Source organism: Carya illinoinensis, chromosome 8 (assembly GCF_018687715.1).
Source record: "Carya illinoinensis cultivar Pawnee chromosome 8, C.illinoinensisPawnee_v1, whole genome shotgun sequence".
Classification (NCBI taxonomy): domain Eukaryota; kingdom Viridiplantae; phylum Streptophyta; class Magnoliopsida; order Fagales; family Juglandaceae; genus Carya; species Carya illinoinensis.
This window is the reverse complement of record NC_056759.1, coordinates 5,028,085-5,100,173: the sequence shown is the minus strand read 5'-3', so window position 1 is coordinate 5,100,173 and position 72,089 is coordinate 5,028,085. Positions and strand designations below refer to the sequence as shown.

General features: G+C 33.6%; 2 protein-coding genes, 1 long non-coding RNA gene and 1 pseudogene across 3 annotated transcripts; all 4 read left to right on the top strand.

Annotated features, from left to right (window-relative positions):
- The first annotated feature begins 28,496 nt into the window (after positions 1-28,496).
- On the top strand, positions 28,497-30,458 carry LOC122318055 (7-deoxyloganetin glucosyltransferase-like). Its single transcript, XM_043135184.1, has 2 exons — positions 28,497-29,138; positions 29,303-30,458. Exons 1-2 carry the CDS (start codon positions 28,640-28,642, stop codon positions 30,244-30,246), a joined length of 1,443 nt encoding a protein of 480 aa, XP_042991118.1. The 5' UTR covers positions 28,497-28,639; the 3' UTR covers positions 30,247-30,458.
- A 5,677-nt stretch (positions 30,459-36,135) lies between these two features.
- LOC122318299 lies at positions 36,136-38,223 on the top strand. The gene is made up of 2 exons (XR_006244792.1): positions 36,136-36,422; positions 37,638-38,223. It is a non-coding gene; the product is annotated as an uncharacterized LOC122318299 (long non-coding RNA).
- Positions 38,224-49,916: 11,693 nt separating this feature from the next.
- On the top strand, positions 49,917-50,804 carry LOC122318748. The gene has a single exon (XM_043136344.1). The coding sequence runs from the start codon at positions 49,917-49,919 to the stop codon at positions 50,802-50,804; it is 888 nt and encodes a 295-aa protein (XP_042992278.1).
- Positions 50,805-65,056: 14,252 nt separating this feature from the next.
- On the top strand, positions 65,057-66,806 carry LOC122319196 (annotated as a pseudogene).
- The last annotated feature ends 5,283 nt before the right edge of the window (positions 66,807-72,089 follow it).

The window sequence follows — 72,089 nt, the reverse complement described above, 5'->3', positions numbered from 1 at the left end:
TGTAAGAAACAATTAAACAAATACTTGGGATACAATTTTCACCTACTGATTTGGAGATGGATTTACTTCTCTTTTCACATTCTCTCAACCATGATCCTATTCCTAGAAGTCATGGTCGGATAATATAGCAATGAACAAAAATTCTGGGCCTAATAAAACTACTTGACAGATTATATAACAATTGTAAAAAAAAAAGTGAAAGAAAACCATCAAAGTCTTGTTACTTGTTCAAATATTAATTGTATCTTTACGTCTACAACTAATCTAAACCAAGAATAAAGAATTTCAATCCTTTCTAGATGTAAACTGAAATATCATCTTCTAAGTTAATCATTGAAATCACATAACATTGAAGAAAAACCACCCCAAATCAGTCATAGGTTACTCATTGAATCCCAAGTCCAAAATCTAGCCTATCATTTCTAAGTTAGCAAAATATCCACAAATGATGAATCCTAACATTACGAGTTGATGTATTAAAAATAAAATGCCGAATAGAATAAAAATATGAGAATAAACGAAAACATGAAACACCCAAGAAATATAAATCCAGCACCAGCCGAAGAACCAAGATATGCAATAAACGAAAACGTACAGCCTCCAATCAAATAAAACAACCGACAACCACTAAGAACTTAAAGCAAACTAAGAAAAACAAAAAAAAAACATAGAAATGAAATCTGAGAAAGAGAGAGCTTCCTCCCCTGTTCTCTGTCTGAACAAAAACTAAGAAAACGTAAAAGTAAAGCAAATAAAAATAATCTCCAACCAGCGCCGCCTCAAATCTTTGAAGAAGTGAAAAGATAAAGACTACGAAGTACTACTGAAACTACTCCAAATGAAAAGTAAGCTCCGAAAATGAAAAAGGATCAACCAAGTGAAACAAGAAGAAAAAAAATAAAATCAATCGCTTTCTATTGTCTAAACGAAGAGCAAGAAAAATAATGTGTGTAAGACAAAAAAGGTAGCCGCCCGGTCCAAAACGAAAAGAAAAGATATAAAACTAAAAACTACCCTAGTGCTCGGCTAGAACCCAAAAAAGAAATTGACATGCTAAAAGCTATTGAAAAACCAAACTATCTGGAACGAAAAGAAAAATAAAATAAGTAAAGCTGAGAAAAACAAATGATGAAGCCGCCCCCTCCCCTGCAACGTTCTGCGTCCGACAAGATATGTTCGGCGTGCTCCTCCTGTTCGCTATCCGAGTGAAGTGCAATTGATCCCTATTAGATGAGATTCCACAAAACCATAATCAATTCTTCTATTTCCTCATAGGTCTCATTCTTTCTTTCCTTCCATAAATGCCTTACAATATATAAATGAAATGATATTATAGTTTAAGTATTTCAAGGGCAAATATGAGACTTTGATGTGCAAAATATTATCATCAATAAATTTTTCATTAAGTATTAAAATTTTGATGCATAATTAAGTGTTCAACCCTTTTTTGATGTAATAAATCACTTACTAAAACAACTTAATTATGCATTTCTAACACTTCATCACACCCCCCCAACTAGCCTTTTGCTAGACTCTAGCAAATAAAGCGAATGAATTCATGCAAGGTGAAATTACCGACTTGAGAAAAATCTGAGAATCACATGCCATGAAATAGACTTGTTGAGTTTAAGAATATTGGAGATAGATTAATCTGAATTTTGTATCAACTGGGAGATTTATAGACCATTTAGTTAATCAACCAAGGGAATTACATGTAACAAAACTTACTTCTTCAAGTGCATGGGAATGAGGTTAGAATTCCAAGATCGACTACCAAGAGGCATTAACAGTTTCAATCACAACAGCTAATGTGGGATAACCATACGTCTTACTCTAAGTCAAAACCCTTGTAGTGGCGGCTTTCACGCTATTACACTTTAAAAGACGCCTACTTTCTTATTTAGTAAGGACCCCGGTAATAGGCAACCTTTTCCAATACACAAATATAAACCATTTTTTTTCTAGTGAGAGAATCAAGCCTATGAATGTGCGCCTACTCACACTTTCACAAGTCCGCCCTTACCACTAGTCTACCTAAATGATTTTTTTTTTTTTTTTATCCCTATCTTGTCCCTTTTCTAATTTGATTCATTCCAAATTTCTTCTTAAGCCATTAGGATATGGTTCATTAGAGTTCCAAACAACCAAAGTGTAAATCAACAAAAATGACCTAATGTAGTCTCTCTAGGCATTCCGGGCATGTGTTGTGTGTGTTTTAGCAAAACTTTTAACATCTTTCCCTTGGTTTAACAACTAAATAAAATGGATAAGTCCCTCTTTTGACATATACTCATATTTGCACTACGTTCCACATGTTCCATGACCTCAAAAAATCATTTTTTTTTTTCAGTTCACTTTCTAGCATGTAAAATTCAAGAATATGACATTTAATCTGTTTTGAACTCAATACCAACACTCCCCCAAGGTGGACCAACATAAGTGTAAAGCATGCAAATAGAAAAATAAATTCTCTTCCACCCCCCAACTAGATTGTAGCATTGTCCTCAATGATGCAAGAAAAATGAAGGAATTTATACAAAGAGAGAAGTTAAGGGGCAAAACAACCAAAAGAAGAACCAAATATTCAAAGAAAAAAAATAAAGGAAAGAGGAAAAGGAAGTACCTGGATAGCTTTGAAAGGAATGCAAATAAAAACTGAAGAACAAAACAAAACAATGAAAAGAAATGGATAGATCAAGAATCATCAATTAGGATCAAGCAAATGTAGAGTAGATTCCTCAGGTGCAAAGTTAGAAATAAAAGGCTTGAGCCTTTGACCATTAACCTTAAAAATGTTACCATTGAGAGGATTCATTATCTCTATAGCACCATGGGGAAAAACAGTTTGTACCACATAAGGCCCGCTCCACCGAGACCTTAACTTACCAGAGAACAAGTGTAACCGAGAGTTGTACAATAATACTTGTTGATTAGGCTCAAAAGTCTTACGTTGGATGTGTTTGTCATGGAAGTTCTTCATTCTTTCTTTGGACAACTTAGAGTTGTTGTAGGCATCGATCTTCAACTCATCCAACTCAGACAACTACAATTTCCTCACACAACCAGCTTCATCAATGCTAAAATTATATTGCTTAATGGCCGAATACGCTCTATGTTCCAGCTCTACAAGCAAATGGCAAGTCTTACCATACACTAGTCTATATGGAGACATACCCAAAATGGTTTTAAAGGTTGTTATATAAGCCCATAGGGCATCAGACAATCTCAAAGACCAATCCTTCCTGTTTGGGCTAACTGTTTTTTCAAGGATGCTTTTAATCTCCCTATTTGCTAGTTCAGCTCGTCCATTTGTTTGAGGATGATATGGAGTAGAGATTTTGTGATGGATACCATACTTCTTCATTAAGGCCGAGAAATGCTTGTTACAAAAATGGGTGTCATTATCACTGATTATGGCTTTAGGCATGCCAAACCTTGCAAAAATGTTTTCTTTCAAAAATTTTAAAACAACTTGATGATCATTAGATTTGCAAGGGGCTGCCTCAACCCACTTAGAAACATAGTCAACAACAAGCAAACTGTATAAGTAGCCATAAGAAGAAGGAAATGGTCCCATAAAATCTATTCCCCAACAATCAAAAATTTCAATCACTAGTATAGGTTGCAAAGGCATCATATTTCTCCTAGTGATTCCTCCTAATTTCTGACAAGATTCACAAGTTTTGCAAAAACTAAAAGCATCCTTGAACATAGTTGGCCAATAAAATCCACTTTGAAGAATTTTGGCCACTATTTTGTGGGCTGAAAAATGCCCACCACAAGCTTCCATATGGAAAAAATTTAAAACACCAGAAATTTCATTATTGGGCACACACTTCCTAATGATTTGATCTAAGCAATACTTGAAAAGGTAGGGATCATCATAAAAGAAATACTTAGCTTCAGCCTTCAACCTTCAACCTTTTGATGTCTTGAGCATTCCAATGAGGTGGAGTCTTTCCTGTAACCAAGAAATTTACAAGGTCAGCATACCATGGTAAAGTCTCAACTGAAAATAATTATTCATCAGGAAAAGAATCAGAAATTAAAGGGAACTCCTCAGAAACTTCAGGTGTAAGGCGAGAAAGATGATCCGCCACCACATTTTCTACTCCTTTCTTGTCTTTTATTGTGAGATCAAATTCTTGCAATAGGAGTATCCATCTTACCAATCTCGGCTTGGTGTCCTTTTTCGACAATAAAAATTTCAAAGCTGCATGATCAGTAAATATTATGACAGGTGAACCAAGGAGATATGATCTAAAGTTATCCAATACAAAAACTATAGCTAGTAATTCTTTTTCTGTGATGGAATAATTCTTTTGGGCAGCATTCAAAGTCTTACTAGCATAGTATATGACATATGGCAGCTTATCTCTTTGCTGTCCAAGTGCAGCCCCCACATCAAAGTCACTTGCATCACACATTAATTCAAAAGGAAGTGACCAATCAGGGGGCCAAAAGATAGGTGCCGTGGTGAGATATGTTTTCAATTGATCAAAACAATTTTGACACTCTTTAGTCCATTCAAACTTGACAACATGCATTAAAAGTTGACAAAAAGGTTTAGAGATAAAGCTAAAATTCTTTATGAACCTTCTATAAAATCCGGCATGCCCTAAAAAAGATCTAACACCTTTCACATTTTTAGGTGTAGGCAAATTTGAAATCAAGTCTATCTTAGTTTTATCTACCTCTATGCCCCGAGGAGATACAATATGCCCCAAAACTATCCCCTGTCTTACCATGAAATGGCATTTTTTCGAATTTAATATCAATTATTTTTCTTCACATCTTTTCAAGACAACTTGTAAATTAGACAAACATGCATCAAATGTTTTCCCAAAAATCGAAAAATCATCCATGAAAACCTATACAATGTCATCAATCAAGTCGCTGAAAATACTTAACATGTATCTTTGAAAAGTGGCTGGGGCATTGCATAGCCCAAATGGCATTCTCTTGAAAGCAAAAGTTCCAAAAGGACAAGTGAAGGTAGTCTTCTCTTGATCCTCAGGGGCTATTTCTATTTGATAATAGCCAGAAAAGCCATCTAAAAAATAATAATATTCATGCCCCGCCACTTTTTCTAAAATCTGGTCAAAGAAAGGTAAGAAAAAATGATCTTTTCTAGAGGCAGTATTTAATTTTTTATAGTCTACACACATCCTCCAACCTGTGGTTTCCCTAGTAGGCACCAATTCTCCCTTTTCATTTTCCACCACAGTTATACCAGATTTTTTTGGAACAACTTGGATTGGGCTAACCCATTTGCTATCAGCAATGGGATAAATGATGCCTATGTCTAACAATTTCAAAACTTCATTTTTTATCACTTCTTTCATTGTGGGGTTTAGTTTTCTTTGCATGTCTCTAAAGGGTTTTGAGTCCTCTTCCAAATATATCCTATGTGTGCAGATGAAAGGACTTATACCTTTGATGTCAGCAATGGACCAGCCAATGGCTGATTTGTGTTGTGCCAAAATGTCCAGCAACTTACTTTCTTGGTCAGGAGTTAAAGTGCAGAAATCACCACTGGAAATGACTTTTTTGGTCTGAGGTAGACGTATTTCAGCTCTGAGAGCAATGGCTTTAATTCTAGCATTGGGGTCTTCTCATTGGAGGGTTGTGTCGAGGCTTGTAGTGCTGGTAGTGGCTCAAATTTGAGCTTCCACTGTATCTCATTTGAATTTTCTGTAGCACAAAGAGAAGAAAATTGATTAGTGGAATCAATTAAATCAAGGGAGTCTTCTAAATTCTCTCAAAGTTCATCATAATTGTAATTTAACAAAGAATTTTCAGCAAGTAAGGATTCCAATGCATTGACTTATTCAATGTCTTCAAGTTCTTGAGGTTGCCTGCACAAATTAAAGATATTCAGTTCTAAACTCATATTTCCAAAACTCAATTTTAAAACACCACTCCTACAATTAATTATAGCATTAGAAGTTGATAGGAATGGTCTTCCTAAAATCACCGGTGGTGAAGAGTTTGAGTGAGATGACAACTTCATATTCAATACCACAAAATCCACAGGGTAATAAAATTTATCTATTTGGACCAAGACGTCCTCAACAATACCCTTAGGAATTTTTATGGATCTATCGGCAAGCTGCAAAATGATTGAAGTGGTTTTTAATTCCCCTAACCCCAATTGTTCATAGACACTATAAGGTAGCAAATTAACCCCTGAACCTAAGTCTAGCAAGGCCTGACCAATCTTAAAATTTCCAATGACACATGAAATGGTAGGTGAACCAGGATCCTTGTACTTAGGTGGTGTGTGGTTTTGAATAATGGAACTAATTTGCTCAGTGAGAAAAGCCTTTTTTTGCATATTTAATTTGCGTTTCAAAATGCATAAGTCTTTCAGAAATTTAGTATAAGCGGGAATTTGTTTAATAGCATCAAGAAGTGGAATGTTAATCCTAACTTGCTTAAAAATTTCTAAGATTTCAGCATGCTGTTTTTCTTTATGCAAAGAAAGCAAACGATGTGGAAAATGTGTATGAATGAGACATGCATCATTATTTGAATCTAAAGTGCTTGGCTCACCACTAACTAGAAGAGGGTTAGCTTCTTTACCTGACTTCCGTGCACTATGGACAGGGATATCCACGACCTTACCATTCCTCAAAGTTGTAATAGCTTTCACTAATTTCACATTGGCACCTTCACCATTATTCTGAGATGATTGATTTTGCACTTGTGGATTGGGTTGGGTTTGAGCAGGAAATTTACCTTTTTCTTGGTTACTTAGAGTAGTGGTTACTCTAGTAAGGGTCCCTCTGATGTCATTGATGGCTTGGGCGTTATGGTTGTTGACTCTGGCCTGACTTTGTATAAACTGTTATAGGGTAACAGTTAGTTGCTGAATGAAGTCTTCCACTCCCTTTTTCTACATTGGAGGGGGCTGATTTGCAAAGTAAGAGGGTCCCGACCCTTGGTCAGCTGCTCCATATGGGGTATACTGACTTTGTCCTTGTGTAGATGGCCCAGGTTGTTCATTCTTCCAACTGAAATTTGGATGACTTCTCCAACCTGCATTGTAAGTATTAGAGTAAGGTCCAGAAAAATTTTTAGAGATCATATGCACAAGGTTGGATTGATCAAGCAACACTTCTTTAAAAGCAGGAATTGTTGGGCATGCATTAGTCACATGCCCTGTATCTTCACATATGTTGCATTTTTCAATTGATGGCAAAACATGCATTTCATTGACTTTCTTAAATTCTAAAGACTCTAACTTTTTAGACTTCAATGCAAGCTTAGCATGTAAATCATCAGATTCTTTCAAGTGGTATTTATCACCCCCACCAACACATTTTTGATTTTCAGATCTATCATACAAGTCAGAAACATCCCAAGATTGGGTATTTTCAGTCAAATAGTCAAAATATTCAAACGCTTCCTCGGGCCCTTTGTTGAAGAATTCACCATTACACATGGTTTCTACAAATTGCCTCATTTTTTGTTGCAACCCCTTATAGAAAAAGCTAATGATCCTCCAATTCTCATATCCATAGTGAGGACATGTATTTAGGAGGTCTTTGAATCGTTCCCAACAATGGTAAAATGTTTCCACATCCTTTTGGCAAAAATTCATGATTTGTCTTTTCAAGGCATTGGTTCTATGCATAGGAAAAAATTTCTTTAAAAATTTAGTTTGCATTTCTTGCCAAGTCCCAATGGATCTTGGTCTTAAGGAATTCAACCATGTCTTAGTCTTGTCTTTCAAGGAAAATAGAAACAATTTCAATCTTATGACCTCTTCAGTGCATATTCTATCCATAAATGTAGAACACACTTCTTCAAACTCTTTGATATGCAAGTAGGGATTTTCAGAATCCATACCATGAAAGGGTGGTAGCAATAGAATCATCCCAGATTTGAAATTAAAAGCATTTGCATTAAGAGGTAAAATGATGCAAGAAGGGGTGCTAGTCCTAACAGGCTGAAGATACTCTCTAAGTGTCCTGTTTTGATTTACCATTTCCCTATCATGATGTTCTTCTTCTTCAGTCATGTTACTATGAGTGTCAAATGATGATTCAAATGCTGAATTAAGAGAAATAGATGATGCACTCGATGACGTTGATGATTCAGTCCTAGTAAGTCTATATGTGCTATCCCTAGCCCAACCAGACATGCAAGTTCAGCACAAAACAAGATAAAAGTAAACAAGTAAAATGAGAGGGAAAGATATCACTCAGGCTGTGAAGAGGTTCACAGCTCCATAAACGTCCTCTCAGGAAAAAGAGAATGCTCTGATAAGCACCAGTTGTCCCCGGCAACGGCGCCAAAAACTTGATTAGCTTATAATTTTGTCTTCCAAGAGTAGAAGCTGTCAAAGTAATACAAGAATAAGTCCAGGATCGTATTCCATAGGGACAAAGAGTTATCAAAGCGTTCGTGAGATTTCTTTTGTGTAAAAACAATGTATCGATTATGAAAGATGAAAATAGATGTGAATCTATGATTTTAAAATTATCAAAACTAAGAAGTTTAGAGAGAATGTGTAGCAAATGAATTAAACTTGTAAAAAACAATAAAACAAACACTTGGGATACAATTTTCACCCACTGATTTGGAGATGGATTTACTTCTCTTTTCACATTCTCTCAACCATGATCCTATTCCTAGAAGTCATGGTCGGATAATGTAGCAATGAACAACAATTCTTGGCCTAATAAAACTACTTGACAGATTATATAACAATTGTAAAAAAAAAGTGAAAGAAAACCATCAAAGTCTTGTTACTTGTTCAAGTATTAATTGTGTCTTTACGTCTACAATTAATCTAAACCAAGAACAAAGAACTTCGATCCTTTCTAGATGTAAACTGAAATATCATCTTCCAAGTTAATCATTGAAATCACATAACATTGAAGAAGAACCATCCCAAATCAGTCATTGGTTACTCATTGAATCCCAAGTCCAAAATCTAACCTATCATTTCTAAGTTAGCAAAATATCCACAAATGATGAATCCTAACATTACGAGTTGCTGTATTAAAAATAAAATGCCGAATATAATAAAAATCTGAGAATAAACGAAAACGTGAAACACCCAAGAAATATAAATCCAGCACCAGCCGAAGAACCAAAATATGCAATAAACGAAAACGTACAGCCTCCAATCAAATAAAACAACCGACAACCACTAAGAACTTAAAGCAAACTAAGAAAAACAAAAAAAAAAATAGAAATGAAATCTGAGAAAGAGAGAGCTTCCTCCCCTGTTCTCCATCTGAACAAAAACTAAGAAAACATAAAAGTAAAGCAAAGAAAAATAATCTCCAACCAGCGCCGCCTCAAATCTCTGAAGAAGCGAAAAGATAAAGACTACGAAGTACTACTGAAACTACTCCAAATGAAAAGTAAGCTCCGAAAACGAAAAAGGATCAACTAAGTGAAACAAGAAGAAAAAAAAATAAAATCAATCACTTTCTACTATCTAAAAGAAAAGCAAGAAAAATAATGTGTGTAAGACAAAAAAAACAGCCGCCCGGTCTAAAACGAAAAGAAAAGATATAAAACTAAAAACTACCCTAGTGTTCGGCTGGTACCCAAAAAAGAAATTGACATGCTAAAAGCTACTGAAAAACCAAACCGTCTGGAATGAAAAAAAAAAATAAGTAAAGCTGAGAAAAACAAATGATGAAGCCACCCCTTCCCCTGCAACGTGCTACGTCCATCATGATATGTTCGGCGTGCTCCTCCTGTTGGCTGTCTGAGTGAAGTGCAATTGATCCCTATTAGATGAGATTCCACAAAACCATAATCAATTCTTCTATTTCCTCATAGGTCCTATTCTTTCTTTCCTTCCATAAATGCGCTACAATATATAAATGAAATGATATTATAGTTTAAGTATTTCAAAGGCAAATATGAGACTTTGATGTGCAAAATATTATCATCAATAAATTTTTCATTAAGTGTTAAAATTTTGATGCATAATTAAGTGTTCAACCATTCTTTGATGTAATAAATCACTTACTAAAACAACTTAATTATGCATTTCTAACACTTCATCAACCCGCCTAGTTGTGTAATTACCTATCACGAGTGTTATCACCAGAACATCGTCATGTGGATATATGATTCCTTCCCTGTCCGCCTCGTCGAAGGATATCACCATTCGCTCATTGCCGAGCTTTGGTTGTTTGTGTACTCTATCCACCACGAACACCTCTTCATATCTTGCCTTCCATGCATACGCCTTTCGGCTGGACGTGGAAATACCACCTCCAGCAAAACCTTCAGCTATGGTCTTTATTTTCCCTATGGGCGCCCTGTTCTGATCATTTCTTAGGGGCGACCTCGCCCTCCTATCCTGGCGGTTATTGGCATGGCACCTTCTTTCCGGACTGAAACTCCGCCTTGCTTTTTGCCTAACCTCCTGACGCCTTTTAGGTTTTGATCATTTTGCGACGATTCGCTCCAACTCGCCGGTTCCTGCTAACTCAGCAACTCTCTTTTTCATGGTCGTATAGTCCTAAGTCCAATGCAAGCTCGTCTGATGGTACTTGCAGTGACCGTCTATTTTGACAGGGCGTCGGCTTTCCTTTTCTCTTTCTCCTTCCTGATCGCCTTTCCCTCGCTCTTTCTCGCCTGCTAGGATTACCTTTCTTGTCAGCCCGCTTATTTCTCCGCTCGACCCGAGTATCTTCTTTACAAGGGTCCACCAAAGCCTGCAGAGTATCTTTTGCATTGACAAAATCATCCGCCCTAACCATAAACTCCCCGAGGGTGGAAGGAGTCCTCCGGGCCAACTCCGCCATGAAAAGACTGTATGGCCATACCCCTCCTAAAAGGGGGGCCAGAGTGATCTTCTCATCTTGGTCATTCGTCGTTAAGCGCTCCTTGTTGAAACCGGCCAAGTAGGCTTTTAAATTCTCATCTTCCCTTTGCTTAACCGTTAACAGGTAGGCGGCTGGGCGCCGACGTCTTTGGCTAGGCATGAACTAAATCAAGAACTCCTTTGCCAGTTCCTCAAAACTATCTATCGACCTTGGTCTAAGGGTCCCAAACCATCCTCGAGCGGTCTCTTTCAGGGTCAAAGGGAAAGCTCGGCATGCAATCTCCCCTTGGAAATCGTGAAGCGTGATGCGAGCTTTAAAGTTTTCCAGATGATCTACCGGGTCCTTGGACCCATCGTACATATCGATCTGGGGAACTTTAAACTTTGACGGGAGCGGTATAGCTATAATACGGGCGTTGTATGGCAAGTTTGTTTGGTAGAGCAGAATTTTCACCGAGGAAGAACCACCCGTCTTCTTCGCCATCTCTTCATATTTTCCCGTTAACTTTTTCAACTCATCATGCATCCTTTCTTTCTCTTCGCGTTTAGCATCCTTTTCGACCCTGCAATGTGCTTCTTGCTCACCTTACTTACTGTGAGCGGGCACATCGTCATTATGAGAATTGGTGTTCCTTTGTCTCAAGTCGTCGTTCTCTTTTTGCAAGACTCTCATGGCCTCCAAAGCTTGTTTCAACTTCTCCTCTGCTACTGCTAGTCGCGCTTTCACAGATGACGGTCTGGCATCTATTGTTCGGCTTGCTACTAAGCGTGTTACAATTGGCATGTGAGAACCACGCTGAATCACAAGATCCCACAGACGGCGCCAAATGTTCGGGACGTGTCTCACTTCCAATCTCCTACAGCTCAGCCATTCTTCTTTTATGAAACTCGAGGGGGGCTCCTCCTACAAACACTTCGATGCTAAAGTCAGTTCAGAGAGATTATTCTTTTAAACCTTAAAGATTACCTGTATATATAGGCTCGTTTTCTGTACATATCTCATCCAGAATTTACCAGAACAGATTAAGGTTTAGGATTTTGAATAATCCTATCACTTATTGCTGTTTTTATCCTTCCCTTAAAGGTGGCACCATGTATGTCTCTTTTTTAATTCCTTTTAACCATCCCTTCATGATTTTTGGGCTCATGCTGGGCCCAAACTCTGGGCTTCTTGGTGTTTAATGTATTATAGGCCATTTTTATATGCTTCAGGGTCCTTCGGTTGGAATTGTCCCTCCACTTCTCATAACATTCATGGATAACAATCAATATTTTTCGGCGCCATTTTCCATCATCGTAGCATGGATATCGCTATCTACAACATGCGAAATAATTTTGAGAGATGCCGAATATACGATCGGATCGATGGTATGTTTTTTTCCTACAAATTATAAGCTCGAACATCTCTCACTTGGTTTTTCTCCCTTGGGATTTTAGTCTTTAGTTTGGAACCTCTCTTTTCTCACGAGCCCATGTTCCTTTCTTTTAATTCTTTTGTTTTCCCATTTCTTAGTTGTGTGATGATTGTTTCTATTAAAACTACTACATTGTTGTTTATGATTTCAGCAATAATTCTGATGCGTACATGGTTATTAAAAAAAATCTTTATAAGTTGAAGATGAGTTTCACGTGTAGTACAAAATTTTAGTTGAAGAATTTCTGCTGTGCGGTAATGCAAAGTTGTCGGCATGTGTCTGAGGGCTAAAGGATTTTGCTATTTGACACTAATTTCTGATCGGTAATCTTATTGGTTAGTCTCTTATTAAAGCTCCTACTACTGGTTGGAAATTCTTGTTCGTGTTTCTAATTTGTTTTCTCGGCACTGAACCCATATGTGCACCTATTTTGCCAATTATTTTCTTATAACTGTACAGTTGTTTTAAACACTATACATGCTGATGCGCAGGTGGGGTTTTCATCATTCCTACTTAATCATAATTGAGAATCTTATAAAGTTACAGTTGTTTTAAATTGAGGCTCATATGTTACACTTCACTTAAATCATACATACTTGACGAGCCGTGGACTTATTTTCCACCTATAAAATTTTATTTTATAGATGTCAAAGAGGAGCAAAACAAAAATAGGACTTAGATGACATCTGAAAGGGTTAGAGTAATGGAAAAAATATCGTTTATGGAATAATCTAAATTTTAGTTGGTGTTGTTTTTATGTACGAACAGTTTGAGTTAGTTCAATGTTTAGAACTCCTTTTTTTTTTAATCTCAATGGAATTATTTCCAATATTTAGAAAATTGGGAGTTGTTGTGGACGTGTTTCACCAATACTCACATACAATCATATGCAACCAAAGAGTTGAGTGACTTGGAGGTTCTGAGAAACACCTATAATGCCTAAGTCAATAATTACAATGGAAAACTCCCTTTACTATCCTATGAATTAGATGATCTTCACGTACCTGAGCAATATGTATTATAGAACCCTTGAGATTTCTGTTACCATGCGATAGCAAGCTTATTTATTATTTGAAATTTAAGTCTCGAGATATAGAGCTTATCTACACATGGATGAACAAATGATTGGATAGCTCTCCTTGCCCGGGGGACTCTCAAACAGTTGTTCTCTCAATGGTTTGGGTGGATTGTGTAACAGCCCGTTAGAAATTCAATTGTGAAAATTTCTATTAACTTTAGGAACCTCGTGAAAACCCCAAAAGTTTTCACGAATCCATTAATCGTATAGGTTTTTGTCTAACTACATAGTTAGTGTTATTATTTACTATGGTATCAGAAGTGTGTTTTTGATTATTGGAGATAGTTAGAAGTGTCAAAATGTATTATGGTTTGTGCCATTAGACTCGGAGGGTTATTTAAAGTCTTATGGCGCAATAACATTTTTTTCATATTTTCGGACAATACGTCTGTTCAAAACTGTAGATATTATTGGATAAAAAGAAATATCTTGAGGTAATTTTCATGAATATTATTGGGTAAAAATATTTTGAGTTGATTTTTATAGATTTTATTAGATAAAAATATCTTAAATTGATTTTTTGTAGATACTATTGGATAGAATATTATGAGATAATCTTTTATAGATATTTTGGGTAGGAGAAAACTACACTCAACTCTCAACTCCAGCCTCATCTCTTTTATATCTCATCCATAAGTATCTCCAGCCACCTCTCCCCACGAAATTATCTTCATTTACACTTTCCATTGAAAGAATATCAAACACTCTCTCTCGGATAACTTTTAGGAGGTCTTTTGCACACCCATTTCGAAGCTTTTGTAAGTATTTTATCATAAAGTCTCCTTCATATAAGTTGTTCCTTTTTTAGTCTAGTTTACGTGGATATCTTATTTGTCCTATTTGAAGATCATTTGGTTAGTCAAATATTGTATAAACTATAGAAAGGTCATTCTAGGAGATAAACTGGAGAATATGTTATAGTTTGGAGTTTTTGACCAAGCTAATGGATAGATATTGGTCCGAAATTTTTATGGAGTATTGTTAACATGTGTATATGATTATTGGTTGAGGATTTTTGCATGATTAAACGTTTTGATAAAAGATTTTCTTAGATTTAGAAACTTAGAAACTGGAAGAGGAAAAACAGTTTCTGTTTTGAGAAAGTTTAACTCTTTGGTGGTCTAAACCTATTCCAATGACTTTGATAATTTTATTGGAGGATCCTAAGCATCTTATATACATGTTATATTATTATTTTGAAGATATTTGATGTTATTTTCAAATATATGAAATTTTATGCAAAGAGATATTCAGATAAGCCAAAGTGTGGATATTCTTGGCTAAATTTATGTTTTGATTAATTTCTAACCATGTGATCTTGAATTAGAAGCTTATATATATATATTTTAGGACATATTTTTAAACCATTTGATGGTTTGGTTTGAAGATCATGTATTTATAAGTCATAGATCAAGAGATTTATCAAAACTAGTTGAGGAAAAAGTTTCTGTTTTTGGACTAAATGTAAAACCAAAAACTCCAAATGTTATTTTGTGATTTTGGTAACTTTAGTTTGATGATTTAAAGCATGGTTGATGTTAGGATGATATTATGAATATGTTAGAAGTAAGATTTGATTTTTGAAATTCTTGGAGATGTTTTGATTTAAGGTCAAAACTTGTGATTCAAATGCTTGGATCTTTTTACAAAAAAGTTTGGTGTTAATTATTAGCTTTCTATAAATGGATGTTTTAAGTATGGTTTTGAAATTAGGATTGGAATATGTTTGTTGCAAAATTTTGGTTTAAGCGTGAGTTTTGAAGTTGGAAAGAATTGCAACAAAAATCAAGGGAAATGGCCTATGGATGTTTCGGCCATAGTGTGTTCTTCATAGTTGTGTTTTGTTTTAAATTTTTCTGAGTTGATATTTAAGTTTAGGACAAAATTTACATGAGGAATGTAAATTTTAGAAACTTTTGGAGTTAGTATGCAAAATCCTTAAGTTATAGGTAAAACGGTCATTTTCCTACATGCAGAGAGTAAAATAGAAATTTTACTCTTTAAGTTAGTATTTTCCATATTTCAATTTATTAGTGATTTAGTGCTAACTTTTAGAATCACTAATTACAGTTCCTCGTGATCGCGCTTAAAGTTTTTTAAGAAACGCGGAGATCGAGGTAAGTTAGCTTTTAACTTACTAGCAGTCTACTATGTATGTGTGCTAAGTAAAGGAACTACAGTGTATGTATGTATGTTATCATATATGTCATGCCATCCCAAGTTATCACGTAATTGTCTATTATACAGAATTTATTCTGTCATCAATTTTTATCTGTTACATAATATATTCTGTCATGTATTACTGTACATTACAAGTATGTCATGTTAAATATGTTGTCTATTATATGTTATGCCATGTTACGAAATGTTTCTATCTCAAGTTGGTCATGTATTTCAAGTTATGTTCAAATCACGTTATGTTACGTCAGGGCTCCAGTCCTTTCGTATTCCAGTCACGTTTCATCTTGAGTACATTCAGTTTGTGTAGAATACATGGGGCCACAACAACTGTGGAGTATGTATTTAAACAGTTAAAGAATAAGTTTCCGTATAATACATAGGGCCACAACAACTGTGGAGTATGTATTTACACGTAGAATACATGGGGCCACAACAACTGTAGAGTATGTATTTTTCATGTTAAGTCAAGTTTGTGTAGAATACATGGGGCCACAACAATTGTGGAGTATGTATTTACATGTAGAATACATGAGGCCACAACAACTGTGGAGTATGTATTTTTCATGTTAAGTCAAGTTTGCGTAAAATACATGGGGCCACAACAACTGTGGAGTATGTATTTATACGTAGAATACATGGGGCCACAACAACTGTGGAGTATGTATTTTTCATGTCAAGTCAAGTTCAGTTCATGTTTCAATTTAAGTTATGTCAATTATGCTATGTTGTATGCCAAGTTATGCTTTAATTACTTATGAATTTGATTATGCATTTATGCTTTTACTGTCATCCATGCAGCATTAGCCTGTTTGGAAGTTTTTTTGTTAACTTGCTGAGATTTGTAATCAAATCTCACTGTGGTAGTCCCAACTATCATTCCCCCCGTATGGTAGATCTTGTTACAGGACCTGAAAGAGAATCAAGAGCTGACCAACTAGACACAGTTGACTGAGTGACGATGCGACGTCAATGTTAATATAGTAGTTAACGTAAATTACTACTTGTACGATGGAATTGCATCTCCAGTACTTTTTGGATCATAATCATTTTGGATTAGTGTTATGATCTTAGTTGTTCAATGAGTCGTTATATATATCAAGTATGTTTTAAGAATTTGAGATATTTTTAATTTGGTGCATAGTATTGCTAAAGAAATAATTTATCCGCTGTGAATATTGCATAATGTTAGATGCATGTTAGGAAATTGCATCTTATATGTCATGAACGGGGGTAAGTAACCTTGTGTTACATGTCTCGACGCTCCAAATGTCCGTCCAATCCCAAACGGAATTTGGGGGCGTCACAGATTGGGCCTTCGAGGTGAATCTTAGGCTATTGGCCCAAGTCATACCTCAGGCCCGTAGGAAGGATCTAGCGCTGTTGTGCCCAATTGGTACCCTAGGCCCGTGTGGCGGCCCAATTAGCCTTGGAGAGGTACTAAGCCCCTTCCATTCTCTTTTAGAAAATCGACGATTTCCTGTGTCTGAGGATGACAGTACTTTAAAGCCTAAAATTCTATTAGGCTATGCCTCAAGTGAAGTTAGTAAACCCAATTCAACTGAGCCCATTTTGGAATCTAAACCCTTGGAGCCCGTTTTCTCTGTAGGGCCTTCTTAAAATTGTTTCAGGCTGTTATTGAAATGAACAAAAAAGCTCAAACCATAAACTAGAAGATATAGATTGAGGTTTAAGGCAATATAATAATAATAATAATATTTTTATAAAAACATGTTGCCCAAATGACTAACATAAGATCCCGAATTGGATTGTCAAAAAAATTAACAATTATAAATCAAATACATAATATAAAATATAAATAAAATAAGAAATAACAATAAATATAAAGAGTAAGGATAAGAGAGAAGTAAATTCAGTATGTTAACGAGGTTCGGTCTCACTGTTTACGTCATCGCATCAAGCTACTCATTGAAAATTCTCAAATTTACTATTTAACCTCCTTTAGGTGAAGATAAAAACCTATTATACATTTGAATAACACCACTACAAAGGATCAATGTAAAACACCCTTTACATTTACAATTACCTTACACGTGGTGATTCAACTATTCTCTGTGTAAAACATTTTCTACAAGCACAAAGATTATACACACACTTTTATTGACTAGGTTGGAGAAACATGCAAAACACGTTTGTCTAGTTTTATTTTTTATAAAAAAAATTAATTAATACACCAAGTTGAATCATCTCTTTGTAGAGTCTATTATTACAATATTTTTTTAAATATGACAAATGCTCCTATATAATATGAATTTAATGCTTATGTATGATCAATAGAAAAGTAAAAAATATAATTGCAAAAAATTCAAAATATGGTAAATTAATACAAATTATGAGATTTATTTCTCTTACTTACCAGACTATTTTCATTATTCCAGACTAATATATTTTTAAGAGATCACTACTATACACCACATTACAGATATAAAAAATGTGAAGTGAAATTTATTTTGATGTACTTTCTTGGTATTAATTATTATTTTGTATTTAAATTGCTGTTTAATTTACATTAGTTTAATGTTGGATTTTAATTATTTTATTTTATTAATATCGAGTTGTATAGTATTTTTATTTAGCTCTTATTTATTTATTTTTGTTGTATCTCTTTTTTTTTAACTCTTTTATTTTCAGACTAGGCCTGTTAGAGTGTGTTTCATTTTTCTTTTGGACCCAGCCCATTCGGTCCCAGCCCAACCCGTGAGCCTTCAACCCAGCCCATTAAATCCTCCCAAACGGCGTCATTTAGTCCAACCCCTAGGCCTTCTTCTTCTCTTCTCCTTCTTTCACCTACGCACGTTGCTTCTCCACCCCCTTTCCGTTTCAGTTTTCATCCCTTTCAATCCGTGCGGTTGCTGCTTCTCTTCTTCTCCTTCATTTTATTTTGTTTCTTTTCTCTATTCTTCATTTTACCACGATGTCGACGCCGAGCCCGCGAGATCACCATGGTCCCCAAAAAAATAGAAATTAAATTTACAGACTGAGATAGATCTCTCCGAACGATCCACTACCGATCTTCCGGCCGAGCCAAAACTTGTTCCCAATGCCAGGTTCCATAACTCCCAAAATCCACAATCAGGCCGAACCCCAACTCCAACGTGACCAAGTCCAAGTCTCGGCAAACAATAAAAATCAACGACGAAAGTTGTCAGGATGGCATGGGACAGGGAAGCAAATAACAGAAAAGAGTGGGTGGCAAAAACATCAATCGAAATTGGTATTAGAGTGAAGAAGGAGGAGGAGAAAGTGAATGCATTGTAATATGTGGAGGCAACGATGTGGTCCCCATTGTTGACGAGATGGAAGAAGAACAAAGGAGATGGCAGCCATGCCGTTGGAGGTGCAGTAGGCAGCCTCAGTGCCCTCGGGAGTCGGCATTTGACGGCTAAGATTCAACACCGTGTGGTTGAAGTGACGGCTATAGATGAAGAAGTCTCATTCGAGGCCCCTGAGTTTCTTTCGCAGGCTCTCTCTCCCTCTCCCTCTCTTTGTTATAATGTTTTTCTATTATAATAGAATATAAACGGACAGAAACGAGACTTAACGGTGACTTAACAGAAAACAAGTAAAATAGACGAAAAAATAAGAATTTTCGTTTCATACATACTTTTTATGTATAGAAGATACAATTGCTGATAGTAGATAGATTATTAGAGAACATTCATCAATGAATGAAATAAGAACAATATAACATAATTATATCTCTCTCAAAATAATAAGAATTAAGGCTCAATCCTCTATTTTACTTTTATTCTTTTAATAATTAGGAATGATTTGGACAAATTTTAAATAAATAAATAATATAACTCTTGATATAAATGGACACTACCTTCAAAAAAAATATATTAAAAAATACATATTATTTATTAATAAGATACTTTTTCACTAAAGGATTGTATGAAATTTGTCTTGTTTTTTAACTTCTACATAATATCATTCATAATGTCTGCCGAACTCTGACATTGAGAGTAAGACAAAAAAGAAAGGGCAATAAATTAAGAAAAATATTATAAAAACTTTTTTAGCTGAAACTTCCACTCAACAAATATATTATTTGTCAATTTTATTATTTTATTTAAATATATATTTAAATATTTAGATAGAATAAAAAAAATTATATATTATATAAAGATGTATGATATAAGATTTTTATGTAGAATTATTATGAAAATAAATATGTGAAAGTATTGTAGCCAAAGATATTTTAACCAAGTATTTGATTAATACATAACAAAATATTTATACAATTTACGCTCATATACATTTTAGGTTGACTGCTGCCACTGCTTTCGGTGAATAATATGTAAATAAATATATTTTTAAGCAATTAAGCACTATTACAAGCTTTGAAAATTAATAAAGGTATTTTGCCTTTTCGGCGGTTCTCCTTATTCAATTTTGGACAACAGCCAAGAAAACGAGGGTGACAATGGACCCTCTATTTGACAGGAGCGTTGCCCCTTTGACCGGGCAGACAATCACTCTATCGGCAGAGCTGCATTTTATTATTATTAAATACTTCCCCATTAAAAATAGCGGAAGCCCATGAACATCGAACACCTCCCTCACGGCAATGTCACGTGGGAATATGAAAAAATAAAAAATGGGATAGCTTGGGCTTGAATTGATGGTTGGGGTTTAGATAATTGGCATGGTTAAAAAAAAAAAAAATTCTATTTACCTCTCTATGAACATTCTCAATGACTTTTTTAAAATATATTTTCCTTCAAGATATAAAATCCAATATAATAGCATTTTAAGAACATTCCCTAAGAACACTCCCAATGACTTTTTTTTAAAATGCTACTCCATTAAATTTTATATTTTGAAAATATTATACATTTTGCTACAGTAATCCCTTTACGTGTAGAGGATTCTATTCATCTAATATAAACATTTTTAATTACTTTCTATTTCCTCTTCATGTAATTTCCTATTTCCTTCTCATATTTAAACATTTTTAAAAGTATTTGAAATGAATAAAAAAGAATAAAAAGTATAATATTTAAATGATATGAAGAAAAAATAGATAAGCTGATATATAGTATATTGTAAAAGTCAGTATGTAAAATAAAAAAAGTGAGTTTTAGTGATATAGTTTAAAGAATAGGATAGAGAAACCATTAAGAATGCTATAAGTAGGTATATTGTATATACAAATCTTTTATTAAATAAAAAAAATATTATTTTAAGAAAAATATTTTTGTAATTTTTAAAAATAACATAATCAAAACATATATTAGAGTCTCCAAACGCCAAACTGAAGGATGTACATAGCATTACCCAAAAAATAATGTTCATATAAAAATAAAAGCTATTACTGGTGACCATCGATTTTTTTATGAATTAAATAATTAATAAGTATTTTTAAATAATATTTAAAAATATAAAAAATGTATATATAAAAACTTAACCTTTTCGGTTGCCATTTTGTCCGTGATCGTAGGAGATAAATTCAGAAAAGAAGAATAAATTATTTAATGCAAGTTTTTAGATTTGTCTCATGGGCTGACGTACCCACTTACTGTAACGTAAAGATGGCTATGAATGTGATCCTTGACTTCAAGTAACCCTTCAATCATCGTAACCATGCAACAGTCAAGGAGATGAAGCGGTGATCATTCTGATCACACACTGCTGTCAAACCACAGCCTGTAAATACTGTTGTACACGCGGCGGAGCCATATAAGACTGAACGGACCAGAGGCCCAAAGCAGACACACGCTAGGTTTCCTCAAGTCCAAGAAAAATAATAAACACATGTTATCTTTCGCAACATATTTCCAAATGTTATAAACTATCTTGAATTATATGACCACATTTATTTAGTCGTCAAATGCATAGTGCATGGTGCTAGCATAGTACTAGCATAGTGAGTTGGTCGGCATATGTATAGTGCATAGTGCTAGCATAGTACTAGCATAGTGAGTTAGCCGACATATACATAGTGCATAGTGCTAGCATAGTGAGCTAGCATAGTCCCCTTTGTACGCCTATATATATCGTTGAATTTTTTAAGAAATTCATAAGTTTCATAACCTTTCTGAGCTCTATCTCTTTCTCTCTCTTTTTGAAAGTTTTATAATACGTTATGGCTCTCTCTTTTCTATGATTTCATAACACGTTATCAGCACGAAAGTTCTGACGATTTTGAAGCTAGAAGTCTTCTACTTCAAGTAAGTTTTTCAATATATTTTTATATTCCTGATTTATATATGTAAAAAATGTCAAATCTTACAAAATTGGAATTCGTTGCTCTTGACATTTCTGGAAAAAATTATTTATCTTGAATCATTGATGCTGAGATCCATCTGGATGCGATGAACCTGTGAGATGCAATTAAAGAAGGAAATCAAGGGTCCCTGCAGGACCGTGCTAAGGCAATGATTTTTCTTCGGCACCATCTTCATGAAGAATTAAAAACTAAGTATCTAATGGTGAAAGATCCACTTATTTTGTGGAATGATTTAAGGGAGAGATATAAACACCAGAAAACTGTAATCCTCCCAAAAGCTCGTCATGATTGGATGCACCTGAGGTTGCAAGACTTCAAGAGTGTTAGTGAGTATAACTCTGCATTCTTTAAAATTAGCTTGCTATTGAAATTATGTGGTGAAAAAGTCACTGATGATGACTTGTTAAAGAAGACATGTACTACTTTTCATGCCTCGAATGTGCTCCTGCAGCAGCAGTATCGAGAGCGAAAGTTCAAAAAATATTCTGAACTTATATCTTGTTTTCTATTAGCTGAGCAAAATAATGAGTTTTTGTTAAGAAATCACCAGTCACGTCCTACTGGTTTTATATCATTCCCTGAAGTGAATGGTACTAGATTTACATCATTCCCAGAAGCGAATGGTGCATCTTTTCAAAGAAAACGAGGGCGTGGACGTGGTAGGAAAAACTATGGAAGTGGAGGTTCTAGAAGTGACCACACTAAAAGGGACAATAATAGATATACACCGTACCACCAGAAGTGGTTCAACTCAGAGAAGGGCAAAGGTCCTCAAAACAAATTTTTAAAGAAAGATGAAGATGGATGCCATAGATGTGGTATGATTGGACATTGGGCTCGTATCTGTCATACAGATAAGCACTTGGTTAACTTATACCAATCTTCTATAAAAGAAAAAACAAAGAAATTTGAAACAAATTTTGCTGAACCATCATATGTTTTAGATTCTATAGATGGAGAAGATATTACAAGTCTTGATGTTTCTGATTTCTTTGAGAATTCTAGTGGTAGAGTTGATCATGAAAGTGGTTCCTTTTTAATTAATGTATTTCCTTTATCTTATTATAAAATATTTTTATATTCTACAATATTTTGTAGTAATGAAAGTTTTATTTATTCTTTTATACTTGTTATAAATTACTGATGATATGATTTATCTGAGAATGGAAATGGAGCATTCCTGAAGGATCGCCCTAAATCAATAATTTTATTGAGTATCTCATATGAGTGATACTTGTACCAAAAACTCATTATGATTTATGCACCTGAAGTTGCATAATTGAAATTGTGGAAAGAATATATATTTGAATGAACGTCTCGAATGTGCTCCTGAAGTAGCAATATCGAGTATGCTCCTGAAGTAGTAATATGAAATGCAAACGTTCACAATATATTCTAAATCTGTATCAGTGACTGAGCAAAATAATGAGCTTTTGATAAGAATCATTAGTCACGTCTTACTAGATCTATATCATTTCCTGAAGTGAATGATAATGAATTTATATCATTCTATTCCCTGAAGTGAAAAAAATAATGCGTTTCATTCAAAGAAACTAAGAGATTGGACGTGATAATGAATATCCTTTCGGGCCAGAAGCTCGTATTGGAAAAGTTGTAAGCTTTCTCTTTGAGATGATATTATACAATTATTGAATCAAATATTATGATGCATCAAAAGGTGATATGATTCAAAATATTTGTATATTTTCATGGTTATCTTGATCATCCAAAATCAATTACGATAAGTCGAATGATTTTCATATGGACGTCCATAAAAGAACCAGAAGATTCTTTTACTATAAAGTTTTATCACCAGAAATGGAAAGAAAAATTTGCTTGAAGCAAATAAGATGAAATTATTCGACGTTATCTTGATTATCATATGTGAACTAGAAGTTCAGATGATAATTAAATTTTGGATACAATAAGATAAAAATGTCTCATATTCTAGCTGCTAAAATCCCAGCGAGGATTGAAGTCCCTGTAGGACAATTAAGAAATTCAGCAGTCTAAAGACATGTATAAAGGCATGTGAGACTTATCGATATAAAAGATAGAGTATCTCAAAAGAGAAAGGCACAAATAATTTGGTGCTCCTGAAGAGGCCATACCCACAAAACAAGCAATAAAGTCCATCCAAATTCTCTGTATAAAATTCTCTTATATAAACTCTTGAAGAGTGCCTCCTGAAGAGGTTTTTCATGAAAATGTCTTCCTTTGAAGAGGGACAGATTCCTGAAAATAACGAGATCTCGTTACATTTCATGAATAATAGAGAAATTATGGATAGAAATAAAATCGTTGTCGACAACGTATTTCCATATGAGATGGCAATTGACATTACCAGAAGTAATGATGAAAGTGAATCAAGAATTGTTAAAGAATACGACGTAAAATATTGGCCAAATTTGAAAGAAACAATTCCTGCAGAATTGATTCACTAGTAAAATATGATGCATCGGGACTTATAGTCCAAACACCTAAAGAGGTGATGCTTGTTGAATGTCAGTGGGTATTTATGAAAAGGAAATAAAAATGTGATATATAAATCACGAGTCAGTTTCTCAATTCCTGCAGAATTGATATCACTAAGTAAAATGTGATAAATATGGACTTAAAATCCAAACACCTAAAGAGGTGATTTTTGAATATCAGTGGATATTTATATACATGATATAAAAAGCCTGAAACTTTTAATATGAAAATGTGATATAGAAATGACAAATTAGTTTCTCAAAGAAACAATATTGATATGATTTTAAAGTGATTGAAATCATATTGAGATTTTTATTAGCTTGAAAGTTACCGAGAGTTTGGATATGCATGATTAACTGCATATTTATATGGATCATTGGATCATGATATATATATGAAAATCCCTGAAGGATAGAAAATGTCTGAAACTTCTAATATGAATACATCTGGAAATATGTATTCTATCAAGTTTCAAAGATCCTTATATGATCTAAAGCAATCCAAACGCAAATGGAAACAAGCTATTATTGCAGTTTATATATATGATTTAAATGTCATTGAGGCTCCAGAAGAGCTCATGAAAACTGTACATATTTGAAATATAAATCTGAAACCCTTGCGGCTTCAAGGGGAAGATGGATGATGTTATTAGTCATGAAATACCATCTTTTAATACAATTAGTATTTCAGATTCATATTATGGGTTTGATATGAAGTGTGCATTATTAAAGAATAAATAAAAGGGAACACACAGAATATCTACCAAAAAATAGAAACACAAATATGAATATTTGTAAAATATTATTTTATTATTTTGAAGTAAGAATTACAGAAATTTGAGGCACTTTGCCTCATTCTTTAAACGCTCTTGTTCTTCAAGAATCTGCATGGCATCCCTATCTAAAGGGGTGGGTAATCGAAAAGAAGATTTAAGCAAGGATTTTAAATTCCTATTCTCTTGCTTTATTGATTCTATCTTCGTGTTGGACTCCAGAAGAAGTCGCTGAAGTATAGCAATATTCTCGTGGAGATTGTCAACTCCACAAGTTCTGGATTGCAGTCGCTGAGAAAATGCGACAATGGATGATGAGTATCGGGTACCGAGACTCACAAGCTCATAGATAGCTTCATTATCTGACCTATGAGTCAGATCATTATATTGCATAATAGCACCTGTGGTAGAAGCAGGTACAACTGATGAACAAGGTGCAGAGTACCTCATATATTGACCATGAGAAGATCGCTGAGCCATTGTAGGATAAGAATGCAGAAAGAGATTGCAGAGTAAAAATGCAGTATGATTACAGAAAATTGAAGAAGATGAGATGCGAATGAAGATGAGCTGAATATCTCTTTTATAGAGAAAATTATAATACAACATCTCTCGTGAAGCAAGAGAAAAGAGATGAAATATAGCTTCATAACTCTGCGGCGCCTGACAGCATGCCTGACACCTACAGAGGAGTTGAAAATTCGCGGTGCTTGTCTGATCTTAAAAGGCTGGCCACCGTTTTTATTAAAAAATGAGGTTAGCGGTTTAATGTTGATGAATTCTCCACTAACTGTGTTATTTACAAGAACTCCAGAAGAGTACAACTCCAGAAGAGTAGTGATGAGCAGAAAGATCCAGTTGTGATTATTTTATCAACATGGATCAAATCCACAGTTAGTTGGATGTACAGATGCGAGTTATCTTTCAGATACACACAAGAAGATCATTGCAATTCATGAGAAGAAAGTTGAAATTGATATCAAAAAGGTACGGTCAAGTAAAAATCTGACAGATTTATTCACTAAAGCATTACCAACTGCAATATTTAAGAAGATTATGCAGAACATTGGAATGCAGAGGTTTGAAGACCTGTTATCATGCACTACCAACTGCAACATTTAAGAAGATTATGCAGAACATTGGAATGCGGAAGTTTGAAGCCCTGTTATCATGCACTTTTCAGGGGAAGTAATGTCTTGAAGACTTGTGTTGATTGTACTCTTTTTCCTTCACTAAGGTTTTATCCCACTGGGTTTTCCTTTGCAAAGTTTTAATGAGGCAATCCTAAAGCATTCGGCGATACACATGAATACTGTACTTTTTTTCCTTTGCCATTGATTTTTTCCCACAGGGTTTTTCCTTGGCAAGGTTTTAACGAGGCATATTCTTTAAATATGGTCATCCAAAGGGGAAGTGTTATAAACTATCTTGAATTGTATGACCACATTTATCTAGTCGTCAAATGTATAGTACATAGTACTAGCATAGTGAGTTGGTCGACATATGCATAGTGCATAGTGCTAGCATAGTACTAGCATAGTAAGTTGGCTGACATATGCATAGCGCATAGTGCTAGCATAGTACTATCATAGTGAGTTGGCCGACATATGCATAGTGGATAGTGCTAGCATAGTGAGCTAGCATAATCCCCTTTGTACGCCTATATATATCGTTGAATTCTTTAAGAAATTCATAAGTTTCATAACCTTTCTGAGCTCTATCTCTTTCTCTCTCCTTTTGAAAATTTTATAATACGTTATGGTTCTCTCTTTTCTATGATTTCATAACACCAAACTATATTTTAAAAGAAGGTATATTTTTACATAAAATAACAGATATACAATCCTTTTTTTTTCATAATTTTTTATCTAATTATATTTTAATTTTTATAAAAATAATTTCATTTTATATAAATATTTTTATTTCAGAATATGAATTTATAAAGAATTATAAAAAATTTATACAAGTATGGCTATCATATAAAATATCCTAATTTTAAAATGTCACGTTTTTTTGGTGTTGTTTCTTTTCATAAAAAAAAACAAAACGGTTCCTTCCGCAGACGTGACAATTAGCATTTCAAATTTGAAATGTCAATGGAAAACTGTGGAATAATCTCCACACGTAAGTAAAAGAATTTTAAGCGACTGAACATCCTAACCTTTGAATTTGAGAAGCAATATAAAGTGACAATTATTTCACAGCCAAGTGATGATCGACAGCATTTCATGTTATCATTATAAAAAATTTTATTAATCAACTTTACGCACTACATCTTATATATAATTTTTTAATTTTTTTTATTAAATATATAGTATAGGAAGAGAGTGCGTCAATATTGTTACAGTCGACTACCTACCGCTACAATAAATAATATTGTACACAAATCGTGTAGATCTTTGTCACGACCACGAATCGTGCACGGTAATAATGGTTAAAAGCTAGCCTCACGTCTGACGAACGAGTTTAAAGTTTCAAAGAAGTCCCATTTGAAAAAAGAAAAATATAATTGTAAGTATAATTATGTATTAATTTATATATTAATATGATGTGATTGGTTAAAAAATAGATTTTATTAAAAATAATATTAATTTAAATTTTAAGTATGAATAAATCAGTATTGATACACAGATTAGTACGCGACTGTGCTTGTATATAGTAAAACTCTTTAAAAAATATTGTGCCGGGTAGTACCGTTCAAGCATATCGTTCAAGTGTACATTCGATAATTTTTTTTATTTAGTAATTAAAAAAGAAATTTTAAATATATTGATATATTTTTTAAGAAAAAAAGTCTCTTTGCCGCTTGGAGTTGACCGCCGGGGTTGATCACTGGATAAAAAAAAAATTTATTTTATTTAGTGATTAAGAAAGTGATTTTAAATGTATGAATTTTACTACATATAAATACAGTCACGTACTAATCTGTGTACCAATACTGATTCATTCATATTTAAAATTTAAATTAACACTATTTTTTATAAAATTTATTTTTTGATTAATTATATCATATTAGTATACAAATTAGTGTATAATTATACTTATAACTATAATTTTTTTTAATTGTATTAATATATTTTTTTTATTTAATGATAAAAAAATGTAAAAAAAAATTAAAAAAAATGCTGGGCGGTACGGTATGTTTGGGCGGCATGGTAGCCGGACCCATTTTTTTTATTTTAAAAATATTTTAATTTTTTTTTAAATAATAGAAAAAACTTATAACCAAGGGGAACGCCGGGATGAACGCTGGCGGCATGGTAGCCTGCCACATCTGATTTCGATGCACGCATTGCCATAATTGGTAAGAGAATTATTATATTAATCAAGTATGGTTGACTCTCGTAATTTATTCCGTTCTGACATCTTTATTCATCTGTAGCTTTGTCTACTTGACGTCGGTGGTGTAGATAATTCATTGAAGTCGGTGTTTTATTAAATGAGAGCCGTAGGCCGACCACAGTACGTTTTGGCTTATAAAACTAGATTTTATGGCCGACCTCCAAATCTCTGGCGGCTGAGGTGTGAAAGGAGGACGACTCGGGGAAGATCCTTTCCCTATAAAAACCAAGCCAATTCTCTCGCCAAGATTATCCCATTTTCAATTGATCTGTGCCTAGAGTGACAGGGAGAGAAACTGTGTTAATTCCCAAGGCCTTAATTAATGGAGAAGCCCCATGCAGTCTGCATCCCCTACCCAGCTCAAGGCCACATAAACCCAATGCTAAAGTTGGCCAAATTCCTGCACTACAGAGGCTTTCACATCACTTTCGTCAACACAGAGTTCAACCACAAACGTCTCCTGAAATCCCGAGGTCCCAACTCTCTCGACGGCCTTCCCTCCTTCCGATTCACAACAATCCCCGACGGCCTTCCTAAGTCCGATGCCGAAGCCACCCAGGACATTCCGTCCCTGTGCGAATCCACGAAAAAACATTGCTTAGCTCCCTTCAGAAACCTTCTTCGGAAACTGAACGACACCTCTTCGTCAAACGTTCCCCCGGTCTCTTGCATAGTTTCCGACGGTGCCATGAGTTTCACTCTTGACGCAGCAGCAGAACTGGGCGTCCCTGAGGTTCTTTTCTGGACGACCAGTGCCTGTGGTTTCATGGGCTACGCTCAATATCGCCGTCTCGTGGAGGAAGGTCTAACACCACTCAAAGGTACTACTACAAACTTATCAATCAAGTACAACTTCATTCTTTTATTTTCATAGCCGCTAATTCTCTTTTCATCTTCTGCTAAACACTATGCTTGTAAGTAGAACTTTAAACTATTGGCATGAACTGATCTGATGTATCGATTGTGCAATTTCTTTGATGTGCAGATGCGAGTTATTTAACTAATGGGTATTTGGATATGGTCATAGATTGGATTCCTGGTATGAAAGGTATCCGTTTCAGAGATCTTCCAAGCTTCATTAGAACCACAGATCCTGATGAATATATGTTAAGTTTTCCAATGGTCGAAGCCGAGAGAGCTCGAAAGGCTTCTGCTCTTATCTTTAATACGTTTGAGCCATTAGAGCAAGAAGTTTTGGACGCACTTTCATCCATGTTTCCCCCCATTTACACCGTCGGTCCCCTGCAACTTCTCGAAAACCAGATCCCGGGTGGTGAATATAAATCAATTGGATCAAACCTATGGAAAGAAGAATATTCGTGTCTGGAATGGCTGGACAAAAAAGAACCCAACTCCGTTGTTTACGTGAATTTTGGAAGCATAACGGTCATGACAAGTAAGCAATTAATTGATTTTGCTTGGGGACTTGCAAATAGTAATCAAACATTCCTGTGGATTATAAGGCCAGATCTCGTGGAGGGTGATTTGTCCATTCTTCCCCCTGAGTTCTTGGTACAGACCAAAGAAAGGAGTCTTTTAGCAAGTTGGTGTCCTCAAGAACAAGTTCTCAGCCATCCGTCCGTTGGAGGATTTCTGACGCACAGCGGATGGAATTCCACGATCGAAAGCTTGAGCAGCGGAGTGCCAATGCTCTGTTGGCCATTCTTTGCTGAGCAACAAACCAATTGTAGGTTCTCTTGCAACGAATGGGGCGTGGGCATGGAGATTGAGGGAGATGCAAGCAGAGAGAAAATAGAGAGCCTCGTGAGAGCGCTGATGCTGGGAGAAAAGGGGAGAGAGTTGAGGAAGAAAGCCGAAGAATGGAAGAGGTTGGCGGAGGAAGCCGTCACAAGCAAATCGAATGGCTCATCTTACGCGAATTTAGACAAAATGATTAATCAAGTGCTAATTCGTTCTGCAAGAGAATAGACATAACAGCAGATTACTAAAATTATTCCCATCGTGTCGTTGTAATTTTGTATCCTCGTCATTCTACTTCTTTCACTTCTGTTTCTGGGATTCTTTTCTGTACGCAGTCTCCTCTCATTCTTTGTTTACTTCTTACATTTGTTTGGATCATTGGATTAATTGAGGAGTAAAAATAATGTATGTTTTTAATATAATATATGTTTTGATATAAATCTTCTGTTTAGATTTTATGCTAAAATTTAGATTTGGTTGAAATTATATTAAGATTAATAGAAGGGATTCCAATCAAGTTGCTCCTGATCATTTAGCAAAGCATGCTTTATCTTGTAATCAAGTACTTATAGACGTGGAAGATGTTCCTGTATGTATCAGATGTGGTGTATTGTCTTAACTAGTATTTTCTCAATGAACGTTGGTTTTATTTAAAAATATATATATATATAGAGTTTTAAAATTATGTTTTTCTAAATCTAAATTCTACAATCAATGTAACCCAAACCAATTTACTGCACTTTGTAATTTTTGTGGGCCAACTATTTTAAGACTGGTTTGAGTGGTCAATTATTCTTAGAAACCGGATGTGACGCCCCCAAATTCCGTTTGGGATCGAACGAAAATTTAAAGTGTCGAGACATGCAACACAAGGTTACCTGCCACCGTTCATGACATTAAGATGCAATGTTCCTAACATGCATCTAACAATATGCAATATTCGCAACGGATAATTTTTTTTTTTTTAGCAATACTATGCACCAAATTGAAAATATCCCAAATGCTTAAAACATACTTCATATATAAAAACCTATTGAACAACTAAAATCACAACACTAGTCCCAAATAGTTATGATCCAAAAGTACTGGAGATGCAACTCCATCGTACAAGTAGTAATTTAACTACTATATTAACATTAACGACGCACCGTCATTCAATCGACTGTGTCTAGTTGGTCAGCTCCTGATCCTCCTTCAGGTCCTGTAACAAGATCTACCATTCGGGGGGAATGGTAATTGGGACTACCACAGTGAGATTTGTAGTTAACAAAAAACTTCCACACATGCTAATGATGCATGGATGACAGTAAAAGCATAAATGCATAATCAAATTCATAAATAATTAAAGCATAACTTAGCGTACAACATAGCATAATTGACATAACTTAAATTGAAACATGAACTGAACTTGACTTGACATGAATTTGATCTGAAACTTGACTTAGTATGAACTTACTCTGAAACTTGAATTAACATGAAAAATACATACTCCACAGTTGTTGTGGCCCCATGTATTCTACGTGTAAATACATACTCCACAGTTATTGTGGCCCCATGTATTCTACGCAAACTTGACTTAACATGAAAAATACATACTCCACAGTTGTTGTGGTCCCATGTATTATACGTGTAAATACATACTCCATAGTTGTTGTAGCCCCATGTATTCCACACATTCATAATGCAGTTAAATACATACTCCATAGTTGTTGTGGCCCCATGTATTCTACACAAATTGAATGTACTCAAGATGAAACGTGACTGGAATACGAAAGGACTGGAGCCCTGACGTAACATAACGTGATTTGAACATAACTTGAAATACATGACCAACTTGAGATAGAAACATTTCGTAACATGGCATAACATATAATAGACAACATATTTAACATGACATACTTGTAATGTACAGTAATACATGACAGAATATATTATCTAACAGATAAAAATTGATGATAGAATAAATTCTGTATAATAGACAATTACGTGATAACTTGGCATGACATGACATATATGATAACATACATACATACACTGTAGTTCCTTTACTTAGCACACATACACAGTAGACTGCTACTAAGTTAAAAGCTAACTTACCTCGAGGAACTTCAAGTGCGATCACGAGGAACTGTAATTGTGATTCTAAAAGTTAGAACTAAATCACTAATAATTTGAAATATGGAAAATACTAACTTAAAGAGTAAAATTTTCATTTTACTCTCTACATGTGAGAAAATGACCGTTTTACCCATAACTTAAGGATTTTGCATACTAACTTCAAAAGTTTCCAAAATTTACATTCCTCATGTAAATTTTGTCCTAAACTTAAATATCAACTCAGAAAAATTTAAAACAAAACACAACTATGGAAAACACACTATGACCGAAACATCCATAGGCCATTTCCCTTGATTTTTTGTTGCAATTCCTTTTAACTTCAAAACTCATGCTTAAACCAAAATTTTACAACAAACATCTTCCAATCCTAAGTTCAAAATCATACTTAAAACATCCATTTAGAAAAAGCCAATAATCAACACCAAACTTTTTTGTAAAAAGATCAAAGCACTTGAATCACAAGTTTTGACCTTAAATCAAAACATCTCCAAGAATTTCAAAAATCAAATCTTACTTCTAACATATTCATAATATCACCCTAACATCAATCATGCTTTAAATCATCAAACCAAAGTCACCAAAATCACAAAATAACATTTGGAGTTTTTGGATTTACACTTAGTCCAAAAACAGAAACTTTTGCCTCAACTAGTTTTGATAAATCTCTTGATCTATAACTTATAAATATATGATCTTCAAACCAAATCATCACATGGTTTAAAAAGATGTCCTAAAACATATATAAGCTTCTAATTCAAGATCACATGGTTAGAAATTAACCAAAACATAAATTTAGCCAAGAATATCCACACTTTGGCTTATTTGAATATCTCTTTGCATAAAATTTCATATATTTGAAACTAACATCAAATATCTTCAAAATAATAATATAACATGTATATAAGATACTTAGGATCCTCCAATAAAATTATTAAAGTCATTAGAATAGGTTTAGACCACCAAAGAGTTAAACTTTCTCAAAACAGAAACTGTTTTTCTTCTTCCAGTTTCTAAGTTTCTAAATCTAAGAAAATCTTTCATCAAAACCTTTAATCATGCAAAAATCCTCAACCAATAGTCACATATACATGTTAACAATACTCCATAAAAATTTCGGACCAATATCTATCCATTAGCTTGGTCAAAAACTCCAAACTATAACATATTCTCCAGTTTATCTCCCAGAATGACATTTTTATAGTTTACACAATATTTTACTGACCAAATGATCTTCAAATAGGGCAAATAAGATATCCATGTAAACTAGACTCAAAAAGGAACAACTTATATGAAGGAGACTTTATGATAAAACACTTACAACAGCTTCGAAATGGGCGTGCAAAAGAACTCCTAAAAACTGTCCGAGAGAGAGTGTTTGATAATCTTTTATTGGAAGGTGTAATTGAAGATAAGTTCATGGGTGCTGGCTGGACATACTTATGGACGGGAGGTGATAAGGCTGGAGTTGAGAGTTGAGTGTGGTTTTCTCCTACCCAAAATATCTATAAAAGATTATCTCAAAATATTCTATCCAATAATGTCTACAAAAATCAGCTCAATATATTTTCTAAATGTGGAGTAGACTTGGAAGAGTAAGGTGGCTAAAATATTTCCATGTATCTAAATAAAATTTTGCTAACCTAATTTGGACATTACACACTGTGATTTTGAAAAACACTACGCTTAGTACGTTTACCGAGCTTACTATTCACTCCAAAAATAAACGTAACAAACTTAGTACTGAAAAATCCTCAATATTCAATTAAGTCTAGTGGTGTAGACTATAATGTATTCTGATACTTCTAACTATCTCAAATAATTAAAATCGCATTTCTAGCACCATAGTGAGGGATAATACTAACTATGTTGACATGCTAAAACCTATGCGATTAATCAATTCGTGTAAACTTACAGAGTTTTCACGAGATTCTTAAAGTCAATAGAAATTCCACAATTGAATTTCTAGCGGCTGTTACACCGGACCAATGAGAAATGATTCAGACCACTCTCAAATAAACAAATCACATAACTCTTGCAAAAACGTAGTCTCTACCTTTAAAAATTTGTAAAAAAAAATTATTATTTATTAGTGAGACATACTTTTATATTAAAGGTTTATATGAACTTTGTCATTTTTAAGCTTATGGGTATTATTACTCATAATGACTGCCGATGGGAGTAAAATAGAAAAGAAAGGGCAATAAATTATGAGAAATATTATAAAAAAACTTTACAGCTGAAATTTCCACTCAACAAATATATAATTTGTCATTTTTATCATTTTATTTTAGTACACATATTTAAATCATATAAATCATATATTAATTATGTGGAGATGAATGATGTAAAATTTTCATGTAGGATTACTATGCAAATAAATATGTGGAAGTATTGTAGCCAAAGATATTTTGACCAAGTATTTGATTAATCCATTACAAAATATTTATATAATTCCTATTTAAAATTTACGCTCATATATATAGAGGACCTATTTGAAAAGCATTATTATAATAGTATTTTTTGTACAGAAATATTTGAAGCTTAATATTTTTTGGAGAAATTTTATATCATGATATAAAGAAATAATCAACTATTTCAAATAAAATGACTGATATAAATACATGTAATTCATAGATAAAAAAAAAAGTATATGAAACAAGTTTTTCGTATGCAGATATTAAAAAGCAATATATAAAACATATATCTAAACTATATTGAAAAGTATCACAGGAAATCTTTAAGGGTAAGTTTTGAATTCGAATAGTATGTACATCATAAAAGTTTGTTAAAGTTAAGGAAACATTATTTTTACAATATGAGAAAAATATTTACATCTGTAAGTGATGTCGTTGTTTTGGTTACGGGATGCATAGATATTACGTTAAATTTTGTGTGTTGTACTTGTTTTTTAGATTGAGAGAGACTCAATTTATCTCATTTTATCACTATAATTTTTATAAATTTTAACACAAAATATAATACAAAATTTAAATTTTTAAATCTTAAAACAATAATAATATTAAAAATTAAAATTTTAATAATATTTTAATAAATTTTCAACTTTCATCTCAACTGATCTCATCTAAACTCATTATCTATATCAATGACAAGATACTTAAACAAAAATATAAATCTTCAAATTGATGTAATTTCATATAATCCATTAATTATATTTTATAATAAAAATAATTTTATAATTTAATATAATTTTGCATAATTGACTAAATTATTTTATTTATTTATATTAATAAAAGTCACACCACTACTTTTAATACTCCATGTTGTCCTGATGAATTTTTTATTATTTATTACTCGATATAAATGTGGGTCTCAAAGACATTTATTCATTGGATTGAGACTTTTGAAGGAGATAACGAAGATATGGAAATATATGCAGGGGCAAAATAGGAATAAATATTGTAACATAAAATACTGTTTATTCACAAATTGACAGTTTTATATATAAGAACGACATCTAAGATCAATAAAGAGGTTATTGTTTGTTAATATTTATATTTTTTAGTTTTTAATTTTGATGTAAGAATTTAAAATTTCAAAATATGGAAGAGTTTCTACTGTAGTAGTGATACAGCCATGCTCTTGCAACTGTAACATAAAAAATTTTCATTACAATCGTATCCGGTTGCTTTGTTACAGTTGGGACAAGACATGTAATAAAGAGTTTTGTTACATACAAGCATAGTTACGCACTAATATGTGCATCAATACGGATTTATTCATACTTAAAATTTAAATTAACACTGTTTTCAATAAAATCTACTTTTTGACCAATCACATCACATTAGTACACAGATTAGTGCACAACTATGCTTGCAACTATATTTTTCCTGTAATAAAAATCTATAAAAAAATTTATTCAATAAATTTTATTTATTCGATACTAATTTATATATAAAAAAAAAAAGAATGAAAAATTTAACTGAATAAATTTTTAAAACAAATGAAATTTTTTATTAATGAGTTTTAATAACTTTATTGATAATATTATGAATAACACTTTTTTTTTCATTGATAATATTATGCCTACTCCTAACCATTAATGTGTTAAGAAAGAAAATATCTCCCTACACTCAAATGTCCACCGTCTTCTACCTTAGCTTCACAAGATCTCTAAAGGCTAAAGCTCATGCCTTTTACCCGTCGGCTCACCCAAGAAACAAGAGAAAACTTCTTGCCCCATTTCTCTCTCTCTCTCTCTGCCCTATACTTTCACCATCTCCCTACCGACGGTCGCAAGCCCCGACGAAGAGGACAACCACTGCTGTGTGAGTTTTTTTAATTTCTGGTTGTTGGATCTAAATGTGGTTGTTGGATATGTGTTCCACATAATCGATTTTTTTTTTTTTTTTTTGGGGCTTGGGAATCGATTGGATGCAATTCATTCCATCTTGTTGTTATTTGATTCAAAACTCTTATGATTTTGTAAAAATGTACGAAAAGTTGAGATTTTTTTTTTTTCATTTACTTCCGTATAATTTTGGGTTTTATAGAAGATTTGGAAGTAGGGTATAAATTGATAGAGGATTCATCTGTTAATCTAGATCTAAGTTGAAGAAGGTCGTTCAAATCTTGTCTGTCCTCTCTGTGTTGACTCCGTTTGGCCTTTTTTTCTTCTTCTTCTTTTTTTTTTTTTTTTTTTTTTTTTTTTTTTTTTTTTTCTGTCATGCATATTTGTATCATGTATTTGATCATAGTCTGGAAATCAAAACATCTTCAACTGAGAGCAAAAAATAAAAATAAAAAGCATACCGACTTATAGAAGACAATTAATATATTTTGTTTTCTTCTTCTGTTGGTTTTGATTTTCTGGTTTTTGAGTTCAGGTGTACATGTATGTTTGGGTATATATGTTTAAACACCCAAACATGTATTTTTGTCATTTCATCTGTGTATTGAGGCACTCTGTTTGGGTGTATTTTTTTGCCATGCGTATGCGCATCTTCTGTTTTATTTGATCATAGTGTAGAAACTCAAACGCTGAGAAACCCCCGTTCTCCAGAAAACCACACATAAATCGTTAGAGGGAAATCATTTGTTCTGTGTTTGGGGTTTTTTTTTTTCCTGTATTCGTATGGTTTTGTTTGATTCTGATGTGGTTGTTCATGCATGCGGATGGTGTAGATTTCTTGTTGATGGCTTTATTCTTCATATCTTTATTTTTTGTTTTTGCTTTTTTCGTTTTGAAGTTTTTTGGTTGTCACTTGAAAAGCTGTGGAAGTTTGTTGTTCTTGTTTCTCAAATCCTCTGAAAAACAACTTTCTTATGAACTGATATATTTAACTTCTTATTAATTGTTATTAATTTTGTATATAGATTAGATTGTATTGTTTTTTACTCATGTACGTGTATTATTCCGCTTTGTATTACTTGGTATGATTGTTTTATCCTGCCTGAGATTCTTATATCATCTCTTATTCATCATTACTATTTTCTTCAAATATTGGAATAAATTATTGGTATTTTTGTCATTCATATGTCAGCTACCAAGAACTAAGAAGTGAGCTACTCCGTTTACATGTATGGCAAAGCAAGTAAAAAATGGAAGAAGAAATCATACCACACAACGCAGAGAACAAAGCAAATAAAAAACAAGCTACTAAGGTCCGCTTAAGACGCAGATAACAAAACCTTCAGGAATTGAAAGATTGTAGCTTTTTACTGTTCTTCGTTCCTCTCATGTATTTGGCCAAATTTATTTGTAACAATTAACTATTGTATGCAAATTGTTACAAATAAATGATTTGAATAAACAGTTAGAAATATTGAGTCCAGAACAATGAACATTAAAAAAAAAAATACCTCTTAACGTTGAGAGCTGAGATGTAGGACCTAGAAAACAGAAGCAAAGAAAGGATTTGGTAAATGAAGAAGGTGAAGTCAGTATTATACCAAGCGGTGTTAGATTTATCTTCTAGAATAAAATTTGAATTTATCATTTTGACATCTGTAAGTGACTAAGTACTAGGCGGTCGGCGAGGATTTGAGGGATGAAAGAGGTTTTAAAAATCCACGTAAGGGTAAAATGGGATATAAATGTTGTAACATAAATTACTATTCATTTGAAGATTAACGCTTTTATAAATAAGAAGATATATATATATATATATGTGTGTGTGTGTGCGTGTGTATATGTATATATCAGGTTGACTGGTGCCACTGCTCCCGGTGAATAATTTGTAAATAAATATATTTTTAAGCAATTAAGAACTATTACAAGCTTTGAAAATCAATAAAGATATTTTCCTTTTGCATAAAGCTAGTGTGCCGTTTGGGAAGTACCGTTCAAGTGTCCCACTCAGTAAAAAAAATTTTATTTTTTTTAAATTGATTTTAAGTGTATTAGTGTATTTTTTATTTTATAAAATATTTAAATATTAGATTTACACACATTTGCCTAATTGGGTGAGACAGATTTTAATAAAAAAAATATGAAATTTTATAAAAGCAATCCATCTGTGCCAATATAAGTAAGAAAAATATCAATCTATCTATAAAGCCATTTTGGACTATTATATCGAGTTCAAAGGATAACATACTTTTTTTGTTGAAGTAAGGTCAAAGCATAACACATGAAAACATATGGCACTATAAGACAAATGATTTTCAATATCAACACTCTAGAATTTTTATTTCCTAAGTCATGAATGGATAGTTTCTATTTTCTTGGTTAAAAATTTATAAAACTATGTATTTCTGCACTTTAAGATTACTCAAAAGTGCGTTTTAAGTAAATATTTGTAAATTTATTTTGCTTTGTCCTTGCGGTTTTGTGCTTTTACCAACACTGGATTAACCCAACACCATCGAGGCAAGCAATCTTTGATGCAAGTGTAATTGAGAATTAGATAGATAAAAGAAAAGAAGGAAACATAATAGTTAATTTTTACTTCAAAAATTCTAATATCTGCTTTCACTGTAAGAAATGCACAAAACTATCTGGATGAGTTTTAATAGATGACAAATAGCCTGTTTAGGATGCCAATGACAAGTGTCAAAAACACCAAAACAGGGATACCATTGCCTTTGGTCACCTGCAACATGGAAACCATACGCACGTTGCATCCTTCATCTTTTAGCACAGCAACCACAGACAGCCATGGACATCGCGCCCACGGGAACCAACAAAAACCAACCCAACAACATGAGGATCTCAACCTCCATGGCGATGCCTTGCACCACCCATGGACGGCAAAGGTCAAACCTCAGCGCATCATGGTCTCTACTCCATGAACCGACCCCTCTTTTTGTTCATGAAAAACTCAAACCTTTGTTTCCTCTACAACTCCTCACGTCGGGCACGCCCAAAGGAAGCAAAATGCCACCGTCAGCATCCATCTAGTCCATTGTTGCATTCATCCTTTTCTTCTATTTTTTTATGATGAAAATAGAGCTTGGCCACATAAACCACTATGTACAACCACAAATGCACCACCAATGGCAATATGGCATCTATATAATGGAATACAAAGGCTTGAACGTATCATAATTAGGCACTTTTTTCTTGGAGATTTTAAGTTATTAGAATGGAATACAAACGGATACAACAACACAAATGGTCACAAACGGGAGCTTAATTGGGACTTAACAGAAAACAAGAAAGTTAATGGTAAAACAAGAAAAATTACAGTTTACAGTTAGATAGATACTTATTATAATAGAGTAGATATAAAAAAAATGTTATAAAATTGAAAAAAATAAAAGAACTAAATGGCACGCCTAACTGTAAGAGTTGGCGGTATAGTAGCCCGACTTTTTCCTTTTTTGGTGGTTCTTCGTATTCAATTTTGGATAACTCAATCAAGAAAACAAGGGTTAGAATGGACCCCTTATTGACAGTTGCGTTGCCCTTTTGACCGGCCAGACAATCACTCTATTGGTAGAGTTGCATTTTATTATTATTAAATATATTATTAAATACTTCCCCATTGGAAATAGTGGAAGCCCATGGACATCGAACACTTCCCTCACCGCACTTTCATATGGGAATTTCAGAAAAACAAATGGGTTAGGTTGGCTCGAATTGCTTGTTGGTCTTGGTTCCATTTCGTACCTCAGCCGAAATATAAATTATATTAGTAAATATGGCCCAAATTAGAGGTTGAAAGCCCACGAAGACTTGGTATTCCATTATATATTAGAGCGGATTGATATTAGTGTGACAAGCAAATTATTCTTATTATTTAAGGGTATGATGAACAGATAAACATTATGTGAACGTGATCTCATTATAGTATTGATATAACATTTCTTTACGCCTATATTTACAGATGTTAGGTAATCCTAAATGACTTCTGATGATATATTTGAGTTATTATATACTATTTTTTACCGATTTAAGTATCAGAATAATTGTAGGCATATAACGCCATCACTCTTTGAAATTTGCTGGTAAATAATTATGTTTTGTTAATAGGACACATCCCTTATAGTTGGGGTTTAGAAAATTGGCACGTTAAAATAATACCAGTTTTGAGTCATAGCCATTTATTCGAGTAGGGTAGCCTGTTATTAAAACCTCACCAAGGTATCAGCATGCAAAGGCTCCCAAGATTTTAATTCATAAGTTTTATTACGGCAAATCGTTTCAAATTTGTGACCACGAACAAAACAAAGAAATATGATTTTCTAACTTTTGCCACTGGGCCGGTTCCTTGGCATCATGCCAACTACCCTCTTTTTGGGGTGGGATAATGCCAGTTTTTCTATTTTTGATAATTTAGGAATTTCTTTAATAATAAAAAATTAGTTAAATTTATTATTATTAATTTTTTAAATAATAATAAATTATAAAACAAAAAAATTAATAAATAAATTGGTAAAAACGTTTGCTTGTAAACTAAAATGTCTTCAAACTGTATTTTTAATGGTAGAGAAAGTATAAGGGGAAAGTAAAAAGTGAAAAAAAGACAGTTTTTAATGGTGATAATGAATGTTATCATGGAATGGCGATAGTGGATGATCAGCTGTTCAAAGAAATAACTAGTCTCTACAGTTAAATGAAGATTAAAAAGAATAAAAAAAATAATAATAAAAAAAACATAAATGAAGATTAAAAAAAAACATTAACTATTAAAATAATTATAAAAATAAGTGCATTAATTAAGGAAAGGGTGGCGACTACGGTTGTAATTGGTCCGATCGGAACTGTTTTTGGACAAAATTTAAGATCGAGTTGATATACATTAATTTTATATTTTTCAAAAGCGATTGCGTACCAGTTACGTTACCTTCCTAAACCGGTACTCCAATTATAATAAAATGTCAATTTCTTAGAAAAAACTTGTTTAAAAAAGAAAAACTGCTTTTAAAAATTCTATTTTATTAAAAATCTATTACTATTTACAAAAAATCTACTTTAGAAAAAAAAAACTTACTATGTATAAAACTTCTTCTATCAAAAATCTATTTTACAAAAAAAAAAAAGCTATTATGTAAAAGAAATTCTACTATTAAAAAACTCCTAATATATATTAGTATACTTATTAATCAAAATGAAATATAATTAATATACGAATGTATATTAGTATTACTAATGAATTATGTATTTATCAAAGATTCAGAAGGAATATTTTGAAAATTTATTAGGCCATAAAATATTATTAATATATATTTTTTATGTTTAAAGCACATGATTAAATAAATTTTCATGTTTAATATTAAAGTTTTTTGTTTTAAATTGTAATAACATTATATTATATATACTTATGATTTATATTATTATATATAATTATAATTCATATTATTGTATATAATTATAATTTATATTATTATATATAAAAATTATATATAATATAAAAAATATTATATATAATATTAAAAAAATTAATTTAATTATGTATTATAGTAAACCAATCCGATCTTACAAATCATAGAACTGGATCAGTTCCGTCTAGTTTTGACATTTTATAAACCGGTTTCAGACCAAACCTATATAAAATTGTGCTGTTGTTACCGGCTCGGTACAGTTTTCCAATTAAAATTCATACTGCTATCGGCAACTTTCTATGGTTTGAATTTTAAATTTGTGATATTTTTAGTTTTTAAACTTGTTAGTTTGGTCTTTATAAGAAATCTATTTTCTTTGGCTTGAAGTTTATACTGTTTAGAGGTTTGTATTTCTTCGAATTTACTCTTTTTTTTTTGCAATAATTATTTGAATTTCTTGGTTTAGTTTGTCTTTTTTCTTATTATGGTGTTGGATATGTCTTGATGCACTGGGTCCTATTTTTTTATTTATTGTTTGAGGTGATTATTTTGATTTCCGAATTTTCAAATTTAGTTAAACTAATTATTATTACATTTTTAAATAATAAAAAAATAGAAAATAAAATTAATAAATAAATTGATAATTTGGGATGCCGTCATGACGGCCATTTGACTCGATCATAAAATTTAAAGTTCTCAATCATAAAAAAATAATGTTATTTTTTTATTTGTCCATCCTAAATCACACTTGCTCAAGTGACACGTCTTACACTACACAGCACATTTTTTTTTCTTTTTAAATTAATTAAATTATTCTACTCATTTTTCATATACCATATATTTAATAAGAGAAAAAAAAAAAAATATGATATGTAGTTGAATAACAAAATTTTGTTTACAATTTATCTCACAATTATTTATAAATTTTTCTTCTCGTATTATTTTATCTGTACAATCAAATGATGGCTTAACTACACAAACAAGAAAAGAAAATTAGATAAAAGGATTTTAAAAATGAAATAAATTAATAACATGAGGTAGGAACAACATATTCATTTGAAATGAGATAAGATAAAAATATCTCGTTTGAATATACTATTCAAATAAGGTAAGATGAGATATTTTGAATAGTAATAAAATTTTTGAATTAAGATGAAATAAAATAGTTAATAAAAAAATATGTTTTGAAATAGTAAAATGAGATGAAACAGTTTTTAACTTTCAACCGAATTGTGCATTGTTCATTGTCTGATTTCACTGTTTACATAATGTTTACTATCAAATTTTATCATTCATGTATTGTTCACTATTTGATTTTACTATTTATATACTGTTCATTTTTTTTTTATTTAAATGAATATTTTTAAAATTTAAAAATAAAACATAGTATGTTTTGATAAGAAAACTAATATACGGTAGTGTATTCAAACTGGTCTTAGAAGTTATAATTATATGTTAAAAGGGATGAAAAATTCTATTAATAAGCCTCATACACGATACACAATTTTTTTGTTATTTTTTTAATTTTTTTTTCTTACTAAATATGTGGCATATGGATAATTAATAAAAAATTTTAATTATGTAGTGTGTGATGTATGACGCCTACTAATAGCAAAGCTCAAAAGGGATAGATATAGACGTTTTAAAGATTATTTATGTATGGCGTGAGTAGAACTCTATATCCCTCACGTTACTATTTAAAATACATACATACATATATATATACATACATACATGTATATATATATATATTTATTTATTTATATATTAGTTAAATGCTGGCTTGATCATATCCTCAAATCAACGTTTTCTTGAACTTCCTCTACCACTACACCCACTAGGGAACGCCACTTATTGAAGAAGAGTAGCGGCTGCTTGACTTCAATGATCAATCTTCTATTTTTATTTTAATAATTACTTTTTAATTGATTTGTATTTTTATAAAATAATGATAATTTTATAATTTTATTTTTAATTATTTCCTATTCAAACCGATGTATAGAATAGACAAAATTTCGGTATTTGAATACCATATGTATGATTTCTGATTTTTTACCAATTTGTCGTTGCTGGTTGAAGATTCTCAGCAACCGTAGGTCCAATTATTCAGCATCTGCCGTCTACACCCAAAAAAAAAAAAAAAAAGAAAAGAAAAAAAGAAGAGTCGTGCAACACTGTTACACTCCCTCTAATTAAAAAAGATAATGCTTTTCCATAAATAATAGTTATTTATGGTGTTGATCGTTTTTTTTTATTTAATGTAATTAAAGAAGTGTTTCTAAAATTTATTGTAAATTTTTTATAAAAAATATATTTAAAAAAGGCAAATTTAGCGTATTCGGTGGCGTGAATTTTGTCTGTAGGATGATACATTAATAAAAGAAGAATATATTATTTAATGCAATTTTTGAGATTTGTCCCATGGCCTAACGTACCCACGTGCGTCAAGTATAGATGTCAATAAAAGCAATGATATTTACATTTATAATTATACAAATGTCACGTAGTCTCTTTAAAAAAATTAAATTAATACGAAACTTACAGGAAAAAAAAATTAATTTTTTAATCATAGACTCTACTCTTTTTCAAAATGATTATACGGCGTTTACATATTCTACGACTGTATGCAGCATTACTCTACCAATAAATAGAGCCTCAACTTTAGAGTGCGCTTCGATTATCGTACCCATGCAATAGTCAAGAAGATGGAACGGAGATCACTCGCACGTTGCTGTCACACCGCAGCCTGTACGTGTGACAACTGTAAACACTAGCCGCGGAACCATATAATAGGGCTGTACAGAAAATCGGAAAACCGGCCAGAACCGATCAGACCGGCCGCCGGAGTAGAGAACCCGCCGAAATCGACAGAGAACCGGTCGGCTGGCGGTAGATTTTAAGCCAAACCGACGTCAGCCGGTTTGGTTCGCGGTTCGACCCAGGGAAAACCGCTGAACCGGCCGACGTCAGCTTATATATATATTTTTAAATATACTTATATAGAACGACGTCGTTTCACTCATTTAAGTGAAACAGCGTCGTTTTTAGGATGCAGTGTGTCAAAAATATATATGTAACGGCATCGTTTGACATAAGCCAAACGGCACTGTTTTGACCTAGGGTAACTATATCCCTCTCATCATCGTCTTCAATGTGCATTTGAAGTTTCCAGCAGCTTCTAAAATCCCCAGCAGCAGCCACCCTAGCCTCTCGCTCTCCGAGTCTCCGTCGTTCCCCAAGCACTGCGTTCGAAGTTTCACTCTTGTGACTTCGATTTTCTTCTCTCGGAGTTCCAGAAGTTTAGAGTTTGCTTTCATTTGAAGGCGATAGATCTTGCGGCTATTTGTGATTTTGGCTGTGTGGTTTCTGTGAAAAAATAGGCTTTCGTGCGAATGGTGATGGAAACCGATTTTCAAACCGAATAACCGATTGATGCGAACCGATTGAACTATGGCCGGTTCCCTTCCCCCCCGTCGATCGGTTTCGGTCGAGAAAGATGAAGGTTTTAGGTGTCGGTGGGGTTTCGGTTTTGGACCGAAACTGCACCGAAGACATCGGTTTTCAGGCCTACCATATAAGACTGATCGGACCTTACACCCAAACAATCAAAGAGAAGTGATATTTGCAGTCGTGGTTGTACAAGCGCCGCGCAGTCTCTTTGAAAAAAGTGAATTAATACGTGACTCACATGAAAAAAAAAAAAACTAACTTTTTTAATCGTGGACCCTACTCTTTTTCAAAGCAATTGCACGGCGTTTACACACTTCACGACTATATGTAGCATTACTCAACGATCAAAACAGACATGAGGTTTCCTCAAGGCCAAAAAAAAAAAAAAATACAAATAATAAACACATTTTTTCTTTCACTACACCTTTCCTAACTATATTTTAAAGGAAAATTTTAAACACAACGGGGTTACATCCCCATTTCGTTCTCGGTGCCTACGTGGCATAAAAATGTAAACGATGCCATTTACTTTTTGAAATCCCCTCGATTCGACTTTTCCCTTCCCTCCCCGGATTTGTGTTTTCTCTCATCTCTCTCTTTTCTCATCCCTCTCATCTCTCTCATCTCTCAACCTTCTCATCTCACACGAACCCTAATCCTAACCCTCTCATCTCTCCTTTCTCATCATCCCTCTCATCCCACGCTAACCCACACGAACTCTAACTCAGAGAACCTAGGAAACCCACACGAACCCTAACCCAAAGAAGTCGCGAACCCACACGAACCTTGAGAACCTGCAAACCATTCAATCTTCTCCCCGTCGTCCTCCCTCTCCCTCAAACCTCCATCCTCGTCGTCTTCACCCCTGAGGCCGCGACGAGACACGAACCCGGTGGTCACGAATCTTTGTTGGAAAACCTAGGTTTTTTTTTTTTTTTTGTTGCTTTTAGTTTTATGAATGAAAGTTGTGATTGTGATTGTGATTTTTAAAGTGTTGATTAGTTGATTTGGAGATTTTGTTTGATTTTGATTCGGTTTATTTATATATTTTGAATTTTAATTTTTTTTTAATCATCTTTCTACCTTAGAATCTGGTTTTGGGCTTGACTCATGGACAGTAAAAAGGACATGCCAACAACATTGTCAGCTTTAGAACAACCGTTTGAATGGGTTAAAAAACTCTAATGGACCCAACCCTTAAAAAATACTCTTAGCTTGATGATGCTTTACTTTTTAGGTTTTGTCATGAACTAAATACTAGGAAATTTGTCGCAAAAGTATGTGCCCTACCCTAAAACAAACAAAAACTATTTCAAACAAGTAAAAATAGTTGGCATGTGTGCTGTATATATGCTAGAGAGAGAGAGAGAGAGAGAGAGAGAGAGATACTCTTTGGGGTGAAGGTTCAAGAGGAATTCTAGCCCTGGTGAAGATTCCAAACTGCCCAATACCACCAAGAACGGCATGGAACAGTGCTAAGTTTTGCTCTTCTGAACATGTCAATAGCGCTCCCTTGCCTACAAGCAATAAGAATATGTTATAAAATTTCGAGATGTGTCCATAGCATGTGAAACTCGTACAAACTTGTTAATAACAATAAGAAGACAAATGGAACTTGTCCATGCCCACTAACCAATTCCATTGCTGATAGCTGTAGCTCATCATCCTAAACAATAATGGAACATAAGCTATAGGCATATTCCAAAAGCTAAGAGAAGTAAAGAAAACTTGTTTGTTTTGGTACTAAAAAATAAGCTATATATAACTGCAATATGAATTCAGTTCCATTCAATGAGATTATTAGTGATCTTTTGTGTTGGAATGTGTTCAAAATATCATTCATTCACTGCTACCACTTCAGAAAAAAAATCTATGGGGTGCAATGTTGAATATCATGATATAATTGAGTGTCTTCTCTAAGACCAATTGATTTTAAGTAGATTCAAAGCTCAAGGTCTGACAAAATTGTATCAATGAAGACATTTGTCAAAACTTGCTGCTCTTCATTAATTATTCCATCATTATTCAACTGTTGTTCAATTGTTTTACAGGGGTTTATCTTAGAATGTCAAAATCATCTTCATTAATATCTTCATCATCCTTTTCTAAACGTACTTTGGAAAAATAATTGTGCTTTTGTGAGCTCGAAGCCACATTGAAATGGTCAACTACTACAAAAAATCCTAGACAACCCTTCGTAGAGTGCTCAAAGTATAATACCCAAGTAACTACATTATTTGTTGCCTAAAACATTTTTTTATATATAATGACTAATATACTGTACAGTTCATACATTTCTAATATATGCATGAAATGAAATGAGCAGAGCTTATCATACTATAAGTTTTTCAAGTGGTTGGATGATAATGAAGTGATTGAACTACAAGCTCGAGAAAGAATTGATGAATTGTTAAAGAAAGAGAAAGATATCGAGAAGATACTTGCGCTGCTTGAAAAGAGGGAGATTGAGCTCCGTAAGATAGTGGATCGCCTCGAGAGGGTGCAGATGGTGTTGTCCAATAAAAACAACGAGGTTATGCAAAAGGAGTTGGTGCTTAACGCACAAGAAGCTAAAAAAAGGCGTTTAGGCACGTTACTTTGGATTTATTGTTGTTTTGTATTTGTACTTGCATTTTACCTAGTGTTATATAAGTAATTTGGGATTTTCTTAGTAGTTTTGTGTTTAGGTATTGGACTTATGCATTTGTATTAGCCATTGAGCAGTTTGGAATTATTTTGGTGGTTATACAAAGTTATTTTGTGGAATATTATCCAAGTTATGTAAATATAGCAACTCTTGTTAAATGCAGTAATTTGTTATTTCCATGCTCTACTATGTTAATCTGAAATTTTGGTGTGAATGTTGAAATTGGAATTCAAGTTAATGTGTCCCGGGGACAAATGGGGTGAAGCAGTTTTCAAATTCCTCTTTAAAATGTATTACACTGGCTGCTTGTCAAGCAAAGCAAACAATTCTAAAAAAAAGCACTGATTTCTATCAGTTAAATCACGATATTTCAGCTTTGGAGTCACGATGAAGTCATACGTGGCCAAAAAAGCACTGATTTCTATCAGTTAAATCGCTCTTCAAACCAAATAGGATGTCTATGCTTTTATTTTGTCTGCAGAACGAATTGCATGATAGCATCTCCTAAGGATTGAGTTCCTATTATAATGCAAAAAATCAATATCTTTTCAGCCTGAGATTTACTGAAAGAAGGAAGACGTTGTGTACATGCTTGGAAGTGTAATGACAATTCCCAGACCCTACAAAACTAGCTTTTCCTACCATTGCAAACACAAATGACAATAATTAGTCAAAAAATCTTATATTTACTGTTCCGATGATGATCTAAAAATTTAAAAAGTAGAGAGTTGAAAACACTCTAAGTTATCACAGTTTATAAGTTCAATTCTTGACCAAGATTATCATTTCATATATTTCCTTCAACAAGCAATACCAACTTGTTTGCATGTGATACTGGTATTAATGAAGTATGTAAGATCACAAAATGTACAGGAAAAAGAAGCAACCCCACTCTTCCTATATACATCTTTACAAGAGCATAACAAACTGCCATAAAGTCACAAAAAATAGCTAAATCTACAAATTCAAGTACACAACAAAGTGCCTCAAGGCACAAAAAAATTCCTACTGGTCTACAAATCCAATAGCACAACAAAATGCACAATCCAAGTGCCTCAGAGCATTAGTAGTGGGCTCAACAAACTTTAACTAAAATTTAGCTAAAGTTTTCACTTTTACAAATTTTAACTAGGCACTTTTTATAACACCAAATAATAGGCTCAACAAATCTTTCACTATTCTATTAAAATATTGATTTTAAACTTTTTATTGAATTTTAATTGTAATTGTAATTTGAATATGATTATATTAAATATTATGGTTGTATTAAAGTTTATTGTTGTATTAAAATTTATGGTTATATTATTATTGTATTAAAATTTATGGTTGTATTATTGTTGTATTAAAGTTTATGGTTGTATTATTGATGTATTAAAATTTATAATGGCTATATTTTTCCAACGACTATATTTTTTAACATTTATATTATTCATGTATTAATTTTTTTAACGGTTATATTTTATCAACGGTCATTTTTTTTAATGGCTATAATTCTCCAACGGTTATTATATACTTTTACTATAAAATATAACATTTCTTCAACAATTTCATTCACTTCAACTCAAATATCTCTTTGAAACCTTTTATTCTCATTTTCTCTCAATGGATCGTTCGCTTTTTCACAAAATGACACTTATTGATTCAGCTTCTAACGAAGAATTTGAGATAGCAAGGCAACTTGTTTTGGAAGGAGAATGATCAAGCTCACATGGTTCTTCTAAAAATGCACGTAGATTCATAAGGCGCGATCGATTGCAAGCCCAACAAAATCTATTTCGTGACTGATCCTACAATCTATCCTCACAAATATTTTTGAAGGAGGTTCCGGATGAGTCGTCATCTATTTCTTCGTATCCAAGTTGCAGTAGAAGCCCATGAACCTTATTTTGTCTAAAGACGAGATAATTCTGGAAGGTTTGGTTTTTCTTCCGTTCAAAAAATAACAGTTGCTCAAAGGATGCTTGCATATGGTGTCACGACTGATTTTATGGATGAATATTTGAAGATTGGAGAGACTACTACATTAAGAAGCCTAAAGATGTTTGTCAAAGCTGTTGTTTCAATTTTTTCTAAAGAGTACTTAAGAAAACCCAACAATGATGACATTGTTAGATTACTTGCAGTTGGTGAGAAACGTGGATTTCTAGGTATGTTAGGGAGCATCGATTGTATGCATTGGAAGTGGAAGAACTGCCCAACTGCTTGTCATGGTATGTATTCTGGTCATATCCATGAACCAACAATTATTTTAGAAGCAGTGGCTTCTTACGATTTATGGATTTGGCATGCCTTTTTTGGGTTACCGGGGTCTCATACTGATATAAATATGCTTGATAGATCATTTATATTTTCTGACCTTGCTCAAGGGCGTACTTCGACTGTTAATTACACTATTAATGATCATAACTATGCAATGGGATACTATCTTGCTGATGACATGTATTCTCAATGGGCAACATTTGTTAAAACTATCTTAGCTCCACAAGGAAACAAGAAAAAATATTTTGCTGCAGCCCAAGAGTCCGCAAGGAAGGGTGTGGAGCATGTTTTTGGTGTGCTTCAAGCACGATTTGCTATAATTCATGGACCTGCACAGTTTTTCCACATTGAAACACTCAATGAAATTATGATGGCATGCATAATTTTACATAATATGATCATTGAAGATGAACAGGCTGACAATGGAGAAGAAGAGTTCGAATATGAACAGTTGCTAGAAACTACACATGATCCAGTGTCAACTGACCCTACACCTGAATTTAGCGAGTTCATTCAACGTCATCATGCTCTTAGGGATAGAAAAGTCCATTCTCAACTCCAAACAGATCTCGTCGAGCACTTATGACAACAATATAGTGCCTCATAAGACATGGTTGTATTAAATTTCTTGTTGTATTAAGTTTATGGTTGTATTAAATTTCTTGTTGTATTAAATTACTCCATAATGATCAATACGAAGTGATTAAGCTAACAAACATAAATATGAAATTACTCCATGATGATCAATGAAAAAAAATTATCTAACAAACATAAATATAACATTACTCCATAATGGTCAATCTAAAGTGATTAATCTAACAAACATAAACAAAAAATACAGCTAGTTTTTCCTAGCACGACTTGCAAGTATTTCCATTTGTCGTTGAAGATAATATTGTTGTAGCATTGGAGGCATGGCACTTGTATTTAATGTCATAATTCTTTCATCTTCTATCTTTTCTTCAAGACGTGCTTTCACTTGTTGAAGTAGCACCTTCTCTTTTTGAATTAGTAATTCTTCTTGCCTAAGACTCACTTTCTCTTGCCTAAGACACAACATTTTATTGTCATGATCACGTGCTTCTTGCATAAGCACAAGTTTATTCTTTCTAATTTTTGCCATCTCATTTAGTACCACAATAGAGTCGGAGTTTGTCATTTCTTTTCTCTTTTGTTTCTCTTTTTCTGCTTTACGACCTATTGGTCGTTCCAAATTTGAAGATGCAACATGAAAATACTCATATTCGCCTAGATTTATTGAATTTGGTGTCGAATCATGTGAACTTGGTTTCTTCTTTGGCTTAACCATGTTCATATGTTCCACTCACTTTGGATGGAATCTTAACACCCGCCAACAATGATCAAAGTTAAAAGACTTCTTCTCTAACTCCAAGAACATAACCTTTGCCTTGCCAATCTACATACATAAAGGACCATGGTTCTAAATAAATAAGATTTAAAAAAAAAATAGCATGTTAAAAAATAAGCTTAAAAGGTGCAAAACATACATTGTCTTGCTCGTTAAACCCACTTAGATGCATTCCTTCGACTTGAGTCAAGTAACCACAAAACTTATTTGTAGCTTGTTGAATCGTCGACCACCGATTCATTAAAGATGTGTAGTTGCGTAAAAAGTCAAATTTCTTATTTTCCTCAAAATACTTATGAATTATTTTCCATAGCATCGTGTGCTTTTGATCTTTTCCTTGTACCGCATCTAAGGAAGTTTCAAGCCATCCCTCCACAAGCAACAAATCTTCCTCATTACTAAAATTATTACCCTGTTGTGTTTTTCGTCCACTCGGTTCAATTTCAATAACCTCAACTTGGGGTGGAGAGAGTTGTTGTTCATTTGTGGCACTCATCAAAAAATTATTGTTATTTAGAAGATTTGTGAAGTATGCATCACGATGAGTGGATGGATCCATCCCTAACAAGAGATATGAAATAAGGAACTAGATATCATCAATCACTAGATATCATTCCTAAACAGTTGGAATGTGGTCCACAAGAATCACCAAGAAAATGAAAAATATAAACTGATGGATGGAAAAAATTTTTTGTCAAATTCGATTTCATCACTATACATCACAAGAAAAATATAATCACAATACATCATAAGAAAAATATAAACTATTGGATGAAAGAAATTCGACCACCCATTATCAGTAAATTCGGTTTCATCACAATACATCACAAGAAATTCTCAAATTCCACAGCAACAATATTTCTCAGAGTGGTTCATCAGAATTTTATCAAACCAATACACCAAAATCAAATTCCAGAAATTCAATCAACCATTGAGAATTCTAAAAAAAGAAAAATGGAGTTCAAACATCAAAGAAGAAAAATCCTATCCGGTCCGTTCGTAGATTCCAGAAAATGCATAAAATAAATAAATAAATAAAATAGAGGAGCACGATGGCCTGGGATTTACCGGTGCTCAGAGAATTGTTCGGTGCTATAGCTCCAAATCCATCCAGTGCTTGAATCCCATCCGGTACCAAAACCAGAAGCCCTGTTCGGTGCTGCCCTTCACCAGAAATCGCATAAAATAAAAAATAAAAAAACAGAGGAGACCCAACAATGGAGTCCTGGGATTCGGCGGCTTACCGGTGGTCCTTTTATTCTCACGGAGTTGCGCCCGTTCGGTGCTGTAGCTGGGAGACAATGGAGTCCGTTTGGCATTGCGGTTGCTCTCGTTCGGTGTTGTGGTTGCTCTTTGTTCGGTGCTGCAAACGCTAGAGCTGGGAGGCAATCCGGGAGTTGGTTCTGGCCACCGAAAACCAAAAATCTGGGAGAGAGCTGGAAGGTTTTTATGTTGCTATAGTGGGTTTTTCTCAAGTGAAGGAAATGAAAGGAGAGAAGGGCAGAAATTTTTGGCTACACGGGAGACAACGTGCAATGGGGGAAGTAATATTTTACTCCAAAAATATTATTTAGCTAGTGTCTTGGGCTTAATAAATTTGGTTAGCCAAAGGGTTGATGGCTGAATTTACTGTATATTTATTGAGTCCATTGTAGATATTTATTTCACATTTTAGCTATTCTTTAGCTATAATTTGGTTTTGTTGAGCCCACTACCAATGCTCTCAAATACACAAAAAATAGCTAAATCCACAAATCCAAGTGCACAACAAAGTGCCTCAAGGCACAAAAAAATTCCTGGTGGTCTACAAATCCAATAGCACAGCAAAGTGCACAATCCAAGTGCTTCAAATACACAAAAAATAGCTAAATTCACAAATCCAAACGCACAACGCACAAAAAAATTCCTGCTGGTCTACAAATCCAACAGCACAACAAAGTGCACAATCCAAGTGCCTCAAATACCCAAAAAATATTCAATCCAAAAATCCAAGTGCACAACAAAGTGCCTCAAATATACAAAAAGTCTAAACTGGTCTACAGATCCAAGAGCACATCCAAGTGCCTCAAATCGTTTGTAAAAAAGATATTTAATCCACAAATCCAAGAGCACATCCAAGTGCCTCAAATCGTTTGTAAAAAAGATATTTAATCCACAAATCCAAGTGCACAACAAAGTGCCTCAAATATACAAAAAAATCTAAACTGGTCTGCAAATATAAGAGCATAACAAAGTGCCAATAACAAGAGATCCATAACTCTTATTCGTTCGGATCTCAGCCAAATCGTTTGTATCTAGAACACTTTGTATAGCATCACTAACTTCGCTATTACATCGGAAGAAGTGAGATTTCTTTGGACTGAGGCCGTGGTTATGAATATTATGTACTAACGTCAACCGAAGCACTCCATCTTACCTTAAGGCATTAATCTTTGCCTTCATTCCGTCTTTCCTGTTGGACATGAGTTGGCAACATTTAACATCCTATTCCGAGCCTTCCCACCTCGAGCACAAGTGAGGGTGACATATCTAACAGACTCATCTTCTCCTCTCTTAGTCCATTTTGTCATTACCCCAAATCCGCATTTCTTACCATATTGTTTATAATAACTCATTAAATCTTCAATGGAATTAAACTCCATACCCGACTTTGGCTTCTCAATTGTATCATCATCATCATCCACTTGGACATTCAAAGATGTCCTAACACTGCAATCATCGGTTTTCGTAGGATTTGGTCTAAGCTCAAAAGTGTTTGCTTCAACTCTAGGGGATCCATATGGCACTTCAGTTCTCCCACCATCAAGTCTATTATCCTCTAAACCAACTATTCTACTTGTAGTGGAGCTTGAATTGTTCATAGGAGTTGGAGGTTTCATGCCATGTTGAAATTGGTAATCAGTATTCTGTAAAAAATACAAAAAGTTTGCAATTAAACTCATGCAAAAACGATGCCATGTTTTTTTTTTTTTTTTTTAAATAGTTGCAAAGAAGCTAACTTATTAAAAATAAATCATAACAACACTTGTGTATTGATTGGACATTGGTTGCCAATCAGATATGGAAAAAAAGTCGGTGACCACGCAGGCACTAGTCCATAGTAACCATGCATGTAATTTGGAATGTTTGGACTAGTTGGCTGTTCTTTCTCGTTGTCCATGCTGAAAAGGAGACAAAGGCATTGTCAATATATTTTTTAAATATCTCCATTAAAGAGAGAATAATTGGTGGCAAAATAAGAGTTTCTAAACTCTATGAGACTAAGCAAGGTGAAGCCATAAAAATTTGTCTTTAATGGATTCCACAATCTTATGCACAAATTAAACACTAATCTAAAGCGTAACGTGATGTCTTATAATTAAAATTATTTATATGATCATAAATTTTTACTGATATGAGATTATGTAATAGAGTGAAACTATTAAAACTGCCTATATTATTATAAAACTGCCTCTATTATCATAATTTGTTTGGATTATAAAACTGCCTATATTATTATCTACTATTATATATATAAATAATCCATATCCCTAGCATGCCCAACTAAATATTGTTTTTTTTTTTTTCCTTTTTTTAGAAGGTAGTAAACATAAAACATAAGTAAACATAATAGATAGGCCAAAGTGGAAAACAACAGATTTCCTTGTTTCCTTGTGATATATTTATATCTATATTTTGGAAGGTAGTAAACATAGTAGATCAATAGAATCAGGTGGTCCCAAAGATCATGATAAGCCAAAGTGGAAACCGACAGGAAACTTAAGTTTATTCCTTATTTCCTTGTGATATATATATATATATATATACTAGAAGAATTAAAACGTCCAAGGGACGTTTGCCTAGTGGAGGCAAAATATAAATGTAAAACTTTTCCATAAAAGTAAATAATAGTAATCAGCAACACCGCTATGCACCGCTCAACTTCAGGTAAGAGATGGGTGAAATGCCTTAAAATAAAGAACAGAAGAAATAAGTACATCTCATTTAGTATACTGAAGCAACTGAGGTTATTCATGTGAATCAACCTGTTTAGAAGGAGAGCAGCAGCACTGTCATGATTGTTGATATCTTGATCCCGTGGAATTTTTTCAAATAACAAGCAAAGATTTTACAAGTGAACTGTAACTACAAAATTTGTAAAATGAGGAGCTTCAGTTGGGATTTAGAGAACATTCATGGAGGAGATGAATGAAATTATTGGATCTAAAATACCATCTTTTAAATACAATTAGTATTTCAGATTCATATTACGGTTTTGTAAGAAATTATGCATTATTAAAGGAGAAATAAAATGGAACACATAGAAGATCTAACAGAAGATAGAAACACAAATATGAATATTTGTAAAGTATTATTTTATTATCACAAAGCAAAATTACAGAAATTTGAGGCTCTTTGCCTCAATCTTTAAACGCTCTTACTCTTCAAAAATCTGCATGTCTTTCCTATCTAAAGGAGTAACCACTCGAAAAGAAGAGTTAAGCAAAGATTTTAAATCTCTGTTCTCTCGCTTTAGTGCTTCTATCTTCATGTTGGACTCTATAAGAAGCCGCTGAAGGATAAAAATATTCTCATGGAGTTTGTCAACCCCACCAGTCCTAAATTGTAGTCGTTGAGAATATGCGACAAGGGTTGATGAGTATCGGGTACCGAGACTCACAAGCTCGTAGATAATTTCATTATCTGACTTATTAGTCAGATCATTATTGGATTGCACTATAGCACCTGCGGAAGAAGCAGAAATAACTGATGAACGAGGTGCAGAATACCTCATATATTGGTAATGAGAAGATTGCTGAGCCATTGCAAAGTGAGAAAGCAGAAAGAGATTACAGAGTAAGAATGCAAACTAAATTTAGAAAAGTGAAGAAGATGAGATGCGAAAGAAGATAATCTGAATAATTCTTTTATAGAGAAAATCATGACAAAGTATCACTATATTGCTTCATAACATCTTTCGTGAAGCATCTCTCTACAAGAGACAAGAGATGTAGCATCATAGCTGTGGTGCCTGACAGATACAGAAGAGCGATGTAGTATCATAGCTGCGACGCCTGACAGCTACAGAAGACCTGTAAAAATCTTACGATCAGAGTTGTCTGGTCTAAAATAGAGGGTCACCGTTTTTGTTGAGAGAGAGAGAGAGAGAGGTTAACGGCTTAATTTTGATGAATTCTTTATTGAGTATGTTATTTAGAAGAACACTTAAAGTATATCATTTTTGTTTTTCTAAAGCAATCGAGAGTTTACCACTGAAACCGAAGATGTTAGACATGGGTACAGCTAAAAAAATCCCGAGAGGTCGAATCTGCACCGTTTTCCATCAGAAAACCCTCCAAACAGAGCAAAAAAGAGAAAACCAAAGAAGACAACGGACAAAATCTCTTCATACAGAGCTTTATTAACAAAAACGGAAACCCACATGCAAATTCTATGAGATAGGGCAAAAAAAAGTAGAGAAAATAAGTGAGAGGAAAGAGAAGGTGAGGAGCAAAATGATAGGAGTCGAGGTGGGTCAATGGAGAACAGTTTTATTTCGTGAGAGGAATGTGGGAGGTTTGTGTACGTGATAATACACACAAGGGAAACCCACATGCAATGCATTTGTGATGGAAAATAAAAAAATGAGTAGTGGGGACAATTATTGAATTATTTCAATCTCTAACCAACACGTTTCCTAATCGAGTGGAGTCCACTCAATTATTCGAATCCCAAACACAGAGTCCAAATCCTATACTCTGAATTATATTTTATTGACCGGAAACGTGTTTAATTAAATCTAATTTTTAATTTATATATTAGGCAATGATGTACCTAACATGTCGCACCTTTTGATTTATATTCCCTTTAATATAAATTGCTAATATATAAAATAGTTTATGGTGGAGTGCATACCTTGATGTAATTACTAATTAATTAATGATGTATCCCACATGATGTTAGCTAATAATTCCATTAAAAAAATAATTAATAATTTAAAATAATGAAGTTGAGATTATTTTATTGAATAAAAAGAAAAAAATCGGACACAAAAAACTGTTAATTTATTAAAAGGGCAATATATATATCTATATATTATATTGGCTAAGTCAGGTGTACTCATGATTTGCTTTGAATTATTGCAATGGGCCTCTCAAGTCTCAGGAGTCAAGAACCAAACGACCTGTGGAATTGTTGACCAAGTTGACGCAAAAAAATGGTTTTATTGGTCTCGATTACCGTGATGCTGCTGTCACTGCAGCCATTGCCTAGACTGATCGACGAATCCAAGGGGGGGCCAGGGGGCGGCGGGGGTGGGGATGATTAAGAGATTAGAGTAAGTGTAATCCCTGCATTTGTTCACGTATTTTTTCAAAAAACAATATCCCCATGAATATATAATTAATTTAGGCGAAGACTAATTAGTCGTTCATAATAAAATAATACAATATTTAACTCTAAATGTTTAATGGGTGGATGCATGGTAGGAGCACTGACAAAGTGGAGGAGACCTCAAGTCAATACACACGTGGAAAGCTTATATAATTGGAGCTAGTAATAATGTATTCCTCAAAAAATATATATATATATATATATATGGTCCTTAGCGGCTGATTAAGAACTTGAGGATCTGAGATGACGTCAGCATCGTAGGGAAATTTCCTCAAAAAATATTTTAAGCATATAATTTTTTAATATAATTTTTATTTTAAAATTTGAAAAATTTATATTATTTTTTTTGTTTTGTTTGAAAGTTTAAAAAAATTATAATGATTAAGTAATAAAGAGGTAAAAAATTGAAAATTGAAAATTAAATAGTACTTTTATATATGTGAACGATCCTTACAAATGAAATTATTATATCCTAAAAACCTTTTGATTGGGAAAACCCCGAGATTAGTGTTAACGTTTAAATATTATGGTATTTAATCCTATTTTCCTATATGTCCAATTAAATCAAGATTCAAAACCAATCTATAAGTAATGATGATGACGAGCTAGACGTTGCAAATAGAGTTGATAACCATGACAATAGTGTTTGACAGCTAGCTATAGCTAATATGAATGAAGTAATAGTGTTTGTCATGTAGTAATAGTAGTGGAATCAAGGTTAACAACAACCAAAACATTAACTCATTATAGTGATTAAGCAATTTTTAAATAACACAAAAATGTGTTGGTTCATTTTATTTATGAATGCAATTAATCAATTCACCCATATAATTGAATCCACCACTCTAGCGACTCTCACTCACTAACCCACTAAAAATCACTATCAATCAATCATTCAATTACAATATTAATTTTTTTAAAAAGAGCGTAGGGCACTTAATTCATGAGCTAGAGAACCCCTAGCTAGCCTTGAATCATGGGTCCACGCTGCATGGCATAGAAAAATTATGGTGAGAGTGAGAGGAGGTCTAATCAAATCATGAAAAAGAAACACAGCATGAGTTTAGTGATAAACATAATTTTCCATCAGATATATAACATAAACATTATGATGTATAATATTGAGGTGGTTTTATTTATTTGTGATATTTTTGCAATATTCAATGATCATCATCGGTGCCAAACAACATCATTTGACTGGTGTGCTTTTGTTAAATTTGATCACCTTACAATCTTGATTAATTTTATAAGATTCTTTCTTTCGGTTCTTTTTCATCAAACAGAATTAATTAATGGACCCTCTTTTTATAAGTTATTCATTTCGATCAATAACCATGCATTATCTTTGCGATCCACCAAAGATAATCTCTACATTAAATAAAGTTATCAAAAGATCTCCCGACAAAATATAAAGCATGAAACTAATCCTGCCGCTAACCTTGTCTTTAGAAGAAGAAGTTAAAGAGGTGCATTATTTTCCAGTTTTTTAAAATAATGCATGTTGACGTTCTATTATCTCTTCTATTTAAAAAAAAAAAGTATTTATCTATAAAAAGATCTAAATTCAAAAATTGATATAATTTTATATAATACGTTAGATCTATTTTATAATAAAAATAACTTTATAATCTAATCCGCCTCATAAAACTACGTTGAATTTACATTTGTGAGATTTGTTGCGGCTAAAGTATTTATAGTTTTTAAGATAAATGATAGTTGCAGTTTTGAGTGTGTAAACGCCGCACAATTATTTTAAAAAAGTGAATAAATATGAGATCTATATAAAAAAATTAATTTTTTAATAATAGATCATAATCTTTTTCAGAACGATTACACGACACTTACGCATTTCACGAATGTACGCAGGATTACTCGATTTTTAAATAAGTTTTGAAACAGTGATTTGATTTGCTGTAGGTACCTTATCACCATCATTAAGAAAGTGAAAAGAATGAAAATGGGGTCGCAGTTATTTACTTTGTGAAAAGCATCTGCCTTTGATAATGATTTTGCACCTCCTACAAGATGTTGACCCCACCAAACTTTGACATTATTAACCAACTCCATTGAATAATCGAGACTTCTGGTTTATGCATTTACCCCCCCCACTCACATTGGATTTAGCATCCGGTTTATTATAAGTTGATTGTAATGATCCAATGAAATCATATATGTATATATGTTGATTTGATTACTGCTTTTTGAAAAACATATAGCTCATTGATATGAAATTTGAATTAATTAGCAGATAAATTGTCGTCTTCACTGAAATGATCGAAATCTAATTTGTGTGAAAAGAAGATGATAGAATAATTAACGCACGTACACGCACACATATGCGCGTGTGTATATATAGATATATTAAAAAGGAAGAGTTATTGAATTATTGAATTATTAAAAAGTAACAGTCTCGTCTCATCTCTTTGCCCCATATTCTCTCTTCTTCTCCTTCTTCTTCAGAGCTCTCGCTCTCTCTCTCTCTCTCTCTCTCTCTCTCTCTCTCTCTCTCTCTCTCTCTCTCTCTCTCTCTCTCTCTCTCTCTCTCTCTCCGTGTGTTTTTGAAGCATCTTAGAGGGCATCGATGGACTCCAGCCCACACCACCCCTGACCCCACCACCACTGCAACACCAATATCAACAACAACACCCCTCTCCGGCGACGACGCCGAAGGAATCTGAGCCACGATTTTCTCTCGGTAACCTTTCTCTTCTCCCTCAAGGCATGGTTCTCTGTTACAGTCGACGATTTGAGAAGAAAGGTTGAGTCTTGGAGGTTTCGGGAAGGAACAAGATACTGAGACGATATGAGGTTGTATCAAACAATTAGAGGCCTCAAATGAATCAGCAAATAAAAAAAAGGATGAAGATTTCAAAAATCTACAGAAAATTTTGTTTCCTCAAAAAAAATTAAAGAAAAGACCTCTTCTTTCTTCTCTTCAGGCTTGAGAGTCTCTTTTTCTTGAGGCTTCTTCTCTTCCTCAGCCTTTGGTTTGGGGATCTCAGAGATAAGATTGACCTGCCTATGGCTTTTCCTCTGAAATCCCTCTCTAAGCTCTGTGGAGACTATATACGGTGAAGAAGAGGAACTGATAGAATTAATCTGGACCGTTAAAATGGACAAGAATCCGTAAAACTGTAGGATGGAAACCCAACGAAGATCAGGTTAGCTTAACATCAATGGGTGAGAAGTTCAAAAGCAAAAAGACATGGAGTTAAAATTACCACGATCTTCAAGCCAATCGGAGTAATATTTTCCTTCTTCTGCAAATAAAAATCATAGATCATCAAATCCATAAACAAAATAATACATAAATTCAAAAATAGAGAGAGAGAGAGAGAGAGAGAGAGAGAGAGAGAGAGAGAGAGAGAGAGAGAGAGAGAGAGAGAGAGAGAGAGAGAGAGAGAGAGAGAGGTTCAGCAAGATGGAGAGCGGAGACAAAGAGATAAGAGAGGAGAGAGACGAATGAAAAAATATCACTGACACAACCTCACTAAAGGCCAAAACATCCTTATATAAACGGACACAAAGGAAGAAAACAAAAGGTTAAAAAAGTAACTATGCAATAAATACAGAAGAAAAAAAACAGAATGTGTGAATTCACTGTTCATTCCTGTAGAAGCGCGATAGGCGCTTATTATTATAGAGAGATATATATATTTCTTCTTTTAGGAAGGTAGTAAAGTAGATCAATACAATCAAGTGGTCCCAAAGATCATAATAGACCAAAGTGGAAACCGACAGTAAACTTAAGTTTGGGGGCACGTTGAAAGCAGTAGTACTTCACCTAGAGGGAGAGATGACGTGCAAGCAATTTCTACCAATTAATTCAGTTGGATTATGAGGCAAAAAACCCATTTCAAATGCAGATATTATATTCTCAAAAGAAGATTTAATCTTACCAGAAGTTTAGCCGATGGAGATGTAAACTTCAAGACCCAGATGAAGAGTGATAAATCCAGCCGATGAAGACCCAGCTGTTTAGCTAATGAAGACCTAGAAAAAATGCTGATGAAGATCCAGAAAAAATACAATGTCGATGAAGACCCGGAAAAAATGCAATGCCAATTAAGACCCAGATGAATGCCCCGCTGTAGTTTCCTTCTCCTTTCCTAGAGAAATCTATTTTTAAATTTTCTTCCCCTGCATTTCTGCCTCTGTTTTTTTCCTTTTTTTAATATAATATAATATTAATGGCTGACGTGCCACGTCAGTTGCGAGTCATGATGTACACACATATACAGTGTTAGAAACTAATTAGAAATAAATTCTATCATGTTGTAAAATAACATTGTTGTAAAATAAATTGTATGACCACCTTGAGCTAGCCGACATATGCATAGTGCATAGTGTCAGCATAGTATAGCATAGTAACTGGCATAGTGAATGGTCGACATATGCACAGTGCATAGTGCCAGCATAGTACTGCATAGTAACTGGCATAGTAAATTGCCGACATATGCACAGTGCATAGTGCCAGCATAGTACTGCATAGTAACTAGCATAGTGAATGGCTGACATATGCACAGTGCATAGTGCCAGCATAGTACTGCATAGTAAGCTAGCATAGTCCACTTTGTACGCCTATATATATCGTTGAATTCTTTAAGAAATTCATAAGTTTCATAACTTCTCTGAGCTCTATATCTCTCTCTCCTTTTAGAAAGTTTTATAATAAATCTATCTCTCTCTTTCCTTTTCGATAGTTTCATAACACGTTATCAGTACGAAAGTTCTGACGATCTTGAAGCTAATAGTCCTCTACTTCAAGTAAATTTTTCAATATATTTTTGTAATTTTCAAAATAAATATGAAATGTTAAACATACTTATGTTCCTGATTTATACATGTAGAAAATGTCAAATTTTACAAAATTGGAATTTGTATAAAATATATAGTATATAAATGATAAATAGAAAAATTCAATTAATTTATTCAAATCTTACAAAATTGAAATTCGTATAAAATCTTATAAAATTAGAATTCGTTGTTCTTATAAAATATATAGTATATAAATGATAAATAGAAAAATTCAATTAATTTATTCAAATAAAATCAAAATTAAAAAAATTATTTAATGTTTGAAAATGATTAATAAAAAAACTAAAATTTAAATTTCAAAAGTACGCGTCAAAATTGCTTTCATCACGAAGATCACAAAGTCAGTATACAAATCTAATAGTTGAAAAAACTTATTATTGCGTGAACAGATTTTATAATAATAAATTTATTAATTAATCTCATTTTATATAATATATTAATTTTAATATTAAATAAAAATAATTTTATAATATAATAAAATTATATTAATTTATAAATTTGGTTTCACGAAATTTATGCTTTACAAATTTGTTACAGCCGAATACCTACCGCTACAATTAAATAATAAAATAAACAAATCTTGTATATCTTTGTCACGATCACGCGTTGTGTACAGTAATAATGATGCTGGTGTCACGTCTGATGAAAGAATGGTTTTGTTACTTATAATGAATTTATATCTCGGTTTGCATATTAATATTACTGTATTTATATTTAAAATTTAAATAAACATTATTTTTATTGACATCTTACTTTCATATAATTACGTTAAATAAATATGCATATTGATAAAATCAAATTTTTTCCTTTAATAAATAAATCTGATTTTTCTGTACGCATTGCCTTAATTAGTAAGAGAGTTATTATATTAATCACGTATAGTTGACACTCGTAATTCGTTCCGTTCCGGCATCTTTATTTCTCTGTAGCTTTGACTACTTGACGTTGGTGGTGTAGATTCATCGAAGTCAGCATTTTCTTAAGTAAAATGCTAATTGAACCAATGGAAATGATTATAGTATACTTTAATTTTATTTTTTTAATAATTAAGAAAGAGGTTTATTATTTTTAAAAAATATTTAAAACTTTATAAAAAATAATTAAAATAAGTGAAGACAAAATAAAAAAGTACAATTGCCTCATCGGTCCATCAGCTCTCCTAGCATGTACCTTTTATTAAACAATAATGCTTCAATTTTTTTGAGGACGGTTTATGCGTTTAATATATATATTTTATTTATAGATTAAAGTAAAGATAGTAATATGTGATATAATCTATTAATTTAACACAAAAGTGATATGATAATAATGAGTTTGGATATAGTCTTAATGGGTTCAGATTAAAACGAATTGATCCGTTAAGACACAATTGTTTAATGAATTCATAACGAGTCAACACATTTTGACACGTTATGACCCATAAAGAAAGTTAATGTTATAAATATATCCTTATACTTAAAAGTAATATTTTTAAAATTTTAATTTCGATATTTTTTTATTTAGATTATAATTAGTTTTATAATTTTTATAGATATTGTGATTTTAAGATTAATATAAAGTTATACTAAATTTAATCAGTTCAAATTAACTAATTTCAAGTCTATTCAATTTGTTTATATAAATGTGTTGAAATGAGTTGACACAATACGATTCGTTATGTTAATTGATCGTGCTAGAGTTTGATTTTTAAATACAATAAGCTTAACGAGTTAAGTTTAAATTTATTTATATAATATGATATACATATCTTGACACGATACGAACATAAATTATTAACATAATTTGACGCCAAAGATTAAAGAAGTGTATTGATATTTTTTTTTTTAAAAATATTTAAAAAGTATATATATAAATTAAAAATTTCTTTAAAAAAATTGGCCTGACATGCCCAGCAGTTACTTCTGGGCGTAGCCGAGCAGCACCCTTTATTAAATGAGGAGCAATGCTACATACAGTCACTTTTGCGTATTCCCTGTGCACTCCACTGATATGATTGGCTGGATTAATTTTTTTTTAATATTCAACCAATTATATCACTGGAGTGCATAAAAGAGTACACAAAAATAACTGCACGTAGAATTTTTATTAAATGAGAGCCGTAGATCGACCATAGTGCGTTTTGTCTTATAAAATTAGATTTTATGGCCGACCTCCAAATATCTGGCGGCTGAGGTGGGAAAGGTTGATGACTGAGTAAATTTCCCTCACTAGCTCTATAAAAACCAAGCCAATTCTCTAGCTAAGATTATCCCATTTTCAATTGATCTGTGCCCAGAGAGAGAAAGAGAGAGAGAGAGAGACTGTGTTGATTCCAAAGGCCTTAATTAATGGAGAAGCCCCATGCAGTCTGCATCCCCTACCCAGCTCAAGGCCACGTAAACCCAATGATAAAGTTGGCCAAACTCCTGCACTACAGAGGCTTTCATATCAGTTTCGTCAACACAGAGTTCTACAACAAACGTCTCCTGAAATCCCGAGGTCCTAACTCTCTCGACGGCCTTCCCTCCTTTCGATTCACAACAATTCCCGACGGCCTTCCTGAATCCGATGCCGAAGCCACCCAGGACGTTCCGTCCCTGTGCGAATCCACGAAAAAACATTGCTTAACTCCCTTCAGAAACCTTCTTCGGAAACTGAACGACACCACTTCAACAAACGTCCCTCCGGTCTCTTGCATAGTTTCCGACGGTTCCATGAGTTTCACTCTTGACGCAGCAGCAGAGCTGGGCGTCCCTGAGGTTCTTTTCTGGACGACCAGTGCCTGTGGTTTCATGGGCTACGCTCAATATCACCGTCTCGTGGAGGAAGGTCCTAACACCACTCAAAGGTACTACTACTAACTTATCAATCAAGTATAACTTCATTCTTTTATTTTCATAGCCGCTAATTCTCGTTTCATCTTCGGCTAAACACAAGGCTTGTAAGTAGAACTTTAACTGTTGGCAAGAACTGATGTGATGTATCGATTGTGCAATTTCTTTGATGTGCAGATGCGAGTTTTTTAACCGATGGGTATTTGGATATGGTCATAGATTGGATTCCTGGTATGAAAGGTATCCGTTTCAGAGATCTTCCAAGCTTCATTAGAACCACAGATCCTGATGAAATTATGTTGAATTTTGCAATGGTCGAAGCCGAGAGAGCTCGAAAGGCTTCTGCTCTTATCTTTAATACGTTTGAGCCATTAGAGCAAGAAGTTTTGGACGCACTTTCATCCATGTTTCCCCCCATTTACACCGTCGGTCCCCTACAACTTCTCGTAAACCAGATCCCGGGTGGTGAATATAAATCAACTGGATCAAACCTATGGAAAGAAGAATATTCGTGTCTGGAATGGCTGGACAAAAAAGAACCCAATTCCGTTGTTTACGTGAATTTTGGAAGCATAACGGTCATGACAAGCAAGCAATTAATTGATTTTGCCTGGGGACTCGCAAATAGTAATCAAACATTCCTGTGGATTATAAGGCCTGATCTCGTGGAGGGTGATGTGTCAATTCTTCCACTCGAGTTCTTGGCACAGACCAAAGAAAGGAGTCTTTTAGCAAGTTGGTGTCCTCAAGAACAAGTTCTCAGCCATCCATCCGTTGGAGGATTTTTGACGCAGAGCGGATGGAATTCCACGATCGAAAGCTTGAGCAGCGGAGTCCCAATGATCTGTTGGCCGTTCTTTGCTGAGCAACAAACCAATTGTAGGTTCTCTTGCAATGAATGGGGCGTGGGCATGGAGATTGAGGGAGATGCAAGCAGAGAGAAAATAGAGAGCCTTGTGAGAGAGCTGATGCTGGGAGAAAAGGGGAGAGAGTTAAAGGAAGAAAGCTGATGAATGGATGAGGTTGGCGAAGGAAGCCGCCACAAGTAAACCGAATGGCTCATCTTACGCGAATTTAGACAAAATGATTAATCAAGTGCTAATTCGTTCTGCAAGAGAATAGACTTAACAGCAGATTACTAAAATTATTCCCATCGTATTGTAACTTCGTATCCTCGTCATTCTACTTATTTCACTTCTGTTTCTGGGAATTCTTTTCTGTGCGCAGTCCTCTCATTCTTTTTTTACTTCTTACATTTGTTTGGATCATTGGATTTGAGGACTCAGGAGTTAAAATAATACAGTCTGAACTAGTTTTTTCTCAATGAACGTTGGTTTTATTTTAGTTTTTTAAAAAAAGAAATTTAAAATTATGTTTTTCTAAATCTAATTTCTACAATCAATGTAACCCAAACCAATTTACTGCGCTTAATTGTAATTTTTCAGTGCTAACTATTTTGAACTCACGAGGACCACTACGTTGCACACCCTTCGAGTATCTTGTACAAATCAGGTCTCCCTTTGAGTTGAGTGTACTTAATGTACACCGCCGATCGATAGCAATAGCATAATTTATTGGACAATTCAACGATTTCGTCCGATTTGAAATTTGACTGAATTGATCAGTTTATTGTAATTATAAACTGAATTTAACGTTAAAATATTTAATTTTTAAATTATTAAACTAATCTTAATTTAAAATCTCTTTATACATATAACTCATAATTTTTTTTAATTCAATATTAATTTACATACAAGACTTATAATCTTTTTTAACTTTTTATAAATATATCTAAACTCATATCAATATTTAAATACATTTAAACTAATTTTAAATAAATTTTTCAAAATTCACTCTACCAACTCAACTCATAATTATTAAAAAAATCTTTGTAGGGCCACTTCTCAATCCTCTAAATGGTTTGTTCGACCACACAATTAGAGGATCAGTTTCTGTGATAGCAAGTTGAACAACCTCATTTGCATCGGCGGCTGGCCATGCATTCCCCTGACGGTTTGTGTAAAATTCTGTAACTTGAAGAATCTGTAACTTGAAGAATCAAGAACAGAGAAATAGAAGCATAGAAGAAATAGGAGAAAAAAAACTTAATGCAGAAATTCTCAATGAATTGAATGATCTGAATACTGAATTATATCAAAAACTTCCTTTACATCATTTCTATTTATAGACACGTATACTAACTAACATTACCTAATTTATTTCATTTGCATTTCATCTTAATTTATCTGTCATTTGCATTTCTGTTTAGCTTCCCTTGACTTTAACTCCAAAGCTTCAATCTGAGTTTGTAGATTCCAACACCCCCCCTCAAGAGGGGAATGGATGTTTATCATTCCCATCTTGCGGATCAAATGATGGAAATTGAGGGAACCAAGTGGTTTAGTCAGAATGTCTGCCAGCTGATGTTTGGATGGAATATGAATTATCTTGATTAAACCTTCTTGTAGTTTTTCTCGAACCAAATGGCAGTCTAGCTGAATGTGCTTGGTTCTTTCATGTTGGACAGAATTTGAAGCAATTTCAGAGGCTGGTTTGCTGTCTGTATAAAGCAAAACAGCTTGTGGATGAGGGATTTTCAGGTCAGCTAATAGGTAGATCAGCCATTGTAGTTCACATGTGGTAGAGGCTAAAGCTCTGTATTCGGATTCAGCTGAGGATCGACTAAATGTTGGCTGTTTCTTTGATTTCCATGAGATAAGAGAGTCACCAAGGAAAACTGTGAAGCTAGTAACACTTTTTCTGGTATCAATGCAGCCACCCCAATCACTGTCTGAGTAGGCTTTTAGATGAAGAGATGAATGAGCAGATAGAAAAATTCCTTGCCCTGGTGTTGCTTTGATATACCTGAGAACCCTTTCAGCAGCTTGAAGATGATTGCTGCTAGGATGAGCCATGAATTGGCTTAATGCTTGTACTGAGTAGGATATGTCAGGTCTAGTTATAGTGAGGTATAACAACCGACCCACTAATCTTCTGTATTGTGCAGGATCTGATAAAAGAGGTGATGAGTCATTGGCACTCAGCTTAAGTGTAGATTCCATAGGGAATGCCACAGGTTTACAACCTAAAAAACCACTATCTTGCAAGATATCTAAGGCATATTTTCGTTGGCACAAAGTTATGCCTTCGGTAGATCGAGCTACTTCAATCCCTAAGAAATACTTTAGTTCTCCCAAGTCTTTGATAGTAAAGGAGTCATGTAAGAACTTTTTGACAGTGAGTATGGCATCAAGATTATTAGAGGCAAGAATCACATCATCAACATAAATCAAAAGTGCTATGAAACTGTTTGAATTATGCTTGATGAATAGAGATGAATCAGACTTCCCTTGAATAAAACCAAACTGTAGTAGAGAAGATGACAGCTTGGAAAACCACTGTCTTGAAGCCTGCTTTAGACCATATAGGCTCTTTTTGAGTTTGCAAACTCTTGGGTCAGCTGGTGAGGAGGAGTACCCTGGTGGTAGTTGCATATAGACTTCTTCATTTAGATCTCCATGGAGGAAAGCATTGTTTACATCAAGTTGATGTAAATGCCAATTCTTAATGGTAGCAATGGATAACAAAATCCTCACTGTTGTCATTTTAGCTACAGGTGAGAATGTATCAAAAAAATCAAGACCTTCTTGTTGGGTGTAGCCTTTTGCTACTAACCTTGCCTTGTATCTATCAATTGTGCCATCAGCCTTGAATTTAACACGATATACCCATTTACATCCAATTGCAGTCTTATTAGGAGGTAATATTGCAAGTTCCCATGTTTTATTTAATTCAAGAGCTTTTATCTCATCTAACATGGCTGCTTGCCATTGTGGGTAAGAATTGGCTTGTTTGAAGGTCTTAGGTTCAAAAGTAGATGACAAGGCAGAAGTAAAAGCTGCATGTTTAGGAGATAATTGATGTGTTGAAAGAAAATAAGCAAGAGAGTATGGCTTACCAGAAGAAGGAATGCAGCAACTGAAGGATTTTTGAGATGTTGAAGTAGATTGAGCCATATTACCACAATGAAAATGCTGCAGATATGAAGGAGGATTCTTTATTGTTTCAGATCTTCGAAGACTTACAATTTCAGGATTAGTATGTGAAATGACAGTTGTTTGAGTTTCAGAAGATGAATTTTGTGAAATAACAGGTGTTTGATTTTCAGATGATGGATTTTGTGAAGTGATGGGTTCTGGAATTTCAGAAGATGGAATTTCAGAAGATGGAATTTGTGAAGTAATGGGCTCTAAATTTTCAGAGAATTGATTTTGTGAAAGAGTAGGTTCTTGAATTGCAGAAAGTGGATTCTGTGGGCTAGTAGGTACTGTGAAGTCATGTATTTGAGGAAAGTCAGGGAAAATAAAAGGTATGTGAGTAGTGTTTGGAATGGAAGGAAAAATATTCTCATGAAATATGACATTTCTTGAAACAAAGATTTTGAGAGTAAGGAGATCAAGCACTTTGTAACCTTTGATATTTGGTGGATAACCAAGAAATAAGCATTTTGAGGCTCTTGGATGAAATTTGCCTCGACCAGTGTTGATTGTGCTGGCAAAACACAAACAACCAAAAGCTTTAAGATAATTATATGCAGGAGGTTTATGAAAAAGCATGTCATATGGTGTTTTATTGTGTAGAACAGATGAGGGGGTTCGATTTATGAGATGTGTAGCTGTCAATACACATTCAGTCCAGTATGTTAAGGGCAATTTTGATTGAAAAAGGAGAGCTCTAGCAACATTTAACAAATGTTGATGCTTTCTTTCAACTCTGCCATTTTGCTCAGGAGTTTCTACACAAGACAGCTGATGTATTATGCCATTTTCTTGATAAAAAGAAGGCATATTGAATTCTTGACCATTGTCTGTTCTAAGTGTTTGTATTTGAGCATTAAACTGAGTTTGAGCATGAGCAATGAAGTTAGCAATTAAGGCTCGAGTTTCTGACTTAGCTTTCATAAGAAAAAGCCAAGTGAATCGTGTATGATCATCCACAATGGTAAGAAAAAATTTATATCCAGAATGAGAGATAGTGGAAAAAGGACCCCAAATATCACAATGTACTAACTGAAAAGCTTTATTTGAATTGTTTTGTGATACAGGAAAAGATAGTTTTTTTTGCCTAGCTAGAGGACAAATCTCACAAACAGGATTATGAGATGTCTTTACAGAAGAATCAATGGAACTAATGAGTTTTAGTTTGGCAGAAGATAAATGTCCCAAACGGAAGTGCCATATGTCATGACTAATAGTAGATGTGTTAGCCAAAAAAGATTTGTTTGAATCAGGAATTTCCTTCTGTGTAGCAGCAGAAAAATTGATTAGGTGGTATAGACCATTTATGACTTCAGCAAGCCCAATCATCCTCCATTTGCTGAGGTCCTGCAATACACATTTGGATTGAAAGAAAAATAGAGCAACAGAATTTTCTTTAGTCAGTTTGGAAGCAGAAATAAGGTTGACATGAAAAGAAGGAACATAGAGAGCATTGTGTAAAACTAGATCAGAGGAGTATTTAACAGTGCCAGTAAATATTATAGGAACTGAGTGACCATTTGGTAAATGAACTGAAGAAGTTCTTGGTGGGATTTTTATAGAGGTGAACAAGTGAGGAGAACAGATCATATGATCTGTTGCTCCAGTATCTAATATCCAAGGAGAGATGGGATTTAATGAGACATTAGCTGAATAAAGAATGGGATTATTACCTGATGTAGAGACAGTGTTAGCTGCAGGATTGGAATTGATAGAAGAAGTAGATAGACTATTTGCAAGAGTCATCAAACTCTGTATTTGCTCTTGAGAAAAGAACATAGATGGGTTGTTTAAGTTTTGCTCCATAGAAGATGCAAAGTTTGCATTGGGCAATCGTGTAGAATTGCTTCTTTTTCCTCGAGGCCCTTTCCATCCTGGTGGATAGCCTATAAGCTGAAAACACTTATCTACAAGATGTCCAGAAAATCCACAATGGGAACAAATGACATCTGTTTTGCCTCTGACTTTGCTGAATTTAACAGCATTTGAAGAAGTTTGTGTGAATGGTTGTGCAGCAACCATAGCATGGGAATCAAGAGGGATATGTACTACATTAGTTAAAGAACGTTGGCTTTCTTCTTGTATCAATAAGGAGAAAACCTTTCCCATTGATGGTAAGGGAGAGAGAAGCAATAGTTGGCTGCGAATTGCTAAAAAAGAATCATGTAATCCAATCAAGAATTTCATGACATAGTCAGCTTGTTGTTGATCAGCAAGATTCTTGAATACTGAACAGGTGCATTTTTCCATGAAACCACAATTACAAGTGGGAAGGGGACGGTAACTAACATATTCATCCCATAGTGCTTTGAAACCACTAAAGTATTCAGTGATTGAACTTGAGCCCTGAGAAATGGAACTCAAGGATTTTTCCAAAGCAAATACTCTTGGACCATCACTACGCAGGTATCGAATCTTTAAGTCATTCCAGATGTCAGCAGCATTATTGAAGTAAAGAAGAC

What these genes read in the sequence shown, in the direction of transcription:
- LOC122318055 (XM_043135184.1), top strand. Translation starts at nt 28,640, where the DNA reads ATGGAGAAGCCCCATGCAGTCTGCATCCCCTACCCAGCTCAAGGCCAC. An exon ending in AGGTCTAACACCACTCAAAG is followed by an intron (nt 29,139 to 29,302) that starts GTACTACTACAA and finishes TTTGATGTGCAG; the next exon opens with ATGCGAGTTATTTAACTAAT.
- LOC122318748 (XM_043136344.1), top strand. Translation starts at nt 49,917, where the DNA reads ATGCTTGCATATGGTGTCACGACTGATTTTATGGATGAATATTTGAAG.